This window comes from Quercus suber, unplaced genomic scaffold (genome assembly GCF_002906115.3).
Source record: "Quercus suber isolate HL8 unplaced genomic scaffold, Cork oak 2.0 scaffold_324, whole genome shotgun sequence".
Lineage (NCBI taxonomy): Eukaryota > Viridiplantae > Streptophyta > Magnoliopsida > Fagales > Fagaceae > Quercus > Quercus suber.
In genome coordinates this window covers 471,764-543,852 of record NW_027069777.1, presented here as the reverse complement: position 1 = coordinate 543,852, position 72,089 = coordinate 471,764, and the positions used below count along the sequence as shown (strand labels likewise).

Sequence of the window (72,089 nt, the reverse complement as noted above, 5' to 3'; positions counted from 1 at the left end):
GACCCACTCAACGCCTTCTCCTCAGACTCTCAGCCTAAGCCCAAGAAGCTCTTCCAAGACCCGGTTCTCCGCCGCACCGTTTCCGACCCGGATCCTTTCCCATCTGGGTCGGGTTTTCAAGCACCCAACCCCAACAATTCCCTGTCTCCAGAGCAGCATCCGAGGTCGACGGGTACTGTCAACGTCAATCCGGTTACTCCGTCTTCGAATCCCGGGTTGCCGCCTCTTCCGCCGACTCTGCGCCGGACGATTTCTGACCCGAATCCGTCTCCGGCGAAGACCTATTCAAGGTCCTCGAGTTCCGGGGATTTAAGTGTGGATTTGACTAAGGAAGACACTCCCAACTCCAACTCCAATTCCTCTTAATATTATTTTCTATTGGTCGCGTCTTTTTCTTTTTCTTTTTTTTAACTATACAAATAAGAAAAAAAAAAAGACAACTGTTTTCTACTAAACAAAAATACTATTAAGATCTGGTTTTTGTCTCTTAATTATTTTCTATTGGTCAAGCTCTCTTCATAAAATAAATTTAAAAAAAAATTTAAAAAAAAAAAAAAAAAACCATTAACATTCTCCACCTTGTTCCTTGTTCAAGTAGAGGCCTTCGGCTTCTAAATAAAACATTATGCTATGTATAAGACAGGCTGGTGACACAATTTGAACTCATAAAAATCTCATTTGGAAAATATTTCGCTTTCCAAACTCGAGCTAACAGGGAAGGGAATCAATAGATTTTTCCAACCATCCACAAAACCCAATTTCACGATAGAAACTCATACACATTGCATCAATAGATTTACGTTTACCCAAGCTTCCACAAAACCCAGCTTCAACATGATTGCCTTGAAAAAAAACTCATTCAACTCTATCATGTGCCTTACTCATATCCACTTGGCTTCGACTTCTAGATAAAACACTATGCTATGTATAAGACAGGCTGGTGACCCAATTTGAACTCATAAAACTCTCATTTGGAAAATATTTCGCTTTCCAAACTCAAGCTAACAAGGAAGGGAATCAATAGATTTTCCCAACCATTCACAAAACTCAATTTCACGGTAGATACTCGTACACATTGTGAGAGTTTGGATTCAGATTACTTGCAACGCGTTTTGCGTCTTTTTTATTTTATTTTATTTTTTTTATACTAAAAGCACGTGAACACAGACCTGCCAGTGGGTTCCATGCACTATGCACGAGACCCACTAGCACTTTGAACGTCCACACATTTCACTAAAATGGCACTGTCAGTTGGTCCCGTACACTGTTCAAGGAATCCACAAACATCTTTTTTCACCAAAACTTTAATTAAAAATGAGTCCCACAACACTATTAATACATTTAAAAATTATTTTGCCACAGTGTTTTCAGTTATCATTTTTCAGCAAAATAAGCAGTATCCAAATAGATCCATTGCATCAATAAATTTATGTTTACCCAAGCATCCAAAAAACCCAGCTTCAACATGGTTGCCTTGAAAAAAAACCCACTCAACTCTCTATCATGTGCCTTTACTCATATCCACTTTCAAAGCCAAACCACACTTCCTCCCTTGCCATGTTGTGGACATACTATATAACCAAATCAAATGCAATCAAAGCATCTGTCAACAAACGACCTACTAGGAAGGCACCCTATGTATTACCTTAGCTATCAAAACATTGCATGAGAATGCTTATAAATTCTAACAAACTACCCTTAACGGGCGCCTGCAAAAACCACAACTTTTTTGTGCTTATCTTTTATATATATATATATATATATAGAAGGATTCAAACCTGATTCTCCAAATAAAGGAGAGCAGGCTATATCACTGATTCACTGAAATACAAGGCACTTGGCTTTTATGCGTATCTTACTGTTAAGGCATAATCTACAAATTCTGAAGGTGCATCTGGCTACAAGGAAAATTGGATGGATTGCTGTTTTCATTCAACATTACAACGTGTATCTAATCCAGCAGACAGATAAATGCCTAAAATGAATCCTTACAAATAGTTGTATCTACATTTGCAACAATCTTGCATACAAATAATTGGAAAGGTTAAACATCTTGTCCCATACGGAACCACACCAAGACCAAGACCAAGACAGGCATCTCTGAAGTGGTTCGTAGGCTCATAGCCCCTGCAAGTAACAATTGGGCATTGTACACCAGAATACATTAGGTGGAATCTCTAACTCAGGTTCTGATTGAAGAATGGGCCATTCATAATCTTTTGCTTAGTACTGTTTTTGTTGATATCCTCTTTTTTCATAATTCGTGGATATCTTTTTTGAGATCTTTCTTAGAACAAAGAACAAACCATCCTAAAAGTATTTTATCCTACATTCATCCCTTCATAGAGCACAATTAAAGCTTCTCCTTTTAAATGTGAATTTTTTGTGGTCTACAGGTTGAAGATCACGGTGCTAGGTCGAAATGTTCTTCCAATAGTGAGTAAACTTCAGTAAGGGAAGAGACCTTGAAATCTGGCTTTAAATCCACGTTAGCATATTCAGGGGAATCATACCTCCCTGTTTGATCGAGCAAGCATGTAAAAGCTCCTGCTCGCTTCCCACAAGCCACCTGTAAAAGTCAGATTATAGAAACCAATTCTTATCCATTTGGGACAGTGAATAATTATCCATAGGAAGAGCAAGCAAAATTTCACAAAAGCTCATGCTCCAAATTGCAAAGATCTTAATCATTTTGCATTTAGATATCTGACATTGGCCCTTGCCATTGAGTATACCTCTTCAAATAAAATCATAATCATAATATATTTATATAAATTCATCACTGTATTTGCGCAAGGAAAGAAGATTCTCACTGAAAAGCAGGGAAGGGAGGGCCGCATTCTAGATAAAAGCAAGGGAACATGAAAGGAACTTCACAAAGCATTAACAAGATAATCAAAAAAAAAAAAAAAAAACAAAGAGAGAGTGAGGAAAGAAAGAAAAGGAGGGCCGCATTCTAGATAAAAGCAAGGGAACATGAAAGGAACTTCACAAAGCATTAACAAGATAATCAAAAAAAAAAAAAAAAAAACAAAGAGAGAGTGAGGAAAGAAAGAAAGAAAGAACTCACATCATCTTTAAGGCTATCACCAATCATCATTACTTCAGTTGGTAGAACTTCCCAATCTGAACAGATATGAAGTAGTGGTGCAGGGTCTGGTTTATAAGGACGGAATTCCCTGCTTAGTGCTGGACAAAATGTCATCTGCAGTAATATAAAATTACAAAGGATATCAAACTGCAGCACTCATAGAGTATATCTACTTAGAAGGAGCCGTCAAAAAGACAGTCCTTTTCAACAAATGCACACCAGAGGGAAGAGAGAGAGAGAGAGAGTTATATGGAGTATGGACAAATAAAATTGAACACAGTTACCACATCTACACTTGATAATAAAAATAAACTAACCAGCATCATATAAAAAAGAAAAGAAAATTCTAGATTGTGCATGGGCAAACCTGCACAAAGGGAAACTCAAGAGTAACATGCATGAAGTAGGCTAAAGTTTGAAGCCAGGACACAAATATGCAGAATAAGAATCAGCATATAGAAATTACAACACTCATGCAGCAAGAAAGAAATATGCTCATATTTGAACACAACACATTAACTATTTACATGTCTTTTTTTTTTCTTTTTTCTTTTTTTTTTTAATGTCCAGCTCTTTTGTGAGTGATAAAAATAATAAAAAAAAAAATGTTTTGGTACAACTTTTGGTATTTTGCACATGTTGTTTCCCCTCTTTGGAGGGGCAAACATGTTTTTGCGGTGAGGGCCAACCACTTTTCATTTATGAGGGTTTTAGGACCCCAGGTAAAAAGAAAAAATGGGACATGTTTATTTGAGAAATTTTGACTTCTGCATATGAGCCAGTGAAATGTTTTGCCAAATTTCTTTTGTAGTATAATTTTAACTTATGCCAGATGCTTCTAACAAACAGATCCTTTATATGGTTTTCGTATCTTGATGCTCAAAACTTCAGAATGCTCAACTAAATGTAAATGACCTTCTTTTTCACCAGATTGACATCTAATAGATGAAGGGGTAAAAGGAGGTTTTCAAACTCAGGGAAGACTAGAACAAACACATAATATATAAAAACTTTAACCCTTTATTTGAATGAGATTAGTGTTTAACATGGGAGTAGCGAAGTACTTTGTTGGGAAATATTTTCTTAAGTGTAGAGTGGTCAGCCTTACCGTAAAGATGGTTAACTAGACAGCACACTGCTAAGAAAGCACGACCTATACCTTTTTCTTTTCTTTTTCTTTTTTCTTCAATAGCCCTTTCCAATACACTTCATGGAGTCATTTGTAATGGGACATTGAGAAAAAGAAGACAATATAGTCAATCATAGATGAGTTATGTCATGTTCAACAACCTTTATACAAAACTTTATATTGCACACTAGGATAAACTTACCCCAAACCGTTGATGAAACAAATCAACAGCTCCCTTAACATTGCGTGTGATTAATCCCCTTCTGAAAATTAATACAAACAAATAATCAACAAAATTCTCATGGTAGATTGTATAATTACAACATAGTAGTTGTAATAGATCCTCAAAAAAAACTACAATAAAAAAATAATAAAAAAAGTTCATACAAGCAATAAAGTACAAGAAAGAGTCACGATGCATATGTCTAAGCACTTGAATCCAATCGTATGGAGATTGTAATAGATTGTATTTTAAAAGTTCCTGGTAAGTTCTACATTATTGAAGGTACGATCATTCGTTTCTGGCCATGTCTGCATAATGCATAAAGGAACAGCCCCCCAAGCCTCAACCATTTAATGACGACCAAATCTTTTCTTAAAAAGTAATGATATATTATTGAGGAAAAGGACTACTTCAGGAGCACATATTATGGACATAAAGCAGCCTAAAGAATAGAATTATAGTGATGGCACAAAGTCTGCAATGGAATTGCTATTAGTGAAACCTAACACACGAGACCAATCGAACAACAATTAGATGAACAATGATTTCAATTGAATCAACAAAATTTCTGCATCTTCAAAACTGAGGCAATTTTTTTCCCTCCACAATGTCCACATCAAATACTAGCAATCTAGATTCCAAATATTCAATAAATGTTTACCAAACCAAATCCTCCAACCATATAAGAGATCAATTACCTTTGTGGTAACACCCATTGAATCCCAAAATCTCTCAAAACAAAACTCCACCAATCATAGGCAACATCATAAATAATCAATAAATGGTCCATTGTCTCTTACTGCATCAACACATACAAGATACAACTCCACCCAACTAAAGTAAATCCTTTCTTACATGATAATCTTCCCCCATGCTGTTGTCCATGCAGAGAAAGAAACCCATCTTTGAAGCCTTAATACACCAAATACTCTTCCAAGGAAAAGAGACTTCACCGGTACCTTGCATGGCAGCATAATATGAATGAACATTAAATCTGCCATTCCCGTTCAATTTCCGCCTCATTCTGTCACAACCTTCTCTCCTCAGGATATTTGGGTAAAGGAGATCTAGGAATGAATTTACCAACTCCAATTCCCAATAATTAAAACCTCAATGAAATCGAACATTCCAGCTCTGTGCATATGTATCTCTTGAGCAGGCATACATTATGTAAACAACATCTTCAAAGAATGATTCCCATGCCATTTTCCAAACCAAAACTGTACTCAGCTACCATTCCCCAAATCAAAGTACACAATTTAGGAAAATGTCCCATCCCGTTCTAATACTTTTCCATAAACTGCAATTATGAGTCCCTCTAACTAGTTCCAAAGTCCATCCACCCCATTCCTCTCCATTTTCTTTTTTCTTTTTTTTTTTAATGTCCAGCTCTTTTGTGAGTGATAAAAATAATAAAAAAAAAAATGTTTTGGTACAACTTTTGGTATTTTGCACATGTTGTTTCCCCTCTTTGGAGGGGCAAACATGTTTTTGCGGTGAGGGCCAACCACTTTTCATTTATGAGGGTTTTAGGACCCCAGGTAAAAAGAAAAAATGGGACATGTTTATTTGAGAAATTTTGACTTCTGCATATGAGCCAGTGAAATGTTTTGCCAAATTTCTTTTGTAGTATAATTTTAACTTATGCCAGATGCTTCTAACAAACAGATCCTTTATATGGTTTTCGTATCTTGATGCTCAAAACTTCAGAATGCTCAACTAAATGTAAATGACCTTCTTTTTCACCAGATTGACATCTAATAGATGAAGGGGTAAAAGGAGGTTTTCAAACTCAGGGAAGACTAGAACAAACACATAATATATAAAAACTTTAACCCTTTATTTGAATGAGATTAGTGTTTAACATGGGAGTAGCGAAGTACTTTGTTGGGAAATATTTTCTTAAGTGTAGAGTGGTCAGCCTTACCGTAAAGATGGTTAACTAGACAGCACACTGCTAAGAAAGCACGACCTATACCTTTTTCTTTTCTTTTTCTTTTTTCTTCAATAGCCCTTTCCAATACACTTCATGGAGTCATTTGTAATGGGACATTGAGAAAAAGAAGACAATATAGTCAATCATAGATGAGTTATGTCATGTTCAACAACCTTTATACAAAACTTTATATTGCACACTAGGATAAACTTACCCCAAACCGTTGATGAAACAAATCAACAGCTCCCTTAACATTGCGTGTGATTAATCCCCTTCTGAAAATTAATACAAACAAATAATCAACAAAATTCTCATGGTAGATTGTATAATTACAACATAGTAGTTGTAATAGATCCTCAAAAAAAACTACAATAAAAAAATAATAAAAAAAGTTCATACAAGCAATAAAGTACAAGAAAGAGTCACGATGCATATGTCTAAGCACTTGAATCCAATCGTATGGAGATTGTAATAGATTGTATTTTAAAAGTTCCTGGTAAGTTCTACATTATTGAAGGTACGATCATTCGTTTCTGGCCATGTCTGCATAATGCATAAAGGAACAGCCCCCCAAGCCTCAACCATTTAATGACGACCAAATCTTTTCTTAAAAAGTAATGATATATTATTGAGGAAAAGGACTACTTCAGGAGCACATATTATGGACATAAAGCAGCCTAAAGAATAGAATTATAGTGATGGCACAAAGTCTGCAATGGAATTGCTATTAGTGAAACCTAACACACGAGACCAATCGAACAACAATTAGATGAACAATGATTTCAATTGAATCAACAAAATTTCTGCATCTTCAAAACTGAGGCAATTTTTTTCCCTCCACAATGTCCACATCAAATACTAGCAATCTAGATTCCAAATATTCAATAAATGTTTACCAAACCAAATCCTCCAACCATATAAGAGATCAATTACCTTTGTGGTAACACCCATTGAATCCCAAAATCTCTCAAAACAAAACTCCACCAATCATAGGCAACATCATAAATAATCAATAAATGGTCCATTGTCTCTTACTGCATCAACACATACAAGATACAACTCCACCCAACTAAAGTAAATCCTTTCTTACATGATAATCTTCCCCCATGCTGTTGTCCATGCAGAGAAAGAAACCCATCTTTGAAGCCTTAATACACCAAATACTCTTCCAAGGAAAAGAGACTTCACCGGTACCTTGCATGGCAGCATAATATGAATGAACATTAAATCTGCCATTCCCGTTCAATTTCCGCCTCATTCTGTCACAACCTTCTCTCCTCAGGATATTTGGGTAAAGGAGATCTAGGAATGAATTTACCAACTCCAATTCCCAATAATTAAAACCTCAATGAAATCGAACATTCCAGCTCTGTGCATATGTATCTCTTGAGCAGGCATACATTATGTAAACAACATCTTCAAAGAATGATTCCCATGCCATTTTCCAAACCAAAACTGTACTCAGCTACCATTCCCCAAATCAAAGTACACAATTTAGGAAAATGTCCCATCCCGTTCTAATACTTTTCCATAAACTGCAATTATGAGTCCCTCTAACTAGTTCCAAAGTCCATCCACCCCATTCCTCTCCATACTTCGTAGCTATTTCCGTCTCCACAAATGTGTCCTCCTTCCCATGAAGCCAAAACCATTTTTCCAATGAAGCTTGATCAAAAATTCCTAATTTCCTTACTGCCAATCCTTAATTGGCAATAGGAGAGCAAACTATACTCCACCTCACCAAATGATATTTGAACTCAACACCCAAGCTGCCAAACAAAAATTTTCTATGTAGCCTCTCCAACGTGTTTGTTTGCCACACATGGGAATCGTACACATAGATAATACATTCGTAACCTTAAAAGCATACTCTTTAAAAGTGTTATCTTCCCCCTTAGTTGACAAATATAATTTCTTCCAACCAGATGATTTGTGCTCATCTTCTCTAAATTGGATTGCACATTCGCCTTAAAGGACGTCCCCAATGGCATTCCAAGATAGCTCAAATGAGTTTGGTTCTCATATTTGCTTAAAGGTACTACAAAAAAGTGGCTTTAAGCAAATAAGCTAGCTTATTTGAGGGGAAAAAACTAGCTTATTTGCTTAAAGCCACTTTTTGTTTCCCCTTTAAACAAATAAGCTTAGCCAAAGCTACCCAACACACACTCACAACATCTTACAACATAGGATACTTGGTAACTCTACCATGTTACCAATATCTCCTAATGGAAACCATTTCACTCTTACTCATGTAAATTTTAAACTTTTAACAATTTCAAAGCAAGTCAACATCATCTAATATAAAGAACTTGTTCAGAATTTGCATCACAGAATAAAATCGCATCAACAACAAATAAAAGATGAGATATATAGAACCCTTCCCTTGTATCATTCCCAACCCTAAAACCATGGATGTAGCCACCCTCAGTTCTTTTCAACATCCGACTCAACACCTCCGTAACCATTAACCAATATAAAAAGTAGTGGTGATAGCACGTCACCTTGTCTTAGCCCCCTTGAGCCAATCTTCTTTTCCATGAAACCAATAGATCTATCATCGTTTGGGGCATCACTCATTGCACTTCAAAATAGGGTTAATACTAAGGACCACAACTCATGGGCCATCTCACAATGTAAGAGAAAATATTTATTCACCACGTCTCAAAGCAAAACACGCTAAATCCACTAACCCTATCACTCTCATACACATTGAAAAATACTCCACATAAGTGTGTGTAGAAGTCAACTAAGAAAATCAAAGAAAATGAATATAGGAATAGCTCCACAAGGTAGCACAATAGGTTAGGGATCATGGAAAAGTTTAAATTGGATGAGAGTGGTTTTGCCTCTTCCCCTTTTTTTTGATTTGTTAGATTTATGCAAATAAAAACCATCAGTGCCTAATTCTAATCTCCTTTATCAATTAGAGTACAAACCCAAATCCAAAACCCCCCAATCAAAGTTTTAAAAGGAAAAGTAACAAACTTAGGCCGGCTTAAAACCTATCTGCAGACACATGACAATTATAAACAACTAAAAAGAATACAAAAGAGTGACCCGCTTCAACCTTATTTTCTTTGCATTGAGCAACCCACAAAGTTCTGCTGCACCTGCACTAGAATTAACCAAAAATATTATAACTGTGTCAAGTATAAGTTAAAAATCCTACGACGTGCAACTAATCTGAGTGAAGTTCTCTTAAAAAAAAGTATAAGTTAAAAATAATAACAATTATATATTAAGTCCAATAAACTAAAAGGAGATCCATCTGGCAAAAGTAATGCAATAAATGAATCTAAAATTTGAACTTCCACACATGTACTTTTTTTTTTAATAGATAATCTGCACATGTATTTTAAATCAATAGAAAACCCTATAATTTACCTACTACTGTTGGAAAAGGTTGCTCTCTTTTTCTTTTCTTTTTTTGATAAATAATGAAAAATTGTATTAGAAAGAGAATACCCTAGTACACTAGAGGTGTACTAGGTGAGCAGTACAATCAAGTCAAAATACAATGATCAAACAAATATAAAAGAAAAAAACAAGGTGGAGAAAGAAAAGCAGCACTCCAATCCAACAAAGTATGAAGGAAAAGGTTACTCTTTATTTGAATTTAATCCAGTTTAGTAGCTTTAGCATTTCCCCAAATCTAAAGGTGTCCTGATGAGGCCGTCTATACATAGTTAGACCCTAAAACATAAAATATTAAAAGTAAATTGTAAATTACACCCTTAAAGTTTGGGGGTGATTAGATTTTACACCCTGAAGTTTTAAAATTTGGATTTTACCCCCTGACGTTTAGGGATGTTTGGATTTTACACTCTAACATCTCAAATTTTGGATTTTAGCTCCTATATTTTAGAAGTGTTTGGATTTTACCCCCTAAAATTTAAGGATATTTGGATTTTACATCTTAAAGTTTCATAATTTTTGGATATAAAATCCAAATACTCACAAACTTTGGGGGTAAAATCTAACTTCTAAAATGTCAAGGTGTAAAATCAAAACACCCCAAATTTCAAGGGGTAAAATCTAAATTATGAAACTTCAGGATATAAAATCCAATCACACCAAACCTTAGGAGTGCAATTTGCGATTTACCCAAATATTAACTATATCCGATTTATAAAAGGAAAAAGTTTGGCTCCAAACTAGTTTATAGCTATCTTTTCCAACCTATTATGTGGATAATTATAAGATTATTCATTTATATTACTTAAAGAAGTCACATAACCCATTAAAATAGTCATGGGACTAAAACTACGCACTGTTGGTCTCTTCAATCGCAGGTTGGAGTCAAACTCTTTCCTAAATAAAATAAAGAGTTTACTTCCAAACTGGTTTGGAGGAACATTCCTCCAACCCTTGGCAGTTCAAATGACCATCCACGTATACACTTTTAGCCATATGCCATTTTTAAGAGTAATAACTAATAATAGTCACACTCTCCTTGTTACACACTCAAGTACTCACCTCACATGTACAGACCGTGTAATTAGATTTTCTACATTTTTAACAACTCGTATGACTTGTTTAAATAATAAACGTGCATAATTTTATGAATCTCCGCATAATGCGTTATAGTACGTTCTCCAAATCAGTTTCGAGAAAAAAAAAACTGTCTTTTACAAAAACCGAACTGAGTGAGAGTCTACAATACAAAAATTGTTAAATAAACGAAGTGGCTAACCGGGCATGATTTGGAGGCGATCAAGGCCGCGTCGCTCGTAATCGGCGATGGTCTCGTAGGCCATCTGTTGCTTCTCGGGGCTCCAGCTCTCAATGTGGTGCAGGATGTCGATTCCGGACGGGCTCTCCGCCCTGATTCGGCGGTACTCATCGTCGCCAAGGACGGCCTTGTACATGGCGACGAAATCGATGACGGGGACCGTTAGGGTTCCGTCCATGTCAAATACGACGCCCTTAAGGCGAGCCTTCTTGTGAGTGGGAGTGGTGGTGATGAGAGTTGCCATTTGGGGAAGTGGGAATTTGGAGTGCAAGAAAGAGAAGAGGGGTTTGGATTTGGATAGGGGCATTGGGTATTTAAAGCGTTTGGAGTTTTTGTGAGAGTGAGGATGAGGACAAATGGAGGATGAGAGAGTGATGATGGAGAGTGTGTTGATGGACATTTGGCTTAAAGTAAAGGTACTTGAGAGTGGAATCATGAATTATGCACGTTTGTTGGACTTTGATGGGAAATTATAGGGATGTGAGGATTATATTTTTAAACAATAATTTTTAGTTTTTGAATAATATTATATATATTTTTATATATTTTTTTATTCACACGTATTTTTACACATATTTTAAAATAATAATTTTCAATTTTTAAGTGCATGTACCAAATGAAAAATTATATTATGTTTTGGGTATATATGTCATCTCTCTCATTACAGTTGAGTCTCACAACTATGTGGGAAATAGCTGTTGTAAGAGAGATGACATATATATCCGAAACATGATATACTATCTCATACCAAATACTCATATATCACCGACAAACTAATGTTGCACAAAGCACCTTTTCTTTGTTTTTTATTTTTTATTTTTTTTAATAGGCTTTTCTTTGTTTTTTAATAAACACAAAAGTCACAAATCATCACAACTTATCATAATAATAAATTATTATTATTATTATTATTAAAAAAAAATTATGCACCTTACTTATAAGAATAGAGTAAAAATGAATTATTTACTCTTATTCACACATTTCACCTTAGAAGCACACAAAAAGGGAATTCATTTACTCATCATCTCTAATCTAATCTAATACTTTATATAAAAACAGAAGTCTTTCCTGCAATTAAGAAGATGCTGAAGACCACTTAAAAAACAACCACGTATACAGTTTATTCTTTAAAATACCGTACGGTGCGTTTGGAGAGACTCCTTTTCATCAAACGTTTATATAAAAACACAAACCCGCTTATCAAAAAAAAAATGCAAACCCAAACGCCATATTTCCCAATTGAAAGGTCAAACTCACCCTCACTTCCATCTCTTCACTACAACTCCATATATACACAAATCATAATAGTGTGTTCCAAACCAACAAACAGAATCTTCCTCTCATCAAACATTTTTATAAAAACAAAAACCTACTTATCAAAAAAGAAAAAAAATTGGAGTCGACACAAAAAATTAGAGTAGGAAGATTTTTGTACTCATCCATGGAAAAGTTGACACAAAATTGGAGTCACCTAACTCTGTCAAACAGAGAGGGTTCGGGATGCAATCTTACAAACGAGGATAGCTATAGTTCTCATTCTATAGTAGCAAAGTTTTTGACCAAACGAGCTTTGAATGTTGATGTTATTGCAAAAACTTTCAATCCGTTGAGGAGATCTTGAAATGGTTTTAAGATCCAAAATCTTTGTGATCACATAATGCTCTTTATTTTTTATAACAAATCTGATGTGGATCGTGTCCTTGCAAGTGAACCATGGAGTTTCGACAAACACCTGGTTGTCATGCAAAGGTATGAGTATGAAACATCCATTGACGAACTTTCTTTTAACCGAGCTTGTTTTTTGGTCCAATTGCATGGTATTCCATTACGCTACATGACGGCAGAAGCTGCAGTGAAGATTAGTTTCGACATAGGAGAAGTGGCCCAACCAATTGTTCCAAAGGACTTAGACGAGGGGAAATTTCTACGCCTCAAGATCTCCATTGATCTCCCTCTCCCATTGTGCTAAGGGTGCCTTATTTCTTTGGACAATGGAAAACAAACTTGGGTAAGCTTCAAATACGAACGACTCCCAAACCTGTGTTATTGGTGTGGGCATCTTACACACGATGACAAGGACTGTGAGACTTGGATTAATAGTGAGGGCACTCTTCGCCTTGAGGAACGACAATTTGGCCTATTGCTACGTGCCCCTGCCTTTGTGCCGTCAAGGAATACTAGTGTGACTGTGCCAGGGTTCTACGCAGCAAGGAAGAAGACTAAAGCAACCAACCCTTATTCAGCCATGGATCACATTGCTTAAACCCCCTCTGCCAAGCACGGTAGAGATTAGATGCCTCACGGTGGTCAAAGCGATTCAGGCAAGGATGTTCCAACAATTCAGGGAAGCCATGAAACGGTAAAAATCCAATTAATGCACATGGTGAAGCATTACCTAAAGTGCTGCCAAGGGTTAAATGTGTTGTCAATAGGGTTTTAAACTCTAAAACTGCATATAATAAGGTTTTTAATTCAGGAGTCATTTTTGATAACCACCACGAAGACTTTGAGTCATAAGTAAATTGTATTGATGTTGGAGCGACAAAAGTTGATAACGAAAAGGATGAGCTGAAAAAGAACCCTAGCACAACACCTGACTCGCTTATTTCAAACATCACCAGGTTTAATGAATCACGTGACACACAAGAGGTAGGTAGGGTTGAAGCACCTCACACTCAATATTGCTCCCGTAGAACTCATCTAGATTCTTCAAGCCACGGCCAAAAGTCCAAACACATCTCAGGCAACAAAAGAGAAGCAACACCAGCGTTTAGAGAGGATGAACCAGTTCTTAAGCATCAGCAGTACTTTTAGGGTGAAACATAGGAACTATTTGAAGTGGTGGAGGCTGGTAGCTAGCCCTGCCAACCACGATGATCTGCCTCAGTTGGAACTGCCATTGATTGGGCCAACCCCGTGCAGTTCTGGAACTCACAGAGATGGTCAAAAAATATTCTTTGTCCATCATTTTCGTCAAGGAAACCAGATCTAAGGAAGGTTTCTTAAAAAAATTATGTTCAAAACTACAGGCAGACAATGTTTTTATTGTTCTACGAACAAACACAGGAGGAGGTTTGGCTCTCTACTGGAGGAATAGCATTGATCTCAATGTAATGAATTCCTCACCAACTTACATAGACGCTGTGGTTAACCCAGGGGTGGATGACACCTAGGGGTTCATGAGTTTCTATGGAAATCCGGTAACAGCCAACTGGGAACACTCTTGGGCGCTACTCAAACACTTATGTCTCAAGATGGACTCATGGTGGATGTGCATAGGAGATTTCAATGAAATTGTTAAAGCGGAAGAAAAAATGAGAGGTGCCTTTAGGCGGGAAAGACAAATGAGGGAATGCCGGGAAGCATTGGATTTCTGTGGCTTGCAAGACTTGGGTTTTGTGGGTTCACCGTTCACTTGGTGCAATAACTGACCTCATGAGGGGGTGACCTGGATTTGGCTAGATAGGGGGGTGACTACACTATCGTGGACCCAATTATTCCCAACGGTCCGAGTACATCACATAGATGGTTCCTTATCAGATCATTGCCCGTTATGGCTGAGTTTAGATGATGTGAACAAGCGTTTCTACAAGCAAAATAGACCATTTCATTTTGAAGTTGCCTGGTTAAAGAATGAGGGTTGTGAAGGGGTAATTAAACATGCATGGCTGAAACATAGTCCAGGAGAGAAGATGGAAAGGGTAATGTCCAAGATTGAGGCATGTCGTACAAGTCTTCAACATTGGTGCAGATTGTCCTTCAGCAACATAAGACAATTGCTAGAAAAAAAAAAAAAAAGTAGTTGGTTCAAGCAGAAGCTTTGTTAATGAGAGGGGGTAGCCATGAACAGGTTCAGATTCTAAAAGGGGAAGTATACAATCTAATGGTTAAGGAAGATGTTATGTGGCACCAAAGGGCACGGGTTAAGTAGCTGAAAATTGGTGACATGAACACTACCTATTTTCACAGTAGAGCAACTTAACGAAATAAAAGAAACTTTATTTCAAAGTTGGTCTTGGAGGATAACTTGGCTGTTAAGGATGAAAAAATGATTGGAGAAGCCATGGTGAACTATTTTAGAAATATTTTCACTTCAACATCCCTATAAGATTTTGAGCTGATTCTCCAAGGTATTGAGCCAAAGATAACCCTTGGTATGAATGCAGACTTGACCGAGATTTTATGGCTTTGGAGGTTGAGCAAGCCTTGAAATAAATGAAACCATTGTCAGCACCTGGACCCAATGGTATGTCTCCTATTTTTTATAAATCTTGTTGGAATTTTATAAGCCAAGATGTAATTGCTACTGCCCTTTCTGTCGTTAATTCGGATACAATGCCAGACAAATTAAACCACACTTACATAGCCCTCATTCCAAAGACCAAATCATCGAAACAAGCAAAAGATTTTAGACCAATAAGCCTTTGTCATGTCCTATACAAAATTATCTCCAAGACCATTGCCAACCACCTAAAAAAACTCCTGCCCCAAATTGGTTTCTGAATCACAAAGTGCCTTTATGTTCAATAGATTAATATCTGATAATATCCTTGTTGCTTTTGAAACACTTCACCACATTAAAAAAAAGCAGAAGGGAAAATCAGGTTTTATGGCTCTTAAACTTGACATGAGCAAAGCATATGACTGAGTAGAATGGATCTTTTTAGAAAAACTTATGGAGAAATTGGGTTTTGATAGCAGGTGGATTTCTCTCATAAGTTCATGTATGCGATTAGTTTCATTCTCTATATTGATTAATGGTGAACCCCATGGTCACTTTACCCCCAATAGGGGACTCCGCCAAGAGGATCCTCTCTCCCCTTATTTGTTTCTCTTATGTGTAGAAGGTTTACACTCTCTTATCCAGCAAGCTGAATGTTCTAGTTCACTTCGGGGTGTGTCTCTTTGTAGGGCAAGTCCAAAGGTGTCCCACCTCTTTTTTGCCGATGATAGCTTGCTATTTTGTAAAGCCAACCAACAAGATAGCAATACCATTTTGGAGATATTACATCAATATAAGAGAGCATCGGGCCAAAAAATAAATAGAGAAAAAACCCAACTGTTTTTTAGCACCAACACAGATCAAGCCATGCAAGAGCGCATCAAATCCAAGATAGGAGTATCGGCCACCCATCACATTGAGTCATACCTTAGCTTACTATCTTTTGTTGGTAGGTGAAAAAAAAAAGAGCTTCAGTTACTTAAGAGAACAGATCTGGCACAAGATTCAAGGATGGAAGGAAAAATTGCTATCACAAGGGGGTAGGAAAGTCTTGGTAAAGGCAGTTCTCTAAGCCATGCCAACCTACACCATGGGATTTTTTTGTTGCCCAAGTCTTTGTGCAAGGATATTGAGTCTCTAATCTGCAAATTCTGGTAAAGGTACAAGGGAGAAACAAGGAAAATTCGTTGGCTTGGGTGGGACAAAATTTGCCTTCCAAAATGCCAAGGAGGATTGGGATTCAAAGATGTGGAGAATTTTAACCTAGCATTGTTTTGGGAAAACAGGTATGGAGGCTCCTTCACAACATTGTTTCACTCTTTTACAAAGTGTTCAAGCCAAGATTCTTCCCCAACTGCTCGATCATGGATGAGGAAGTGAAGCTAAATGGGTCCTATGCTTGGCAAAGTATCATGAAAGCTAGGCGGGTTGTGAGTTTGGGTGCTAGGTGGAGAATTGGAAATGGAAGAAAGGTTATCATTTGGAAGGATAAATGCCTCCCAAATCAACATTCAAGTTGCATCATATCTCCACAAAAAAACTTTCCAAGCAACACTCAGGTTTGTGCTCTCATTGATGAAAACAATTCCTGTTGGCTGGCAGATCAGGTTCGAGATGATTTACTCCCTTATGAAGCAACTTCCATCCTTAGTCTGCCTCTAAGCCACCTTTATACTGAAGATAAACTGATTTGGGCTGCCACAAAAAATGGCATTTACACAACAAAATCAGCATATCAGCTCCTCAATGACACGGCAAAGTCAGCTGCAATGGGCCCTTCAAATAGGAATGCTCACAAAAATTTCTGGCAGAAGGTATGGTTACTGAATGTTCCAAGCAAGATTCAACACTTCATCTGGAAGGCTTGTTACGATTCCCTTCTGACCAAATAGAATCTAAGCAAGCGAATCCCAATTCCAAATGCTATTTGTGAGCAATGTGGCAATGAGATTGAAGATACGGTGCATGTGCTATGAGGTTGCCAAATGCTAAAGGATTTATGGTGGGAAGTGGAGCCGTGTAGGATGTTCTTGTTTGAAAGATTTGTAAATTTCAGGGACTTTTTTGAGGGAGTAATGCTTCTAAAAAGCCACAACCTTGCTGAAAAAGTGGCTTTCATTGCGTTGAGAATGGGCAACCCAATGTTGCCAACAAACAGATCCACCAGGAAGCTTTGGAGCGACTCCAAGAATTTCAGGCTACCATTGATCTTCCACTACACATACCTGCAGAATCACACCCAACTCATTGGCTTCCACCATTGCCTCAGCAGTTCAAAGCAAATTGTGATGGAGCTTTGTTCCATGACATAAACCGTGCCGACCTGGGAGTGGTTATTTGAAACCATGAAGGCATGGTTATGGCAGCTCTAGCTGAACAGGTCCTTCTGCCCCCATCAGTTGAGGATGTGGAAGCAATGGCTTGGAGAAGAGCAGTCACATTTGCTAGCGAGATCGAACTGCAAGATGTTGTGTTTGAAGGTGATTGCGAGGTGGTGTTCAAGCACCTTACTACAGCCGAGTCAAGCTAGGCTTCTTTTGGTCACATAACTGATGAAGTTTGCACTCTAGCTTCGAATATGTGAGCTGCCTCTCTTTCCCATATAAAACATAGTGGTAATGCTGTAGTTGATAAGCTTGCCCGATTAGTTAAGTTCTCGTCTGATCCTCAGATTTGGATTGAAGACATCCATTGTAATGCAAAAAACCTTGTAATAATTGACAAGTTTTTTGTCCATCTAATATAAAGCATTGACTTGTTTCTCAAAAACAAAAAAAAAAAAAAAAAAAAAAAAAAAAAAAAAAAAAAAATCAAAGATGTGAAAATTGCTATAATGCTATTTTATAGCTCAAAACACTAAAATATGTTCCGCATCAAAGGTGCCAAGTCCAAAAAGTTTTAGCAACTTGTTTCTCTCTCTCTCTCTCTCTTTCTTTCTTACTCTCTCTCTTGCCAGGTCTCTCACTCATTCTCTGCATTTTCTCTCTTTCTCTTTCTCTCTCTGTCTTCCTCTTTCTCTATCTTTCTCTTTCAAACTTCGTAAGCTTCTTCTCCGATGACTTCCCCTTCGCCATAGAGCTCAAACCCGACTTCCTCTCTGTGTGGGTTTGTGATTTCTAGTGTTCCCTCTTTCTTCGTCTCCCTTTTTCTCTTTTAGACTTCATATGCTTCTTCTCTAGCAACTTCCTCTCCACCGTAAGGCTTAAACCCGACTTCCTTCCCATGTGGGTTTGTGATTTTTGGTGTGTATTTGTGATTTGTTGTAGTTGTGGGTTGGATTGGTGGTTATGATGTGGGTTTGGTGAGTTTGTGATTTGGTTTTTAGGTGGTGGGGGTTCTGATTTGCAGAGGTTGTAGGTGTCAATGATGGTGGCTATGGCTATGCTGTGGTGGTTTGTGGTTAGATTTGTAGGTGGTGGGTTTATTGTTGTTGTTGGTAGTGTTTGAGTTTTGGGCATGGTGGCTATTGGTCTTGTGCTGTCTATTGGGTTTTGTTATAATGGTGGTAGTGGCTGGCAGTGCATAGGATTGTTAGGTTGAAAAAAGAGAGGCAGAAAGGAAGAGATAATAGAGGAAGAATAAAAAATGACAAAATTTAGGTACAATACCTTAGGTTCTCATCTTAAGATTCAGTCATGTGGCTACTTAAGTAAAAAAATACACTTTCATCTCATAAAAAAAAATCCACATGGTTGAATCTTAAAAATGGAATCTAAAGAACAGCATTTAAGTACTGTGCCTAAGTCTTGCCTAATAAAAATATATATAAAAAATGAAAAAAATAAATAAAAAATATTTAAATGAAGTAGTAAAAAAAAAAAAAATAGAAGCTTTGAGTAAAGTGTTAAAATAGATAAATTAGGTTTTTGAGTTGTTAAAAGCTAAATTTTTAAGAACCTTGATGTGGATGCTCTAAGAGCATTTTCATCAATGTTCTAAAAAATATAGTTTTAGCAACTCAAAACATTACTTTATCTATTTTAACATCTCATTTTATAATACTCCCTACATCAAAAGTTTTATTTTTTTAACCACTTCATTTAAATATTATTTTTTTATTCATTTTTTATTCATCATCTATTTATCTTTTTTTTATTCATCTCCACCATAAATCCACCACCCACACCACAACCACCACCACCACAAACCCACTACCCACAAACCCACCACCTATACCACACCCACTAAAAACCCACTACTCACACCACAAACCCATCACAAACTCCACCACCCACGAATTGAACCACCATGAGACCCACCAAAAACCGCTTCTGCCACCCACTCTCACAACCCACAAAACTCACCGCATATCCTTAAGCAAGAAAAGAGAGAAGAAAAAATGTTCTTGGTGGTGAGGAGAGAGAGATGAGACAGAAATGGAGATGAGAGGGGAAAGAGAGAGATGGAGATGAGTGGAGAAGAAAAGAAAGAGAAGTGGTTGATGAAAGACCTACGTGAAAGACAAAATAAAATAATATTATTAATTGTAGTTAAGTGCTAAATTTTTTTAATCTTAGCAGCTTTGATGTTGAGGGCTTTTTAGCGGTTTCGGTGCTAAAATAGATATTTTTTTAGCATTTTTCACATCTTTGATGTGAATGCTCTAAGTTGCTAAAAGTTTTTGGAACCTTTGATGTGGAGCATATTTTAGTGTTTTAAGTTATAAAATAGCATTATAGCAATTTTCACATCTTTAATGTGAATGCTCATCCACATCAGTGGAGCTAAATTTGTAGTTTTTTAGTATCACAAAAAGTTATTTTATCTATTTTACATTCTCACATCCAACAACAGTGGTTTTATTTCAGCTTTTAACACAATAAAATAATATAAACACTATAATAAAATAATATTTCATTCAACCACCAAAACACAATCACAACCAAAAGTAGTGTGAATGCATGGTGAACATTGAGAGAGACACGATGTGGTAGTGAGGAGAGAGACAAAAGCAGTGTGAACGCAATTTTTTTTAGCTACAGTGCATAGCCAAAAGTAGCTGTACACTGTAGTCGTGGAGCCAAAAAATATAGGTTTGGCTCCACTATTACAAGGTACATTTTGATATTTAGTAGTGCTAAAAATAGCTATATAGTTATTTAGCACAACTATTGCTAGTGCTCATGCCTAAAGCTATATTATTTGATTTTTTTTATTTGTTTGGTTTAAAATATTTTTTAATGTTTTAATATGTTTATTGTTTAGTCATATTTTATATTACAAAAAATGTTTAGTCCCATTGTTATTTTTATCTCTTAATAATACATATTATGAAAATTCACTTAAAAATGATTACCTAATAATATATAATGTGATAATTCACTTAAAAATGATTACATTTGTTTAGAAATTAGAATATTTTATCAATTTTAAAGGTACCTACTACTTCTACGTAATGCTTCAAATGGTTGTACTTTTCGTATGCTCGTTTTGAACATACAAAAAAGCCCAAAACAAACTAACCCGCCGCTTAAACTTGCAAGCCAGTGACCTCTCTCTCAGGCCATGGCTGCTGAACCCTCACCGCGCTCCTTTCAACCTTCAAAGAAAAAGCACAATAGAAAACGAACTCGACAGGATGCAGAGCTCGAACGATTCGACTCACTACCATGGAACCCCGCTCTCCCTGACGACGACCCCTTCTCTGTTGTCGTCGGCACTAACGAACTGGAAGGAGGTTCGCCCTCGTTAATCGATTTGATTGATTTCTTTGTTGGATTGCGAGAAAATAAAATTTGGAATAGCAAAGAAAATATCAAACAGAGCGTTAGGGTTTATGTTCGTTCAATGTTCATGATTTCTGTTTTGGTTGCTGTAGAAACGCTACAAATTTGGTTTAAAACTTACGAAGTTATTTTGTTGTAGGATTGTATTGAAACTATGTGGTTTACTAAATTTTCTTAGGGAGCAAGCATAGGATTGGGGTTTATGGGAGGTTTAAGATTTGTTCATGTTTGATGATAATTTGTTAATTTTGATCGAATGTATAGGGTTTCTTTCGCTTGAAGAGATCGATGAAGCCGCGTATGGTTTAGGAATTCCTCAACCTGGGGTGGGAAATAGGAAGGAGAAGAAAGATAAGCAGAGTACGAAATCGAATAAAAGGAAGCCAAGTGATGTTGATGGCGACTCTGGTGCGACTGAAGTTGAAAAGGAAATGGAGGAGGAGGAGGAGGAGGCTGAAGTTGATGAGGCATCAGAGAAGGACGAGAATTTGAAGACTAAAAAGAAAAAGAAGAAGAAGAAGAAGAACAAAAAGAAGAAGATGGAGAATGAAAAGGAAAATGAGAGCCACAAAGGTGAGGAATTTCCAGCTGGTTAGTTTCTAGGTTGGTGTTTAACACAGTTTGGTACAATTTGCACATTGATGATTTGTTAGTTTTTCTAATATAATTGGTGTGTGGCTTAAAAATTTTACTCATTACATTTTTGAAATGGTAATATATCAATTGAAACTTAGTTGATTTTGATTTTTGACTACTGTACTCGTCAATGGCTCGATTGTGGGTTAATTTCTGGATTGGTGAGTGTTTTTGTTTTGGTTCATAATGATCTCTGTATATGTTTATGATTATATTTTTTTTCTTTCTGACTCTCACTCAAACTTAAGTTGTCACCCTATGAATCTATGATGCTTATCTTACAGTTATTATGTCAAAAAAATTTCCATGTATCAATTTTTGGGTCAGTATTCAGGTTGGATATTCAAATTTTGCTCTTTAAATATGTTACTGATATGCTAAGCTATCAATTGATATGTTGGTGCAAACTTTCCTTTTTAAAGATACACTCACCAATTCTTGATCTATCTTTGGTAGCTCTATTTTTCTTTTCGTGAGAGCTATGGTTTGAATATATACTTGTTAATGGTTTTGGAATTTATTATTATTTTTTTGTCAGAGTAAAGCTAAGTTTATGCAACTTAATCCATACAATGTTTTAACTTTCATCTTTGATTTTTTTAAAACTTAATCCATATAATTTTTTTGATTTTACTTGATCTGAATATTGTCATTTTACTTATATAGTAGATTGAAAATTTTGTTTTGAGTTAGCATAGTGAGAAAGTTCTTATAGTGATTGTACCAAGGTTTTTCCATCTGTCTTTATATTTAGAAGTTTTTGTTTCAGCAAAACACCTCCTTTTGAATTTCTGTACATATGAATGATTCATTGTCAAACCCTATTTTAAATGTATAGTCAAACTTGCTCTGGTTTGTAGCATGCTGTGTAATCTGTATAGGATTGTATTGTAAAATTAATGTGAACTAAAAGAGACATGTTCCACAAACTGTATGTTGTGATTTGTAGTTAGGAATGGCAAGAATGATGTTGAAGATGAGTTGGTTGATGAAGCTGAATATTATGCATGGAATGAATTAAGGCTCCATCCTCTGCTCATGAAATCAGTATACAGGCTTGGGTTCAAGGAACCAACTCCAATACAGAAAGCTTGTATTCCTGCAGCTGCTCATCAAGGGAAGGTTGGTTAAGGTTCTTGCCTGTGGTGGTGCATGTGTGATGAAGACATTAAGTTGATGGTCTTTACAATTTGTTTATCTGTCAGGATGTTATTGGTGCTGCGGAGACAGGTTCTGGGAAAACACTCGCTTTTGGGTTGCCCATTTTACAACGTCTCTTGGAGGAACAAGAGAAGACTGCAAGGATGTTTGAGCAAAAGGGGGAGGAAGCAGAAAGGATTGCTCCAAAAGGCTTTTTACGTGCTCTTATTATTACTCCTACAAGGGAACTTGCACTTCAGGTACTTAAAAATGCTTTATCCGTGACTTTTGTTCACGTCATCTCTCAGTTACCTAAGTGCACTAATGGTATTAAGGATAGTCTGATCTGCATTATTGGACCTAATAGCATTAAGTGTGGGCTTCTTGCATGTGGGTTCATATACAGTGACGAGATAGAATATACCCACACATTGGGCTTCTTGCACGTGTGTTTAGACATAGTGACTTAAAATGCACTCACACATACGGAAACATGTGCACATAAATTCACTTTGTCCTAGCTTGCTCTAGCTTGTTATAACAAGTTAGGACATGATTGGGTGCCCCATAGGAATGATATCGGTCACTATAGCTTCTAAAGCATTCACCACACACACAGACACACACGTGTGTGTGTGTATATATATTTTGATAAGTAATAAAGTTGTATAAAACATAAAAAATGAGTCACCCAAGTAGTATACTTGGGGAAACAATCTGTTACAAAAGTTTCATAAATCTAATAAATCAACAATAGAAAAAAAAAGGAAAGGTTCCTCATGGTTGACAACCAATCCAATAAGGTTTTAAAAAAGAATAACTTGAGACCAGGCATAGAATTCTCTGCGTCTTTAAAACTCCTACTATTTCTTTTCCTCAAAATGTACCACATCAAGCAATGGTGGATGATCATCAAAATATGACCATTCTGGTGACAACCAAACTGACCTTGCCACAACAAGCTAAAAGTTCAATAACAGATTTTGGCATCACCCAATGAACTCCAAACAAACCCAATATCATGGACCCTAAGTCTAAAGCGATAGAGCAATGTAGCAAAAGGTGAACAACAGATTCGCCATTACATTTGCACATATAACACCAGTTTGTAATCCTTATTTTCCTCAATCTTAAGTTGTCAGCTGTCAAAATCTTACCCAAAGCAGTAATCCATACAAAAAAGGCTACTCTCAACGGGACCTTTGATCTCCAAATGATTTTCCAAGGTAAAGACTGATCATTGGTGCTTGGAGTGGCACCCAGAAGATGGTAAAAAGTACTAATCTTGAAGCCCTTTTTCTGATCTGGTTTCTAGCACATCTTCTCTTCCCCAATCCCCCTAATAACCATAGCATAAATGATATCCATGAAGATCATCAAAGACTCTAGTTCCCAATCTTGAATGGGTTGTACAAAGTGTAGATCCCAATGAAGAACCCTATTGGCAATCCCATTAGCAAATTGCGTTAAATCCACCACACTAGCTTCCTTATTACAACAAATCCTAAATAATTCAGTATAGCAATTAGCAAGAGAACTCTCCCCACACCATCGGTCTTGCCAAAATTTCACCTAAGTTCCATCCCCAACTTCATATATAATGCCTCTAGACATAGAAGGCCAACCCTGTCTAATAGTTCTCCAAAGACTAACTCCATAAGGGTTAAGAACTGGGTTAGTACAAGATCATAATGCCACAACCATTTCCCTAACAAGGCTTCATTAAAAAGCCTCAATCTTCTAATACCCAAACCACCTGAAGAAAGGGGAGTACAAACATTTGCCTATTTAACTATATGATGTTTAGTCTCTTCCCCCATACCACCTCTCCCCCAAACCTTTATTTCTATCTGGTTTCCAACTCATTTTTTCCTCCCCAATCCCCCTTATAGAAACCATATATGGTACCCACGAAGCTCGACAAAACCTCCAATTCACAATCATGGACAGCCCTAAAAAAATATACATCCCAATGAAGGACCTCATTAATGAACTTCATAAGCTCAGCCACACTTGCCTCCTTATCTTGGCAAATTCTAAATAGTTTAGGATAGCTAATAGCAAGAGGAGTCTCCCCACACTATGGTCTCGCCAAAACAAACTTCACCCTCGACCCATCACCAATTTCATACAGAATATAATGAGACAAAGAAGACCATCCTTAGCTAATAGTTTTCCACAAACTAACACTGTTGTGGCCCTTTTAACTAGGTGAAATTTGGGTTCATCCCCTAGACCACCCCATAAGAAATTCTATTGAAGTTTTGCAATTCGGTTAGCCACAGAAGTAGGGATAGGAAATAAAGAGAGAAAACAAGTTGGTAAATTTGATAGATTACTTTTAATTAAAGTGACTCTAAAAACGTTTCCATCCCACTAATCTCCTTTCCACCTTCTCCAAAATTGGGTTTCATATTGTCTTGTCCTTGAATTCTGCACCCAAAGGAAGACCCAAATATTTCATTGGGAGAGCACCTTGCTTACAGCCAAGGACATTCAACAATAACTCAATATTATGAACCACTCATTGTGGGAAGGAGGTCTATTCATATTACTTTGTAACGGAATATAGGTTACTATTGCATCCACTCTTGGGGTCTGGGAAACTAAGATAGCAGGTGGCAGGCCAGATGATTTAGGTACTTGGCAGGCACTGGCAGGTCACATCTTGCTTGCTTAATTTTCCGTTATGTTGATGGCTTGGAGTTCCACATTTGTCTATTTTCAGTACATTGAGTCCTTAAGGCCATATTTTCAGCTCTGTAGTGAAGTTGAATTTTCCATGTGTGGTTTTTGTTTTTACTTCTTTCTCAGGTTACTGATCATCTCAAGGCAGCAGCTAATGGAATTGATGTCAGAGTGGTTCCTATTGTTGGTGGGATGTCGACAGAGAAGCAGGAAAGACTCTTAAAGAAAAGGCCTGAGATTGTTGTTGGAACTCCAGGGAGGTTATGGGAACTTATGTCAGGAGGAGAAAAACATCTTGTTGAGGTAGTACACATCCATTTTTGTGTCTTTCCCTTTTCCTTTTCCACTAATTTTAATAAGTTTATTACTTATTTTTAATAAGTAATAAATTTTAGTTACTTCAAGCTCACGACGATGAGCAGTCCAAAACCTAAAAGAATTACAAAAAATTATGCACTACAAGGAATCTAATAAAATTTGTACTTATAAAAAAAAGGTGTGTATGGATACATGTTGTAGATTGCATGGGAGTTCCTTTCACCATTCCCTTTAATTGGCTTAAACATTTATATTGTTCATTTTCAATTATTTTATTTATATGACTGATTAAATGGTATAATGTAGTGCCCAGCACTTGGGCATATTCCTATGTTTTTGCATGATATTTTTTTCCTTTTTTTTTTTGTTGGATACGAGAATTCTACAAGGACCTAGGTTAATACATTAATAACTTGTGGTGTAACTAAAGACTTGCTTTAGCTATCTCAATAACTTGCGTTCAATTCAAATTAAAAGTAAATAAAATTATGGCCTTGGGCGTTCACTAAGCGATAATACACTTTACACATTTTTTGATAGGTAATAATACTTTTATTGAATAAAATGAACATCGTGTTTATGATGATGAACACTCTAGACATGAAAAAAATACAAAAGCTCAAAAGCTAAATCTAACAGATTGTAGGAAAGCAGAAATTGAAATACATTGTGTAAAACCCCAATACACTTATACATTTGAATGCCAAATCTAATTGGAAGCATCATCTAGTCATTAGAAGCTTATTTAACCTTGATCTCAATTTTAATTATTAAAAAGAAGTTTATCTGACTCAAGTGGCAATTTGCATGAAGTTTATTCGTTATAGTACAGGTGTACAACATGATATGGAGGGGAGGGTTGAAGCTGGATGAATTATAGGAGCCTTGTAAATTGGGCCAAACTTCAACTAGTGTTTCTGTGTGTGCACTAGTCATTCTGATGCACCATTGTTGGCTGCTAGCTGGCTGAATATAATTGGCAATTTGTGTAGCTAGCATAAAATCCCTACTATAAAACAATTGTATAGTGTTAAGTCACTCAAAGACTATGCATAATGATCTTCCGCCAATAAATGTACTTGGAAACCCTGCTTTGGATGATATTTTTATTTTCAAATGAGCATCACAGATGGCCTACCCTAAAACTGTGCTCAGCAACACCTGCCACCAACAGCCAAGCCTGTTACCACATCACCATTTCCACCTTCTACTTCACACCAGGGTCAGACGTTTTGTCTTTACCATCATTGGTTGCATCTCCTCCATAGCATGGCAACACTGCATCTGTCCAACAAGCACTACCTTAGCACGGCAATAATCATCATCACTTGCACCACTTCAGCACTTTTGATGCTTCTGCACCTTGCCACTGTTGTCACAATTTTTGCCATTCAACTACCGCCATCTACTTGTTGCTGCTGTACGCATAACACCCCATTTATGTGCTACTGCCAGTGTCACCACTGCTACATCTCCAAGTTAAGGTCCAGCACCACTGTGCTCCACTTTTTTTTTTTTAATGAGATCTACTTTCACCCACCATTACCTCAGCTAATATGACAGAAGGCAATGCTGTCTTCTAAGTAGTAAAGTTCTTTATTCCAAACAATATAATTTAGGGTTCATTTATTTATGACCAGAGATTTTATAATTGGATCGTTCATATCCTGTCTTTCAGTGCTTTATTCCTTGACATAATGACATGTTATATATTGATTGAACTTTTTTGTTTGACTCACTATTTTGGCTTTTGCAGTTACATTCCTTGTCTTTTTTTGTGCTGGATGAGGCTGATCGAATGATTGAAAATGGACATTTTCGTGAGTTGCAGTCAATAATTGACATGCTTCCTATGGCCAATAGCCCAATTGAAGTTAATTCTCAAAATACACAAAATTGTGCCACAGTTTCAAGCTTCCAGAGGAAGAAGAGACAAACATTTGTTTTTTCTGCTACCATAGCACTATCTGCTGATTTTCGTAAGAAGTTAAAGCGTGGTTCTCTAAAACTGAAGCAGTCATTGCCTGATGAGTTGAACTCTATAGAAAAACTCTCTGAGCGAGCTGGAATGAAAGCTAATGTTGCCATCATTGATCTGACGAGTGCATCAATTTTGCCAGATAAGCTTGAGGACTCTTTTATTGAGTAAGTAAATTTCCATCTGGTATCTGGCACCTAAAATTCTATTTTGTCAAAATGCCAACGTGTTCTACCACTTGAAACATCTTTGCCTGGTATTGTGTTGAGATTCTGTTTTTCTACTGAATTTTGCAAATGTTAGGTTTTGCGCATACATGTACATTAGTTCATAGCCCAAATGTTTGTCCAAATTTAGTACGAGTATTAAAACTGATAATGCATATGATTTATATAATCTGCATTTATTATTGTTGTTGCAAAGTGTAATTTGAGTTGCATTCTGTTTGCTTAGTACAAGTCTCTTCATACCTTGATTGGTTCATGCTTTGACAATACATCTGTCTGAGGGGTAATCATTTTATTCTGTTTTGACCATTTATTAAATTGAAGTCCTCGTGTGAATTCATGGTACTCTTGTATTCAGGTACTTGGGAAGCTTAAAGTGGTGAATTTTTTTGTTAGTTACATCTTCTATTCTAATGTTTAGAACCTCTTTTTCTTTTTTTGAGGGGGGTAAGTTTCACACCTGGTGGGTCTTGAACCCATCACCCCACCCTCCACCTTGCTCTTACAAGGGAAGAAATGTTTAGAACCTCTTTATGTGTGGAGTGTAGGGACTTTTGTTGTGAGCTTTACTGAGTTAAGTGCTTAGCTACTCCTGTATAAACCATGAGCTCTCTTTCAGATATGCCCCAGGACTTGGTTATCTAGAATGGTAGTACCATAGTTATTTGAAATCCACATTGCACTGTTAAAAACCTCATTTTTTAAGGGTAATGGTTTCTTTAGTGGAATACTCTTAATTTTATTAGGTTGCAGATGCAGGGAAGAAGAAAAAGATGCCTATTTGTATTATATTTTGCGTGTTCATGGACGAGGCCGCACAATTGTGTTCTGTACATCAATCGCAGCTTTGCGCCATATTTCCTCTCTTTTGTGCATTCTTGGCATTAATGTTTGGACGCTACATGCTCAGATGCAGCAGCGTGCTCGGTTGAAGGTAAGTCTTTCCTTAAAAATTTTGCCTGCCTTATATCTATTTGCCTACTTCTTTGCACATGAGAGGGCAGATGTGATGATATGTTTTGCTGCTACTCTAGTATTTTACATGTTTATCTAAGGCTTTGATTTCCTCATTCTATTATAGCTTATAGTATGGCAGCATCATGTCTCTGTGACATTGTAGCAGCATTTCTTACTTTAGGGTCAAATTTGCATTTTACATCTCAGCTAGTGTTTAATGAGATTGATTGATAAGGTTAATAAGGGAAGTGATTCAGCTACAGTTTGCAACCAGTTGTGAGCTAATAAACAATCATACAAGTCAGGAATAACCATCTTCAACAGTTGGCCGCCACCTCCCTTATCATGCCAAAACTTAATACGACTACTATCACCTACATCAAAGTGGATATACTGTACGAACCTTTCCCACCCCAAGCTAATGCTTTTTCAAACGCCACGACAATGAGTTCCTCGAACAATCTTGGTGCACCAACCTCCCCACTCCTCTCTGCATTTCCAGCTGTTATAGGACATTAATAAATGATGCAGCTTGTTTTACTGCCAGTGATATGGCACATGTGTCTATATTTATACTCTGTTGTTGACATGACAACTATAAAAGAGTTGGAATTTTTTTTTATTTTTTATTTTTTATGAGAGTAAGAGTTGGAAATGTTTACAATATGAAGTTATGGCATTACAATGAATCAAAATTGGATTAGACAATTTGTTAATTGAATTTAGTGTAAAGAAACATGCTTTGGAACGTTAAAATCAATAGCAGTTCCACACTCATAGAGTGCTAGATTTTGCTTTGAGGAGCAGTTGTTGCATGTGGCTCTTAGTCACTAGTAATTGCTGAAAATATTGATATTGATTGGAATCTAATTTGAGACTCCACTTGAGGAGAATAAAGCCTATTCTTTGTGCTATTGAGAACCGAACAAGACTAAGCAAATTGAGAGAGAATCTTCGACCAGTTAGCATGAGTTTAACACTTTATTATTGGGGTATCTAGGCTGCTGTGCCTTGGCTCAAGGTAGATGGGGACAGCTTCTTGTATTCTTTTTGAGGAGAAGATATAATGCAACCCTAGAAGATTACTGTGTTACTACTTCACAAAGTCGTCTATTCAAACTTATTTTATGAGCCCATGCGTGAAGTCCAATTGAAGTAAAAGTCACGTGGGAGTAACATTCACATTTTGGCTAATATTCTTCGATGCAAGGTGGGTAGTTTGCCTATGAAATATATGGGTATGCCTTTGGGTACTTCGTACAAGACAACCTTTATCTAGAATCCTATTTTGGAGAGGATGAAGAAGTAGCTTTTGGGTTGGAAGAGACTTTATTTATCAAAGGGCAGTAGGCTCACCTTGTTGAAAAGTACCCTTTCAAGTCTTTTGTCTTATTATCTTTCTCTATTTACTGTCCCTAAAGCTGTGGCTGCTAGATTAGAACGTATTCAAAGGAATTTTTTGTGGGGATCCTCAAGGAGGGAGTGTTTCAAATACCCTCTGGTGGCTTGGGAAAAAGTTTGCTTACCTCTTGAGTTGGGTGGATTGGGGATTCGGAAGTTGGTGTCTTTTAGTCAGGCTTTATTAGGGAAATGGCTGTGGAGGTATGGTCATAAAGCTAATCATCTTTGGCGGAGGGTTATTGCCATGAAACATGGAGAGGGGAAAGGGAGGTGGAGTACTAAAGTTTGTAGAAGGGCCCATAGGTGTGGTTTATGGCAAAGCATTAGTGAAAGGTGGGTGAGCTTTTCTAGGCACTTGTCTTTTGTGGTGGGTGATGGTTCTCGTATTCTTTTTTGGCATGATAAGTGGATTGAGGATAATTCTCTCAAAACTCTTTACCCTGAGTTGTTTGTGTGTTCAGCCAATAAGGAAGCTTGTATTTCTGATGTTTTGTGTCTCGTAGTAGGTGGAAATGTCAGTGTGGAACTTACGTTTTTTTAGGGATTTCAATGACTGGGAGTTAGCGGCATCTTTCTTCTTTCTTCACTTGATTCAATCTCGAATTACTGGGGGTGTTGGAAGCGATGGTCTTTGTTGGGGCCTTAATGGTAGTGGAAAGTTTGATACTCGGTCTTTCTACCATAAGATTCTCCTACTTCCATTTTCCCTTGGAAGGGCATTTGGAAAGTAAAGGTTTCTAAAAGGGTAGCCTTTTTTATGTGGATAGCAGCTCATGACTAGATTCTTACATTGGATAATCTTATGCTTTGAGGTCGTCCCTTGGCAAATTGGTGCTGCATGTGTTGTTGTAATGAGGAATCTATGGATCACCTTATTTTTTGTCCATTAGCTCATTCTTTGTAGGTGCATATGCTTTGGCTATTTGGGATTCATTGGGTCATGTGAGGTTCCGTTGTTGACTTATTATTTAGTTGGCAACAATGGGTTGGGAAATATAATTCCGATATTTGGAATTTGGTTCCAGGCTGTTTGTTGTGGATTATTTGGACAAAACTTAATCGGCATACTTTTGAAGATATTGAGAAATCTTTGGCTTAGTTGATAGATATGTGCCAGCATACTCTTTTTGATTGGTCTCGGTGTTGGGGCGTTGGGGTCTCTTGGACCGTTCTTCTCTTATAGCATTTCCTTTGTCTCTTAGCTTAGTTTCTTGATTCCTTTGTTTCTTTGTTCATTATCGTGAACATTCTATATTCTTTTTTCTCTTTCTTTTCAATAATATTACCTTCTTACCTATCAAAAAAAAGAATGTAAAAGTCAAGTGGCCTAAAGGTCTATTTATATTTGTGGGTTCTAGTTAGCTTAACTGTTGAAGTCTCATATTTTGAATAAAGGACTTGAGAAATCCTGCTTCCACCCAAAAGAAACCAGTTAATGTGGTTTGATGGTAAAGAGTAATTATATTGGAGTGGATGACATAAGTTCAGATTCGATTGTATGTATTTAAAAAAAATGTCTAGTTATATGTCTCCTATCCTATGGTTAAAAAAATTATTAATTTGAGTTTTTATTTAAGAAGTTATGGACCTTATGGTTTGTAATTTTTGCAACCCTTGCAAATTAAGGGTATTTGTGTAATTTTGTTTGGTGTCGAATTTTCTAGCAAATCGTAAGTATATTAGGTTTTATTTTCTTTGAATCTAAGTTAGACTTCTCTTGGTTATTACCGGATCAAGGTTTTAGTTTAATAGTCAAACTAGGAGTCCTAATACTAGTAGTCTAGAATCATTACATAGGTATATTTGTCTCAATGTACTCAAAGAATAGTACAAGAATTCATCCACAAAAAAAAAAAAAAAAAAAAATGATGGAGTTGATTAATTAAATTATTGAGTGTTTTGAGTATTGAGACATGTTGGCCTTCATAGTCTCAATGTACTCAAAGAATAGTACAAGAATTCATCCACAAAAAAAAAAAAAAAAAAAAATGATGGAGTTGATTAATTAAATTATTGAGTGTTTTGAGTATTGAGACATGTTGGCCTTCATGTGTTATTTTCTCATTTTCTCTTCTCTCTTTCCTTTGTCTCTTTTTGGTGCTGCTATTCACAGATATTGTTCATACAGCCCTTGGATATTATAAATTTCTCATTTTTTTCTTCTTCTTCCTTACAACCCTAAGCCAAGCCCTTTTTCCTCTTATGGATTGAAACCCTAAAATCTCACGGACTTTCTCTAGCAGCCATAAAAAACTCATCAAACCCTAGCCTTGTTTGACCCCAACTTTTTCTTCTACAACTCTAAAACCTAGATGCACGTATCCTCCTAAACTTTAACCTAGTATAAACACATTGATGCAGGCATGAAATTGGACCTACTAATTCTGATGTATTTGTTTGGGCTTGATTGATCATGATTAGGGGTGTCAATATTTGACACGAGACGGGTTTTTACATGTTAGGGTTGGGCCTTAGTAGGTTCGGGTCATAAACAGATTGTCCCAAAAGCGACACGATAAAAAATGTGTCATAAGCAGATCAATCCACATGACCCTCAATTGACACGCCAATTTATTTGTGTCAACTTGAAATGACCTATTTAATACAACCCATTTAACTCATATAACAAATAAATATTAATTTTATTTTAGATTGGTCAAATACCTTTTATATCCACCATATATTTTAAACTTAAAAAAAAAAAAAAAAAGTGAGTAATTACAAAAACTTGTAAGTGAGATAAATGTAAGTTGAAGCTTTACAGACCCTAAATCTCTAAACCTTAATATTAATTCTTAAAAAGAATGTTATATTTTTGTTGAACTATGTTTTTTGAATTTAAATTGAAGTGTATGCACTTCTTTTGGAATGTAAAAAACTTATTTCTAAATGGATGGTACTATATTATGGACTTATTATTTATTAAGTACCTTGATGTTATTTTGAACTTTTGGACGATATGTTTGATATGTTTTAAGTATTTGACGTTATTATTAACTTTTAAATTATATGCTTAATAGGTATTTTTTTGATGTAATGAGTTTATATTAAATTTATACCAATATTAATTCAGCTCTTTTTTGAAGCAAGTTAAATGGATTGAATTTTTGTCAATTTAACCTTTTAATATTAAGTGGGTTGAAATGAGTCATGTCACATTCATGTCAACCCAACACAGGCCTTTATTAAGCGTGTCAAGTGGGTGGGTTGTGCATGTCAACCTACTTTATTAACAGGTCATGTTAGGGTTGAAGGGTTCATCAAATGATTATTAAATGGGTTGAGTTTGGGTTGAACTAGGGGTGGCAAAATTGAACACGACCCGCGAACCCGACACGACATGACACGAAATTAGCAGGTTATGAGTTGGGGCTTAATGAGTTCGTGTCATAATCTGGTTGACACGACGGACCTGTTTGATAAATGGGTTGGGTTAGGATTCAACCTATGGAACCCGTTTGACCTGTCTAACCCATTTAATTAAATAAAAATTTACCAATATACCCTTCAAACCTTAGGTATATAAACTTATTAGTTGTTGTGGTTTATTTTCTTTAACATATTGTGATTGATTATTTATAATATTGAGATATGTTTTAGTTTTAAATGATTATTTGTGATGCAGTTACTCATTAGTTTTGAATTTTATATTTAAAATATTTATTTGCTTGTTTTTTCATAAATGTTTTTCTTCATTTTGATAAAATCAGATAAATAGGTCGACACGACTGACCCATTTAATAAATGGGTCGTATTAGGGTTGAGGAATTGTGACCCGTTTAATATACATGTCGGGTTAGTATTGACTCATATAGTCAGATATTCATGAGTTGACCCGACACGAACCCGACACGCGAATACGAATTGACACCCCTAGGTTGAACCATTTAGTCGAATACCCCTACTTCAACATGACACGAACACGTCACACTAACCCGAATTGACACCCCTATTCATGATTAATGTTAATTGACATTGATTGATGCATTAGGAAGATTTGATTGCTATTTGAATTTTATTTCCATAAATGCAATAATCTTATTATGAACTTTATTTTTAATTTGGAGATTATTTAAAGGGCGCGAAGTTGACTATTGTAGAGTTTTATCACAGGTTAATGGAATTTCTTTCAGGGCTGATTCCAAGCAACCCAGGTGGTGATACTTGGGTTCTATACTTTTTTTTTTCTCATTGCTTGGGGGTGATTCCTAAGTCCTATCCATTTTTTTCCCCATAAATTCCCCTTTTAGAGTTCTTTGTCTTGCACCACACACGTAGACAAATTCCCCAATTTGTTATGCCAAGATGGGAAAGGCACTGCAGAGTGCAGATAGTTTTCTGTTTTTGATAAGTAACGAAAATTTTATTAATAAAAACAAAACTAGGTACACTGGGGGTGTACTCAGGGAGAATTTCAAACAGCTTTCAAAGTAAAATGCTCAACCAAATCGAAAAGAGAAAAACAAAGAGAAGGATAAAAAGCCACATTCCAATCTAACAAGGTACAGAAGAAGAAGGCTTTAACATTAAGGATAGACTGTTCACAACCCTCAAAACTTCTGGCATTTTGCTCTCATCAAATGCACCACACTATGTAATGTGGCACAGCCTTCCAAAAGGCTATATTTCTATGCCTTCCAAAAAAATCTCTGCCAAGCTGTGAACAAATCAATAACCCTCTTTGGAATAACTCATTGGGGCCCAAATAAACAGAACACCATTGTCCACAGCTCATAATCTATTGGACAATGAAGGAGAAGGTGGTCCACAAACTCCCCACACCTCTTACACATGCAGCACCAATCCAAAACAATAATACCACTCTTTCGGAGATTGTTAGTCGATAAAATCTTCCCTAGAGAAGCTGCCCAAGAGAAGATGGCAACCCTAGGTGGGACCTTCAAACGCCACACCAATTTCCATGGGAAAGGCGTGTTATTAGAAGTGGATAGGGAGTGATAGTTTTAAGGGGGTAGTAATGCAAAAGGGTTTGAAAATACTCATTAAAAGTACTGTCTTATGATTTTTGTTGGAGTTCTTTAGAGGTACAATTTAAGCTTTGAACGTTTGACCAAAATTTCTTTTTCCATTCTCCTTTATGAAGGAAGCATGCCATGAAAGATGTTCTTTTGATAAATTTGATAGTTACAATGGGTAAGGGGTAATTTGAACACTGGATGTCTTCATTAGAAACACCAAGAGGTGCCAATTGAACTTTAAGGCTCTTGGTGTGAAAAATGTGTTCCATATCTAAATTTACTTGATTAGCTTGCCACTTTATTTTTCTCATTTATTGGTCAAATGTATGCATTAGTTTCTTCTGCTTTAACCCTCCCGTGTATGATGCAGGCAATGGATCGTTTTCGTGGAAATGAACATGGTATACTTGTTGCCACTGATGTCGTAGCAAGAGGGATTGATATTCCTGGGGTTCGAACTGTTGTTCACTATCAGCTTCCACATTCGGCTGAGGTAAGTAAATATTAGAATGCTTTTAAACATGCTTTTAATAAAGTTCTCTAATATCTGTTGATGATCTTTGTGTTAGGTTTATGTTCATAGAAGTGGAAGAACTGCTAGAGCTTCTGCTGATGGGTGCAGCATTGCACTAGTCTCAGCAAATGAAACTTCCAAATTTGCTTCGTTGTGCAAATCATTTTCCAAGGTACTTCCCATGAATTGGAAGATTTCAATGGTCTTTAAAGATTTGTTTGCATGTTTCAGAAATGTGGGCTTCTTGTTTCTATTATTATTATATTTTTATACCTGAACAAAGAGGAAAAAAAATTGCTGAAGTGCTAATTGAGGGCTTTTTATTTGGTATAAATAAACAGTAGCACCCAATTGTTCTTAGTTCTAACCTTAATATAGCTTTTATTTGCAACTTACATGCATTAGAATTGCCTTTGCCTTGTACACAGGAAAGTTTTCAGAGTTTTCCTTTAGAGCACTCATACATGCCAGAGGTCCTAAAACGATTATCTCTTGCACGTCAAATAGACAAAATTTTGCGGAAAGACTCCAAGGTATTTTTTAACCCATCTTGTGATATTCTATATAGTGATTTATGATTTTGAGTTCTTACATGCAATCATAACTCTCGGCCTCTGCCTGGGGAAAATTGGTTTCTTGATACTGAGTTTGGGTGGGGTTTCAACGTATGTTTGACTGGCCGAAATGTCACTGATTATCCTGCTGCCAAGCTTGTGCTCATTCCCCACCCCCCCCCCCCCACCCCCCCCCCCCCCCCCCCTCCTTTTTTTTTTTCCAGCATTTCCTGTGATTTAGTTTCTATGATCCAATATTATTGTTTTAATTGTAACCTTTAACACTAAAGTAATAAATCACCACTCAAATTTTGCTGACAGATATTGGATGGCTTTCACTAGATTTGCTAGAGTTTGTTTCATGGTAAACTGGGACTTCAAACTAGATACTATGCAAACACCCTGATAGGATTGAGATAGATATTTTTTGATAGGACTGATTTAGATATTTCTCTTTTAGGTTCTTCTTTCATTTCTGTTGGGCCAATAATGGTTGGTTGGTTCCTCCTAAAGAGGATCTATTCGATGCTCTCCTAGAAAAACTGGGCTCTACCTATCATCTTCATCTTCACAAAAATGACTTTTTATTTTCCTTAAGACAAGTTGTACCTCAAAGAATTGTTCCATCTGACACAATAAATCAGTACAAGGCCCATGGGTCTAGGCCACTATCATAAGTGGGTGACTCAACTGTTATACTTCCTATCACTATCTTGTTGAAGTCCATAGGCTGCCTAAAGTCATTATAGTACTGGTGACCTTGCCTACAATAGTTACCTTGAATCCTTGATCTCTGTGGAAGTTATCCTGGCAAAGGCTGCCTACAGGATATTACGTCTTCTTGTTTCTTGTTATTGCTTCCTGTGTGGATTCGAACTTAGGACCACTTACTTTGCTAACAACATAAATTATCACTAGCCCCCAAGAGGCTAAAGGATGAATTTAATCATTCAATCATTAGATCTAACATATAGTTTACACTTTATTTTTTCATGCCTTTTTTCTTATATGCTCTATCCATTATTGAGTACCCTAAAACATTCTTTTAATGATATTTATCTGCAAATTTTGTTTTTTCTTGTAAGGGAGATATTTAACATCTGTGGCTAGAACTTTCCAATTTCTGTTTATTCATTTATTTGTCATAATTAACTAAAATACTTTTCAGCTTATATCATTTTGCAATTTTTTTCTTTTTTGATAAGATTATCATTTTGCTATGTGCATTTGATTCTTTTCTAAACGGTGTGTGTGCCTGTATTTCTAGGAAAAGGCAAAGAAAAGCTGGCTTGAGCGAAGTGCTGAGTCAGTGGAATTAGTAATGGATGATTATGACAGTGAGGAGGAAAAAGTGAACAATATCAAGCAAAAGAAAGCGACTTCCGTGCAATTAAATAAGTTGCAGCAGGTAGCATCTTTTTGTTTTTAACTTGAACTGCCCCGACAATATTCATAATCTAATAGTTTGGCCAATTTATTATCCTTGAAGAAAGTAATCTCACATGATGAACTATTTTATTTCTCTTTGCAGGAGCTCAATATGCTTCTGTCACATCCACTGCAACCAAGAACATTTTCACATCGTTATGTGGCAGGGGTAACCAATTATGAAGTCTTTCTTATTTACTTAGTTACCTTTCAATATTGTTTTAACTCTTGGAAGAAATTTTTTATTTTTATTATTATTTTTTTCTCAGTAAGTAACTAAAAGTCATTTAAAAACGCAAAAGAGACTCAATCCTGGTACACAGGAAGTATACAAAGAAAGAGCCAAAATAAAACAAGGAGAATATGAAATAGATTAATCAAGACTTTATCATATAAAGGACCTATCATCTATAGAAATGAGACGGACTTAGTTACCTACTCCCTGGATAAGACGGAGTCTGAAGATGGGAGTGGGATTAGGAGTGAGAGAGCATTGATTTTAACATTAATTGAGGTCTAACAGCTTGCATGTTATATTATTTAATGTGTTTATATACATATGTTTGTACATATAAGTATATGAATAACGAATATACTTACGTTTTTGCGAGCAGAACCTTTTGTGGGAACTCACATTAATCAATGCATAATAGCTTAAGGGGTAAATTTTGCACATTCAACTCCAAAAATCACCCACATCAGCTCATGTAAAATTGTATAAATTTACATTCTAGCTACAGTAACTGTGTAAATGTACACGATTGCTATTCATGTGCATATCAGTATTTTACTCATTTCTCTTGCCTCTTTTTTTTCTCTATCTTCCCATCTATTGAAATAGTAAAAAAATAAATGAAGAGTGAATATAATATTGAAATAAAATGTAGAATAGTTATTCTAGTGTGGGTGTTTTTGAAAAGTGGTCGTCTAAAATGAGAGAATAGGTTTTTATGCTAAAATAGACAAAGTTTTGCACGTGCTGATGTGAATGATTTAACTTAAATAAGAATTAATAAGCATCTTCGGCAGGTTGAGTGTGTTGCCAACCCATTTTATGCTGATTAGGGTGGTAAAAACATCCTTCAGTTTTGATAAATTACTGACTGAAGTTAGTTGTTGGCTTCATTTATCATTATTGTCAGATTTTCGGGGTTTCTAATATGGACATCAAGCTTACAGTGATACAACCACTAGGGATGGAAATGGGGAAATTCTTTCATGTACCCCATTTCCCACACCTGCTCTGCTCAAAGGATGCCTTGCTTAGTTGGCCTTGGATTACAAGAGGGTGCTCTGTCCCTGACCCACCCTGGCCTGCTTAACACCACTAGCCATTTTTTTTTATAAGTAATATTTTTTTAAAAGAAGAGGTTACTTCAAGAGTTCAAGTTTACAATGAAGAACGCAACTTAACCTAAAAAAATTACAAAAGAAATATACACGAGTGAAGTGAATCTTTAAAATCTAACAAGGAATGCTACAAGTCCAATCAATCAGAGTACAATTCAACAATGTTTCTGATTGAGCCATTGATTGTTCCATATTTGTATCATGCTCATAAGAATGAAAATCTAGCTCTCCAAGCAATCTGATTCCAGACAGAAAGGGGGAGATTTGACCTAACATGCATAGTGTAACTTCATATTGAACATTTAAAAATAAGAGTAACATATGCTAGAATAATTTCTTTTATTTTCCTCATATTCAATCAAAGTGAAACTTTGAAGTAAAATCACAATACCATTTCCAATCAAAATAATCTAGTTTTTTTTTTCTTTCATTATCACCCAAACAAAATATTAGAGAGAGAGAGAGAGAGAGAGAGAGAGAGACCATTTGCCACGTGGTTTTGTTGTACTTAGAAAATCCATAATGCTGAGCCAGTGGCTGTAATTGGACCCTTCAAAGAGTATTGTTTCTGGTCCAATCTCCTCAGTGGTGGTGTTATATGTTGATTGCTCTGATAGGAGCCCATAACCATTGATAATAACGAGGGTGGAGAACTATCATGATTGGAAGTAGGTCCCTAGAGGCTTTTTTTGGAGACAGATGTGTAAGATTAGTAATTTGGCATGGAGGAGACTGGGGGAGGTGAGGTAGAGGATCCTAAATAGGGTCAGAAGAGAAACTTTTTTCAGAAACACTGATAAATATTAAGATAATTTGTGAGTATACCTAGGGCAGGGTGACCAAAACCAGTTCTTGCCATGGAGTTGATTGATCTAATTGGATTGGGTGTGTTGATGCTTCTAGTAGTTGATTGATCTAATTGGATGGTATAAGTATGATATCTGATTTCAATTACTACCTATTATGCTGTTCCAACCGTATTATGTATGTAATCTCTCTACACGCTGACTTACGGTTTGAAGTGTAATTAATACTTTTTTTTTTCCAGGCTGGTGTTTCACCTCTCCTACAACATCAATTTGAAGAATTGGCTAGGCAAAATCGCCCTGAAAGCCAGGGTCTGGGAGAAAACAAAAGAGAGAAATTGGCTGTTTTTGGTCAGGATTGTGTGGAACCACTCCAGGCGCTTCGTAGTGCTGGTCATAAGGTACTTTTTGGCAAAATCTTGTCTTCTTTTCCTTTTCCTATTAATTACCTTACTGTAATTTCTATGGAAATTAACTTATTAATGAAGAAACAAAATTTCTATCGAAATTAACGTATTTACTCAGTAACTCATCTGGATGGGCATATGTGCATCGATCAGGATGGCTTGGGTTGGTTTGGGTTTGAGAATTTTTTCAACCTAACCCGACCTTGTTAGGTTGAGAAAACTCCAACCCAGCCCATGCTAGCTTTAAATACCAACCCAACGTAATAGTCCAACCTGTAGTGATTGGGTGTCAGGTTAAGGACCATTTTTGTAAGGCCTAATAAAAAAAATTAGGTTTTCATTTAACCATTTAATCTCATTATTCAATAAGTGATTACAATTCACACAAATGGATTTAATGTTCCATAAGTGTCAAAAATAAATCAAACCAACTAAAATAAGCAAGTCTTAAATTCCAAAATAAATCAAACTAATAAATTAAAATTTTCTATATGTTTTTTAAAATATTAATAGCATGGTTTGGGTTAGGTTATTTGGGTAAAGTTTGTTAGCCCAAACCAATCCAACTCAAGCTTCAAATTTTTTTTGACCTCAACCCAACCCATCAACCCATGAAAATTAAAAATCCAGCCCAAGGTGTTGGGTTGGATTGGGTTTGGTTCATTGGGTTGGTGGGTTGATTGCAACACCCTAAGCATATGTCAAACAACCCCCCTCCCCCAAAGAAAAATCTGGAATCAGTAGTTTGTAATCTTTTTCGTCTTCGCGCCCCCCCCCCTTCAGGTTTTATTAATTTGTATTTGCTCTCTATCTCTAACAGGTGCATATGGATGGGAAAGAAATAGCAGATAAACGAAGAAATATGGACAATCTTAGGAGAAAGAGAAAAGAGGAGAAGAAACGTATGCTAATTTTGACTTCCCCAACCCCTTTTCCTTTCCCTCTTCTAATTTAAAGCCTTTACATTTTCTTTTTGTTTTTATTTTTTAGTTCTCAGTTATCCTTCTGTACACGTATAATATAACGTTTTGGAGGTAGGCAACATTTTAATTTCCTTTTTCTCTTCCAGGTATGAAAGATCAGCGAAGAAAGCAGAGGAAAAGGCAGAAAATGGGCAGTGAGTAGAGTTTGCGTTTTTGAAATTGATACAAGATCACATCAAAAAACAGAATTAGTTTTAGGCATAAGTTAAGAGGCTTATTTTAAAGTCGATTCATTCAAAGATGTGTATCAATTTAGTTTTTAGCATAAGTTATACGTATAAAAGTCCAAGTTGAAAAGTAAAAGGAGGCGTGACTTAGACAATATATGCATGTATTTAAGGTTGCATCTTGCTGAGTGTTTTCTCAGCTCTGAATGAAATGTGTTAAAAGGTGTAATCCAGATGGATTATGTAGCATGTTTGAAAGGGGGCATTGCTGGCAATGTCTTCTTCATCCAGCAATTTTGATCTTTCTTTTGATGTGAAGGTGATTTTGGAATTCGGGTTGTCCTTTTGACTTTCATTGAGCTATTTGTATTCGCGGAATGAGAAGGACCCAATATAAATGTGACATTTCTTGCATGACTCCTGAGGAGCTGATTATAAACATTTCTTGTTTATACGCCGTTGACATTAGAAATAAAACTTAAAGAGTTATGACGTAGAGATTTATTTTTTCAAAATTTTGACTTTTGCTTATATAATAGGACTGTTTTAATTATCATTGATTTGTCAGCAGAGTTGTGATAAACGCACGACTCCTGAGGAGCTGATTATAAACATTTCTTGTTTATACGCCGTTGACATTAGAAATAAAACTAAAGAGTTATGACGTAGAGTTCTATTTTTTCAAAATTTTGACTTTTGCTTATGTTATAGGACTGGTTTAATTATCATTGATTTGTCAGCAGAGTTGTCATAAACCAAACTAAAAACGTCGGGTATGACAATGGCATATGTCAAATGTGCGTGTACAGAAACGGTACGATTCTATTGTGTACTTAAATTTAGCGATCATGTGCATTATTTTTTTATAGTCACAAGTCACAATTGACTTTTAGATCAAATGGCATTATATGGTCCCATAAAAAAAATTGGCATGGTATTCCAAAATACCATAAAGATATCAACATTTGAATTTGTCATCCCCATTTAGAGCATATTTACTAGTTTTTATTTATTTTGACTTTTGCTTATATAATAGGATTGGTTTAATTATCATTGATTTGTCAGCAGAGTTGTGATAAACCAAAATAAATACGTCGGGTATGACAATGACATATGTCAAATGTGCATGTACGGAAAGGTGCCATCCTATTTGTACTTAAATTTAGCGATCATGTGCATTATTTTTTTGTAGTCACAAGTCACAATTGACTTTTAGATCAAATGACATCACATGGTCCCATAAAAAAAATTGGCATGGTATTCCAAAATACCATAAAGATATCAGCATTTGAATTTGTCATCCCCATTTAGAGCATATTTTCTAGTTTTTATTTATTTTGACTTTTGCTTATATAATAGGATTGGTTTAATTATCATTGATTTGTCAGCAGAGTTGTCATAAACCAAAATAAAAATGTTGGGTATGACAATGGCATATGTCAAATGTGCGTATATGAAAAGGTGCGATTCAATTGTGTACTTAAATTTAGTGATCATGTGCATTTTTTTTATAGTCACAAGTCACAATTGACTTTTAGATCAAATGGCATTACATGGTCCCATAAAAAAAAATTGGCATGGTATTCCAAAATACCATAAAGATATCAATGTTTGAATTTGTCATCCCCATTTAGAGCATATTTACTAGTTTTTATTTATTTTGACTTTTGCTTATATAATGGGATTGGTTTAATTATCATTGATTTGTCAGCAGAGTTGTCATAAACCAAAATAAAAACGTTGGGTATGACAATGGCATATGTCAAATGTGCGTGTATGGAAACGGTACGATCCTATTGTGTACTTAAATTTAGCGATCATGTGCATTATTTTTTTATAGTCACAAGTCACAATTGACTTTTAGATCAAATGGCATTATATGGTCCTATAAAAAAAAATTGGTATGGTATTCCAAGATACCATAAAGATATCAGCGTTTGAATTTGTCATCCCCATTTAGAGCATATTTACTAGTTTTTATTTATTTTGCATTTCACTATAGTACCAAATGCGGAAAAAGAACACTTGGTAATGTAACGCTAATTGAGATTTTTTACTATGGTAACATTTAAAAATAAATGTCCATTATAGTATGTCGTAAAATTTTGTATTCTTTTATCCTCTCTCTCTCTCTCTCTCTCTCTCTCTCTCTCTCTCTCTCTCTCTGGTGGTGGATGTGTGTCTTGGCGATTGGGTTGTGGTCACAAATCAATGACCAAAAATGGTGAAACTCCTAATTTCCCCTACCTTATTAAGATCATGAGTGGTGGTTCTTTGTTTGTGGTGGGTCTTGGGTTGTTTGCTGCCAACGAGGGTATTAGGTTGCGGTGGTCAATGGGTTTGGGGGAACAGTAAAGTTGGATGATGCTGGGTTTGTGATTAGTTGTTGCTTGGCGGTGCTAGGTTGGGCGGTGTGGCAATGCTAGGTTTGGGTTGTTGGGACTATTAGGTCTTATGATTGGTTAATTTGGTTTGTTGAAAAAGGAAAATATTATTTTAATATTGGTGTCCAAAATCAAGGATAAAATGTAGGGGGTGTTGTAAATTGGTAATGTAAAATATATGAAGTGGCTTTTTAGTGAGCTCAAATGCTTTTTATAAATAATTTAAAAAAAATCCAAATGTGAATGCTCTTAAAATGTACAAGAAAATTGTAAATTAAATTTATAATGTAGATAGCCTTGCAATTATGAACTATGACCATGCATAGGGTTGTCGTAGCGAGCTAATAGTTAGGCCAACAAGAAATTTGCTAAAATCATCAGAAACTATTTGTTCTTTTTTGAAAAATGAAATTGGAGAAAATATATGAATGATAGAAAAGTGGGAGGATAAAAAAATATTAGTTTTTCATTATGTGTATTTGGTAGAAGGGATGCAAAAATTAGAACTTAGAAAATATATATATATATATTTTTTGTTTAGTTGAGAAGAAAAATGAGAGAAAATTATACCCAGTTTCTATTATGTCATTAATTTATAAAAATCAATTTTTTATTTATTTTCCATTTTATTTGAAGATCTATTATAATAATATGAATATTCAAATCATTTATGACATGATCACATCAACAAATGAATTTTAATACCCGTGTTTAAGATTAATTATGGCTTGTTGTAAATCTAATTAAAATTCATACCATTTTAGATGATAATCAATATTATACCCTCACCAAGAGTCTTATAGCTCAATTGGTTGACACATTTTGGTATTTCTAATTAAGACATCCATGGTTTGAATTCCCCCACTCCAAACTATCAAATTATATATATATATATATATAATTCCTTGTTCGTATTACTACTACCTTGTTCCTACAAACCTTGTAACTAGGATATATATATATATATAATAACTCAAAAAAAAAAATTTATGTACCCTCACAAAATTTGAACAAATACATTTTGATTAAATCTTTATAATTTTTTTTGTTTATAAAAATCATTCATTCATTTTTTTTTTCCATTAAAGCATCTCAATTTATATACTCATTGTATAAATAGATTAAGATTTTCCCAAGTATACTCTTTGTTGACTTTAAAAGAATAATAAAATTTTGTTGTGAGAGAGAGAGAGAGAGAGAGAGAGAGAGAGATTGATTGTAATTAAAGGGGCAAAATGGTAAATTTCTTGATAGCATGTTTTGCTATTCAAGTTTTCCTCCCAACGTATGGTTTTTGATAGGCCGCCCTCTTGTTCATCCTCCCTCATTTGCACCATACGAACCAAATAAGGAAAAACTTTAATCCATCTTCTTATTTCCAATCTTCTCATTTCCATCCTCCAAGTTCTTCCTAACTAGAATAAGATCAAATTATAACGGGTTAAATTGTAATTCATCCTAACATGAAAAGGCAAGAAGAAAAAAAAAACACTCAAAACTGATAATGTTAAAGATAATCAGTTACTTTATCCACTTTTGGACCACGTATTCCTAGCAAATTGAGAACGTGATAAGTGCACCACACCAAAAGACAGTCACTAGTAGAAAAAAGTCAGAAAAATATTATGACTACCACTACAAGAGCTTTTAAGACGTTTAACAGTTCTCTTACTTTCAACTCTCAATCAAGATCATTTCAAAAAGAAAATTTTATGTGAATCAGCTCTAGTGGAAGAAAAACCACGTTTGGAAAACACTCAACAATCAACAAAAAAGTTACTTTTTTTTAAAGCTAGATCCCTGTGATAAACTGCATGGTTTTCAGAACCGGACCGAACCAAGAGGTCAGACCGTGATAACTGAGAACCAGGATAAAAATCGATTTTTTAAACCTAAAGAACCGGACTTTTTGTTAATTCCGTGAACTCCTAAAACCGGGGTTGGACCATACGAACCGGTGAGAACTGTGCCGTCCAACCCCTTAACATTTTTTTTTTAACAACTTAACACAATTTTATTATACTTAATTAAATTATCCATCTCTTACAAGGAATAAAAAAAAAAAATTAAAACCCTTCAAAGATATTCAACTTTACTTCAAAATTTAATCATAAATTTTAATGTTTTCATAGTTATTATTTTATTTTGTTAACTTTCTTCTTTAATTATTAAATATATGCTTGAAAATCATCAAATTTTCCTTACATATATAGATATATTAGTCAATTTTGCTAGTTTTATAAATTTAATATCTATATTTAGGTTTTAATTAATTATTAAATTAATTATGTCGTTATCACGGTTCGACTCCAATTCGACTACGGTTCGACTCCAATTCGACCTCGGTTCGACCTCAAAAACCTTGAACCTCTCCCTTTTACGGTTCAATGAATGGTCCGGGTCTGAAAACCTTGATAAACTGGCTGAACAAAATAAATCTTAAAAGATAAGTAGAATTATCCCTAAAAAAGAAGACAAAAAAGTAGAATTATTCCCAATTATTTTTAAATTAAAAAAAAAAAAAACTAATTGTTACCAGGTGAGGAGTGAGGATTCAAACCATGTTCCCTTAATATTTATAATTACCTCAAAATGCCTAATATGTAGGTTGTGTTTGGTTCAACAAAAATTGATTTCCGAAAAATATTTTCCACATTTACAATGTTTAGGGCGACAAAAAATATTAATCAACCAAAAATTGTTTTTTAGTTGACTATAAAATAAATATACTTATGGTGGAAATTGATTTGCGCCACTCATTTTCCATAAACCATTTTTCCTTTCACCCAAAACTCATTAACCGAACCTCCATCTCCCACTACTCACTATCTACCACCCAACCACCACTCTCCACTAACATTTCCGGTCTTCAATAGCCAACCACTATTGATGACTGATGATTGATGATGAGAGATGAGAAAAATTGAGAAAGTAGTAGAAAATAAGTTTTCCATAGCATTTCAGGAACACAATCAAATACCGGAAAATATTTTCCAGAATATTTTCAAGTATGTAATCAAATACTTGAAAATAATTTATTTTCCAAAACATATTTTATGATTAGAAAATATTTTCCGTCGAGCCAAACACAATCGTAGTCTATTATATATCTATGTCAAGAGTTTTATAACTCAATTACTACCTCTTAGTTTTTTCAAGGAAAATGTTTAAAATTCAAACCTTTCTTTATATTTATTCATTTTTTTAGAAAATACGTAAAATTGAACTATGTTAATTTACTTATTTTTTTAATATAAAATATGATATTTTCCACTAAACACATTTCAAACAAATATGTTTGTTGTGTGTGTATTTCATCTTTCTGCTCTAAACAATAGAGTTTCGAAAAATTATAAACAAGTTCAACTATCAATATTTCGTCCATAAAAAAGAATAAAAACATGTGGGAGGTTGGATACTAATAACAAGTTTAGATTTTTTTTTTTTTTAATCTTATATATCTTTTTTTTTATAATTATTTGTGTATTTTTTGAAGTCCAATTTTTTGAAGATATAATAATATTTTTTTTTTCACCACTTTTCAATAGATAAACCAATAAAGTTGCCAATAAAATAATCTAAATACAAAGTATTTGTTTGGATTGAGCGTATGGGCGTATGCGTTTCCATGTTTGCATTTTCCTATTTTTTTTTCTTTTTTTTTGGTCGCACACGGTTTAGCTTTTAGAAACAAGATACTGTTCATGCACATTGGCAGCACTGTTTACGCACTATAACAGCACTGTTTACATACTGTTTATGAGACACACATTCACTTTAGTCAAAAAAATATTAAAAATGAATTTACAGTACTATTTACACATTTAAAAATTATTTTATTACAGTATTTTTAATTTTTAATTTTTAATAAAATAAGTTGCTACAGTTTTTTTTTTTTGGGAGATATATCTGCCTTCATTAAAAAAAAAAAAAAAAATTCTTGCGTGTTGTTTTTTTCTCGCCGGTGTTTAAAAAAAAAGAAGCCCACATTTTTTCTCTATTTTGTGATTTTTTTTTGTTTAATTATGTATGAGTTTTTTTTTTTTTTTCTAAAATAAATATATAAACTTCTAGTTTGTTTAATCGTGTATGAGATTTTATGAGCCTTTGGTTTGTTTAATTATGTATGAGATTTTAATTGTTATATCTTTTATGAATTTATATTTGCTATTTTTTTTTAGAATACTAAGTATTTTAACATATACACACATGGGCAAAAGGGAGAAGGTCTTAAAGAAACTAACAGTGATATATATCCAAAAGGACCTAGCTCTTGGATACTCAGCACAGACTTTAAACCTCTTTAACTCATACTCATTTTCCAATGCGGGATTAATCCACCTTTTTTTTTTTAGAATACTAAGTATTTTAACATACACACACTGGGAGAGGGGAGAAGGTTTTAAAGAAACTGACAATGGTATATATCCAAAAAGGCCTAACTCTTGAATATACAACACAGACTTTAAATCTCTTTAACTCACACTCATTTTCCAATTAGAATGCATGAATGATAAAGTATGAACTTATTATATAGTTATTGTTATATATAATAGTAATCACAAAAAGGTACACCAATATGTACTAGTATCCAAATATTTTGTTTCAATAGTCAATTTGAATCAGAATTCAAAATTTTGCTGAAACCACTTGGATACCTCAAAAATATTGAAAAAAAAGTAAGATATATATATATATATATTATGTAAATTTTAGATTTTACATCATTTATTTTAATATTTAAATTTTTTTTAGGTTATTTAATTGACATGGCATGATTAATTTGACCGCATCATTTAGCAACTGATATAAATAGAATTGCTTGTTTTAAAGCACTACATAAAAGCATTTTAATCGGTTATGTCAAATGTCAAATATTTGACACACCAAACATTTTAGCATTTGACACACCGAACACTAAAAAACCCCTCTCATGAGATGTTCCAAATCCCATAATTTTTACCACAGGTAAACAGGACCGTTTCATCTTTGGAACGGTACAGATTGAAAATGCTAAAAAATATAGTTTTTTATTCACTTCTCTCTTATCCTTTATGAATTTCTTTCTTCTCTATCTTCCCTTTTCTTTTTCTTCTTTCTTTCTCCGCCACTCCTTCATCTCTGTCACTCACTTTTCCTCTTTTCTTCTTCTTTTTCCAGAAGCTTCACCTCTCTCTTTTTTCTTTTTTCTATCACTTTCCCTGCACCTCTCTATCTCTGTCTTTTTTTTTCCTGGTCATTCTCTCTCTTTCTTCTTTTTTCTCCACCTTGACCGTTGCCATTGTGAGTGGTGGTGGAGTTATTTTTTGGGTTGTTGTAGATTTTTTTTTTTTTTTAATAAGATGGTGTTGGTAGATGCGGGTTTGTGCCGGTGGTGGCTGTCGGTGTTGTTGCAGCAGTGGTTGTTGGTGGACGTTGTTGCGGTAGTGGTGGTTGTGGATTTGTTTGATTTGGGAGTTGTTGTGGATTTTTTTTTTCCTGGTTGTTGTTTTTTTTTTAAGGTGGCGTTGGTAGATGTGGGTTTGTGCCGATGGTGGCTGTTGGTGTTGTTATGGCAGTGGTTGTTGGTGGCCGTTGTTGCGGTAGGGGTGGTTGTGTCGTTGTTGTTGTTGCTGTCGTCATCATCGTTGATGATGATGATGATGATGGGGGAGGAGTTAATATATTATTTTAAAAGAAATAATATAACATTTTTACAACAAATCTTAAGTGGTAAATTGTTACTGGTTGTTATTGTTGGGACAAAAAAGTAATCTTAGTGTTAGATTCAAATTTGAACTAATAACAACTAACCACCTATGATTTGTTGTAAAAATGTTGTGGACGTAGCATCTCTCTTATTTTAATGTGCTGTAAATATTATTTTAATGTATAGAATTAAAGAATAAAATATGTGATGAATGAGATATTGTAAAATTACGTGATAAAATAATAAAGTACGCTTTTAATGCGTCAAAATGACATTTTTTTTATAGAAGAGTTGATAGTAATGGTCTAACATTAGGAGTTTAAATCTAAATCATTAAACGTTGGGGGACAAAATCAAAATTATTTTGAATTTTGATATACAATTTGAATTTAAAATTTGCTCTAAAAAGAAAATAACAATCATGTGACATTTTCTTCATCCCTCATTTACCATATGTTGGCTCAAGATACCAAAGAGGTTTTGACATAAAGGCCAACCTCACTTCTTTCACCTTTTAAGATTAGCAAAGTTGATTTTTCAATTTTTATAAATAAGTATTTGCACGAACAATCAGGAAGATCGGTTCTTTTTAAAGCCAGAGAAGGTCAAAAAAGAATGGTAAAACACGAATGCTTTTTAAAGCTTAAAAAAACAAAAAAAAGTTTAAAACTGAAAATTATTATTTAAAAATTAAAAATTATTGTTTAAAAATATAAACCAAATACCCCCTTCAGACTTAGGTACACCACGCAGTAAAGGATGAGTTCATTAAAAAGAAAAAGGTTTAACAGGAGAAAGAGAATGGTCAAAAATTTTGTACTGGGACTTTTCGTGCTTTTGGACTGACTTTTTTTTTCTTTTATACATGTGCTTTTTAACCTGGTATAGGTTATCAGTTATCTTGGACTACTCTAATCTTTACAAATATATATTATAAAAGGAAGTATTCAAATATATTGATCAGTAACCTGTAAATATATTACTTCATATTATTATTGTTATCTCATCAAAAAAAAAATATATATATATATATTATTGTTATAATTTTCAAGAAATAATAATAAAATCCATTGATTCAGCAAATTTCAGACTTATGCCGGATTAAAATAAAATATGAGTATGCGGTGGAATTGTTTCTCGAAATTATTAATTAAGAGAGAAATAGGTCAGATGAAGTGTGCTGTAGAATTAATTGTTTCTCGAAATTATTAATTATTGATATCTGTGAGACTGACAGACCGTATGAGTGTGAAGTGTGAACCCACGTCAAATCTTACAAAATTCAAGTCTTCAGACTTAAAAACTCATTAATAATTCTGTTCCCATCATGCTATGAATGGGCTTTAAGACCAGTCAACACCGGCGAGAAAAAANTACTATCTAATCTTTACAAATATATATTATAAAAGGAAGTATTCAAATATATTGATCAGTAACCTGTAAATATATTACTTCATATTATTATTGTTATCTCATCAAAAAAAAAATATATATATATATATTATTGTTATAATTTTCAAGAAATAATAAAATAATCCATTGATTCAGCAAATTTCAGACTTATGCCGGATTAAAATAAAATATGAGTATGCGGTGGAATTGTTTCTCGAAATTATTAATTAAGAGAGAAATAGGTCAGATGAAGTGTGCTGTAGAATTAATTGTTTCTCGAAATTATTAATTATTGATATCTGTGAGACTGACAGACCGTATGAGTGTGAAGTGTGAACCCACGTCAAATCTTACAAAATTCAAGTCTTCAGACTTAAAAACTCATTAATAATTCTGTTCCCATCATGCTATGAATGGGCTTTTAGACCAGTCAAAAAAAAATTATAAGAGAGCTATAAAGCAATTTTGATCTTTAAGACCTTCTCCCTTTTGCCCGTGTGTGTGTATGTTAAAATACTTAGTATTCTAAAAAAAATAGCAAATATAAATTCATAAAAGATATAACAATTAAAATCTCATACATAATTAAACAAACCAAAGGCTCATAAAATCTCATACATGACTAAACAAACTAGAAGTTTATATATTTATTTTAGAAAAAAAAAACTCATACATAATTAAACAAAAAAAAAATCACAAAATAGAGAAAAATGTGGGCTTCTTTTAAAAAAAAAAAAAAATTATAAGAGAGCTATAAAGCAATTTTGATCTTAAACGCATGTTTCTTCTAGAATATCAGAACTCCATTAAAATGACCTGTACAGGCCATAATTTTGGCCAAGATGGTATAAGTGGTTTAGTGCATCGATTTACACACTAAAACGACCAGATCGAGTGGAAAACAATTCAAAACATTGGGTTCTAGAGGTCCAAATGTGTGTGTGTGTGTGTGTGTGTGTGTGAGAGAGAGAGAGAGAGAGAGAGGGAGAGAGAGAGAGAGAGAGAGAGAGAGATTCTATGAGACAAGTTGAAATTGATGGGGCAATGGATTAAGAACTACCGAGGAGATCCTCCACGATGAAGAAAGAGACAAAGTAGAGCAATTGAGGAGATCCTCCATGAGGCCAAGGTTACATCATTATTTTTGTGGTGGTCGGTGAAGGGAGTGTGTTATTTGTGATTATTGACTGTAGAGGTGTAATCGAAGGCAAAATAAGAGGAGAGCTAGATGCATTTGGTTGCAAGGTTGAGTGTTCTTCGAAGAGGGCTTGAGAGAGAGTTTGACGAATCACTCATCGATGAAAGAGAAGACAAAGGACTTGGAGTGAAGGATCTCTTTGCTAAGAAGAACGCTAGTGAGTGGTGTTGTGTTGGTACCCCTCAAAACAGCAGGTTAGTTGGTTTTATCTTTCCCTTTAGATTGAGGGTTTTACTTGGAGTTGCCACTTATTTTATTTAACTAGAAAAAATAAGAAAACCAAAATGAAAGAAATGAAATACTTTATTGATATCATGAAATGTAAATCGTTCTTGAAATAACTAGAATGTTACGGTCCTAGATACAATCCAAGAGAGAAAATTACATAACTTTTGGTCCTAGGTACATTTTACAAAAATGAAAATTTCATGAACAAAAAACTAGTCTAAGAACCCTTAATTTAAGTTCGGAGGCTAAATTACAAGGTGGAGGAGGTGTTACGCATCCACTCACCTTACTCGAGTAAAATTAGCATTCTAGACTATGGTGGTCAATGAGGTGTTAGGCACCCACCCACCTTACTTGGTAAAAATCAGTTTTTTAGACTATGGTGGTCAATGGTCATGTCAATTCATACAAGCAAACAACATATTATCAACAATTAATTGCATGTCAAGGCAGCTGAACATGATTTGGAATTTAAAAAGAATGACATGTGATTATGTGTAATTTGTGACAATCTTGGATCTAACATGAGATAATGAGAATTTGAAAATAAATATACTGAGGGTGTGTGATAGGTGAAGGGAATTGACAAGTAAACATTTTTTTTAATGAATCCATGGAAGTTTAATAATATCTTACTTGGATTATGTATGAACATGTGAAGAACAGGCAAGAACATGTGAAGAACGCTATAATGATATTCAAACACAAACATGCTTAGATCCTAACAACTTTTATAACAACACAACCAAACATGTTCTTAAGACTAAAAACAATGAAACTAATGTGCATACAAATCTAACAATAGAAAAGTAAAGGGCAAGGAGAGATTCATCTTTAAATCTTGGAGGCAATACATTGAAATAGCATTGTAGTTCGAGACTAAGGAAGATCAGATACACATCAATAATATTTCTTTGCTTGCTCTAGAACCCTAGGGGAATTTTGCTAGAACCCTAAAGGAGAGGTAAAAAAGCACTCCCTCGCACAGGTAGATTAGATGTTTGACAAATACTCTTTACAGCTAGGTTTTGGGTTGTCCTAGCTTGTTTGGCCTCCTTTTAGAGCTCGACATCCTTGGGAAGAGGACCTTTGCCTCCCTCCCCCAAATCTTGCCTTCTTTGATCCCTCTTCCTTTTGTGATCGGTAGGATCAACTTTGAGAGGCTGAGTAGGAGGGGGAGGTGGGAGTTTGGCTTGGGCATTCTTCTCGGGCGCCTTGCTCCCTGAGGTAAACTCCATCACGTCCAAGAGATTGGTCCTCAGCTTTCATTGTAATCCCATGATGTCTAGAATGGGGGAGGCCTCTCGTATTTAGCTTTCTTCAACTAGAGACTGTGGTTGGTTGAACACCTTGAAGTCATCCTTATAGTTGGACACTTCAAATATTTCTCCTTCTTTTTCTTTTTCTTCCTCCTCTTCCTAGATAATAGGACGGGAAGAGAAATCCTTTATCTTGGGTATGCCTTCTGGTATGGGGTTGGTGGTAAGGACACCCTTTGCTATTGGACCGAAAATAAGGAAACCTGAGGTAGCTACACTTATCTGATGAAGACGTGGGTCCCATGCTTTAGTGATGCACTTTGGCGCTTGGAAGTTTTGGATATGGGGATGTAGCGTTTTTATCTGCAAAATCATAGAGAGAAATAGAAAAATATCGTTAGCAAAAGTAAAGCCAGTCAAAGGAAAATTCATATACAACTATTCAAACCTAGACCTAAGACCCCACCTGGTTTCCCTTTTCTCTTCAGGCAGGGAAGGCCATCATGCCACTCCCCTGATACAATCAAGAAGTCTTTATTTAGACCTTTATTGGAATCGGGGAGGCATTGGATGAGCCTAACCTCAAGGTACCTAGACTTGAGGTAATACCCTTACCCTTTTAGGTGGTGGAGGTTATAAATCTAATTGACATCATGGTGGGTCAGCCCTAAGCCCATTTTTTCATTGAAGGCATCTACACTCCTTAATATTCTGAACATGTTTGGGGCACACTGGGTGGGAGCTAACCTATAAGTCCTAAGGTAGTCCCTAGTAACTATACCCATGGTAATGGTGCCCATGGTGGCACGAAAAAAGGTAAGAGAGAGAAGTGGTGATCCCAATGACCGCCTTCATAGAGGGTGACTTCTCTCTTTTACCTTTTTTCGTGCCACTCTCCCTCCTTATAGTATCTAATAAACACTCTGGGTGGGATCCTATACAAAGCTCTAAAGCTCTCCATTCCCTTCTCGGAGTCTACCAAACTTTTAAATCTACCCATTTCTAGAAGAGTGTGGAGAAACTAAGAAGATTAAGAGAAGAAAGTGGGGCTAAGGAGAAGAAAAGTATAGAGAAGAGAAAAGAAAAATATATGGAAAAACAAAGTATAAAGATTTATGAAGAATTACGAAAAGGAGAAAAATATCGTCAGACGGGCTTTTGGTATTTGTAAAGGCACGAGTAAGCCTGGGAAGGTTGGCAGGTTCAGTGTATGTGCATTAGAGCTAAATGAATGCTAAAGTGAGATGAGTGATTGATTTGAGTGGTATTTATATCAAAGAGAAAGCTACAAAGAGGGAAAATTCCTACCCATGTTCCAGTAGAATCCTCAGCCATTGGATTTGCATCGCGCCATAGAACTTAGGGAACATGGAGTCGTAAAAATTTAATGAGGGGGAGTCTCAAATGCCAAAGCGTCAGGAGCGTGCTTTAGATAGTTAAAAAGGTGCCTACGCGATCTAAGGTGAGGTGTGATGAGCATGGGGTAAGTATAGTGACGTCGAAATCCTCCTTTCTTTTTGAGGAACTAGAAAGTAGAATCTCGATGGGCTATTGTAGGGGTATTGGGCTCGGGAGCTCATTATTTATGCACATGTTGGGCCTGGGGCCCAAGTCGAGGATGTGAAATCGTCCGAGGAGGAGTAAACATCGCCAGAGAAGTCTGTGTTAATAAATGAAGAATTTAGTTTTGATCATAAGAGCCCATGAGGGTGGTCCAAGGATGAATGCCTCCTCAACTTAGGGAATGTTCCAGGAAATTCTGTTGATACGGATAAGTATTACAGAAACATAAGATAAGGGAAGTCTTAAAATATCTAAGGAGAAGGCTGCTACCACCGCATTGAATGCTCTGCAGTTAACTTTCTAGTTGCATTAATGTGGAGAAGACTCCTAAACAGTGCTGCTTTAACTGTCCTAACGCACAAAGGGTCTGAGAGGGTGTTCGATGGGCCAAGTACTCAAGTAGTAACTTGAATGATCAACAAGTGAAGAGTAAAGACCGTCTAAGGAGAACTATATAATGGAAGAGGCATTCCATAGTGTGGGGATCGAGAAATGAAGGGAAAAAGATTGTAGTAATCAAGAACTGTATTTGTAACCAAACTTGAGAGAAATATATAAGAATTGATCTCCTCGGACATAGCCAAGGATGATTTTCTTTAGTTAAAACTTGTCTATCTTCATTCTCTTGTCATCAAAATCTACCTTATTTGCTGTCTGATTCACTAAAACCCAGTTTTCCAACCCACTCTCTACAAATTCATTATTTTGGACTTTTTAGGCCTACGTCCATCTATCTTTTGGATTAGGGACTCAAATCTAATCCTTACAAATATAATCATATAAATTTTTTAAAGTCATTAATAGGCCAAAAATCAAGATTATAACAAAGATATGAAAATGTTAATTTTTAATATATAAATAGTAAAACATAAACTAACATTTGATTTTTAAATCTCTACAATTTAGAGCATTCACATCCGTTTTCTTGGAACTATTCTATTTTACCATCTTAAAAGATACTTTATCAATTATACCATACCATTTTATAACACACCCAACATCCCAACTTTTATTTATCTCATCTATTCATTAAAATATTAATTTCACAAACTCTTTCCCTCTCTTCCTCTTCATAAAAAACAATTAAAAATACCCACCCACCACCATAAAATATAATATAAACCTTTTACAAGTTGCTATAGTGTCATTATAAAAATAAGATGGCATTGTAGCACAATTGCAAAACTTTGCAAGACCGAATAATAGAAAGTTTTAGAACTGTGATATTAAATATTACCAACATATAGCATTTACAAAGCCCAATATAAATGCTCTTATATCCCTACAAGTTATGGGAGTGCAAGAAACACAATAGTGATTGTTAGAATGTTGTTTTCGTGGTGTATGTATAAAGTAGAAATGTCATATCAAAAAAAGTATAGAATAGAAATTATTTTTTCTTCCAAATGGGTTATCTTTGTTTTTTTTTTTTATGGTTCATTAATATTAGACTCTTTAATTTTTGCACTAAATAACTCACTTGACAAACAATGTAAAAAAAAAAAAATATATATATATATATATATAGAATGATTTTTAGAAGGACCCAGAATCGGCAGATTCGACCACACAGGCGCTCTATTGTCTTGCGAGGTCACAGTGCTTCACTTGTAGTTCTTGGTACTTTCCTGCTGTGGTTCGGTTGGTACGGTTTCAATCCCGGATCCTTCAACAAGATCAGCGTTGCGTATTCTACCGGAAACAGCTATTACGGACAATGGAGTGCCGTGGGTCGAACCGCGGTGACCACGACCTTAGCCGGTTGCACAGCCGCCCTCACCACTTTGTTCGGAAAAAGATTCCTCTCCGGGCATTGGAACGTAACCGACGTGTGTAACGGACTACTCGGCGGCTTCGCAGCGATAACATCCGGTTGCTCTGTTGTCGAGCCTTGGGCGGCTATAATATGTGGCTTTGTGGCGGCTTTGGTCTTGATCAGCTGTAACAAACTGGCGGAGAAGCTTAAATTCGACGACCCTTTGGAGGCGGCGCAACTCCATGGAGGGTGCGGCGCGTGGGGATTATTTTCACGGCGCTTTTCGCGACGAAGGAGTATGTGTCGGAGGTGTACGCGCCGGGTCGGCCTTACGGGTTGTTTATGGGTGGCGGCGGAAGGCTGCTTGCGGCTCACGTTATTCAGATTTTGGTGATTGTTGGGTGGGTGAGTGCCACCATGGGACCACTCTTTTTTGTGCTTCATAAGCTTAAGCTTCTGCGTATCTCAGCCGAGGATGAAATGGCGGGTATGGATATGACCCGACATGGAGGTTTTGCTTACATTTATCACGATGATGATGATTCGCTAAAGCCTGGGATTCAGTTGAGGAAAATTGAACCGCGTGCAAATACTCCCAATTCCAACTAGATTTTTGTTGTTTTTAAAAAAATGGGTTTGATTAAGTAATTATTGTTTCTATGTTAGGTGAGATTCTGTACAAAGTTAGAAATTTAGTTGGATTTGGTGAGAGGGTTTAGATGGTAAAAGAAATAATGGAGATTCTTGTGATTGTCTGATTGTTGTGTGTTGGAGATAAATAGATAAAGAGGGCTTGCCTAGGTGGATTTGTTGTTTTTTGCTCTTCATTATTCAGAACTATAAGGTCGAGAATTTGCTGCATTAAAATATTTTGTTTGTTTTATAAGCTAAATTGATTCATTGTTATTAAAAAAAAATTTGACAGTTCATTTGAGTATTTTGGGTGGATACTTGAGTCCATATGGGATAGGTTTTTTTTTTGATGAACTTGTTTTGATTTGTTTTTGGAGATGCGATTGTGAAAGTGGCTTTTAAGCTTTCCGAAAGATTATGGCGTATTCTGTTTTTTTCTTTGGATGAAATGAAAGCCAGACAATGAATTTGGTGCGGAGGAGGCACAAACAAAACTGTCAAAACATTGGCGTTGACAGCTCTCCCAATCTCTTTCATATACTGAATTCTGACCACTGGTATTATTGTNATCAAAAAAAGTATAGAATAGAAATTATTTTTTCTTCCAAATGGGTTATCTTTGTTTTTTTTTTTTATGGTTCATTAATATTAGACTCTTTAATTTTTGCACTAAATAACTCACTTGACAAACAATGTAAAAAAAAAAAAATATATATATATATATATATAGAATGATTTGAGTATATGATTTCATTTGATTAGCCAAAAAAGAAAAAAAAAATAACAAAACTTATTATCTCATATTATTATATTTTAGAATGATTTGAGTTTTATTTATTTAAAACATAATATAATCATATAAATTTTTTAAAGATATTAATAAGCCAAAAATCAAGATTATAACAAAGATATGAAAATGTTAATTTTTGATATATAAATAGTAAAACATAAACTAAAATTTAATTTTTAAATCTCTACAATTTGATTTTTATTCTCTACAATTTAGAGCATTCACATCCGCTTTCTTGAAACTATTCTATTTTACCATCTTAAAAATTACTTTATCAATTACTATATTATACCATTTTATAACACATATAACATCCCAACTTTTATTTATCTCATCTATTCATTAATATATTAATTTTACTAACTCTTTCTCTCTCTCTCTCTTCCACTTCATAAAAAATAATTAAAAATAAGATGATACTGTAACACAATTGTAAATTTTTTTACAATTGTAAGACTTTGCAAGGTCGGATAATTGAGAGTTTTGAAGCTCTAATATTAAATATTAGTTTCCAAAAAAAAAAAATATCAATATATATCATTTACAAAACCCAACGTGAATAGTTGTATCTCTGCAAGTTATGGGAGTGGAAGAAAAGCAATAGTATATAACATCCCTGCAATTTGATTTATTTTTTAAAAATCTCTACAATTTTGTACGAGACCCTAATAGTAATTTTCTATGCCCATGCTTCGGGAATCCATAAAATTGTATGTACAATAGCTTTCCCACTTAGACTTAGACACATACTCCAATGAAAAGTCCTCGCCTCTTACTCTTCCTGACTTTTCTTCCCTCTATTTAAGGATTCCAACCCGTCTCTAACTCCCACTCCATCTTTCTCTCTCTCTCTCTCTCTTAACCTTCTCAAATTCTCAGCTCAGCCATGGCGTCACTGAGCTGCTCACCTGCTGACCTGGCCCAGTTCTTTGGCCCCAACACCACCAACCCCACCGCCGCCGCCTCCTACCTCTGCGACCAATTCACCGCCGTCTCCAACAAATTCGTAGACACCAACTACGCCATCGACACTACCTACCTCCTCTTCTCCGCCTACCTCGTCTTCTCCATGCAACTCGGCTTCGCCATGCTCTGCGCCGGCTCCGTCCGCGCCAAAAACACCATCTTTTAAGCTTTCCGAAAGATTATGGCGTATTCTGTTTTTTTCTTTGGATGAAATGAAAGCCAGACAATGAATTTGGTGCGGAGGAGGCACAAACAAAACTGTCAAAACATTGGCGTTGACAGCTCTCCCAATCTCTTTCATATACTGAATTCTGACCACTGGTATTATTGTCGCTCTAGAGATGCAATTGCTCCTGTTAATGTATGCCGGTATATATATATATATATATATTAATGTACGAATCACATACCCTGTTTTTAGGGAAAACACAAGCAGGTGCTTGATTCTGCTTATTTTTCATCTTTGAAGAAAGTAGGACAGGATGGAGTTTAACTATAAAATTGGTAGTAGCAATAAGTTACATGTCTACAACCTTACTCAATATTTGTTTTTGAGGATGAATTTTGACAAATCTACCATTGAATGATATCTTTTTCTTATATTCTCTATACTTGTAAAATTTTTAGAAAATTAAAGATAGCTATATCATCAATAAATTGTTTAAATTGTAAATTTTTTAATTTAAAATTATGTATAAAATATAAGCTTATAGATCATATAGTAAATAATATCCAATTGACACAAAATTTGACACGCGTATTAAGAATGTAAAGAATGTGCAATTCAACTGTTAGATTTTTAAAATATGTAATAATATTTATTTGATTGAGAAAAGTTGTAATTTTAGATTATAACTAATTTTGCAACTAAATTTTATCCAAGAAAAATACAATTCATAATTTTTAAGGTTACCGTCATAATTTTACACAATAAATAAATTTAAGCCCATGTCAAAATGCATCTTGACCATCATTAAATTCAAACAAAGGCCCATAAAAAAAATTCAAACAAAGGAAAAAAAAAAATAAAGAAACCATTCTTAGACGTTGTGTTATTACAAATTTTACTACGTAAACACAAATTAATGTATTATCAATCAAAAAAGGTAATTTCAATATTTATTGTTTATGTCATTAATCACATTAATTGTTTTAAATTAGATTTATAATACATTACATAACTGGGTTTACACTAATGACATGTTTGGTAGACTGTAATAGATGCTGTAATGTAATAATTATTCCTATGGTTTAATTATTATTTAGTTTGGTTATTTTTTATTACAACGAATAATCATTCTTTATGAATAACTATTCTTCAAAATGAGGAATAGTTATTTCTCTTTAAAAGGTTGTATTAGTTATTCTTTAGTAAGTGCAATAATTTCAAAATTTAATATATTTCCAAGTAAACAAACTTTCCATATACATCTAAAAATTATAAAAATAAAAAATTATAAAAAATAACACATATCTCTCTTAAATTTAAAAATAAATTTTTTTAAGGAAATATAATTGTATGAGTAAGAAATTTCCAAAAATAAATATTAAGTTTCATTCTAATATTGTAACTCACAACCAAACTAATGAATAGATTTAGTTATTACATTACAACACATTTTATTCATAGTAATAAAGATTACAATTCCTGTCGTAATTCCCATTCAATGTACCAAACGTACCATAATATTACTATTTTCGTGGGTGTTTTAATATGTACACATAATTTGTGCATTCAAACTTCATCAACTTTTTTGATTGTGATATGAAGTCTATAATATATATTAATAGACAAAACTAAGAGAAACTCCAATTAGATTTCAAATTGGAATTCAATTAGAGTCTAATTTTGTCCCACGTCCCACCTAATCTAAATTTTTAAATTTTTGTACTAAGTTAGTTAATTTAGTGTAAAAATTAGAATTCAATTAGAGTTTACTTTTGCGTTACGTGTCTCATCTAATTTAAGTTTTTAATTTTTTGTGCCAAGTGAGTTAATTCAATATAGATGACGAAGAGTTCAATATAAATAACCATTAAAAAAAACCCTAATCATATATATTATATATATATAACCAATGCTTAGAGAAAATTTAATTAGATTCAAAATTAAATTTTGGTTTTATTAGCTTTCCATACAAATAAAATTGTTTAGACTTTTGTTGTTATTTTTTTCTTTGAACTAATAAGCATATTTTTTATACTGTTTCTATTCAGATATTGTGTATGCCAGGATCTTGAATGTAAGAAATTGTTATTAAGCTGAATGATCTCATGCACCTATTATTGTTCAATTTAGGAGATACTATTAGACAATTTATTCTTTTATTTTGTGTTGTATTTAGTAGAATTTCACGAACAGTAATTGTGAATTGATATTGTATATGTAGGTGGGGTTTTGGATCCACTTTTAGGTTTCATGTTTTGCACTGTAGCGCGTTTTCAGCTATTTTTTTTTCTTTTTTTCCTTTTTCCCAGCCACAGTTGTTAACCAAGTCTTTCGTGAATAGTGTATCCGTGCACTATTCACTGACCCACAAACTTCAATTTTTACTAACTTTTTCATTAAAAATGGATCCCACAATACTATTCACACATTTAAAAATTATTTTGGTACAGTATTTTCAGTTTTCAGTTTTAACAAAATAAGTTCTATCCAAACGGACATGTAGTATACAATAGTGATTTTTAAAATTACATACATAATAGCAGTGTAATGAAAACTTTGTGTAACCAATATCGTGAAAATTGCTAGAAAAAACTGTTTTATTGTGTGTTTGGAAAAAATTAAAAAGCCAACTTATTTTATTATTTAGCTTATTTTTTCTACTATTCATGGCCCTACTACACTTTTTGGTACTATTAATGGGTCACATTGTACTATTTTAGCTAACTTTTACCTTTATCTACAGTACTTTTAGCAAAAAGTTTTTAGTTTCAGCAAAATAAGCGGATCCCAAACAGACTCTTAGTACCTCCAAATGTCCTGATCGAATCAATATCCTATATGTTTTGTAACTCAAGCTAACATTAATAGTACTATTATAATTCATCATTCTCATGCGTAAACACAAGTTACATTCTAGTTTTTATAATATCCTTAGTGTCACTCATAAGTATTTGCATTATGCTAGAGGGAGAGAGATAAAACACCAAGGCCATGTAAAACCAAATGAAGTTGTGGGATTTAAGTAGTAGTCCAATGGCAATAGCATTTTTTGTAGTGTTCAATGCATGTGGTTCAAATCCCCCCTTCCCCTCCATGTTTTTTAAAAAAAAAAAATTGAAATAACCTTGGTAGATTGAATTACGGTTGCACAATGAAATTTGTTCCAAAATAGTTCTTTATTTTTCCTTCGTTTGAATTTAATGATGTTCAAAAGTGGATTAAGACATAGGCTAAGAAATCATGATTTATTTTAAATTTAATACAATCAAATTTAATCAGCAAAGGATTTTTAATTTTTTTAAGTAATGGTGTCATGGAAGTTGTGGAGATTACTAGGTGAATAAATTTCATTTATGGATACAATTTACTTTATAATTCTTTTTCAATGGTAAATAAGTAGTCACATTCACGTAGACTCATTAGGCTCCGCTTGTGAGGAGAGAATGAAATGGAATGGAAATAAATAAAAAAAATAATTTTAGAATATTCTTCCCTTTTATTGTTTGGGAGTTTTAATGGAGAAAATGGAAAGTTCATTCTCTTATTTAGGAGTTTAAGTGGGAGGGAATGAAATGGGTAGAAGGGAACACTCATTCCTCTCTATTCCCTTAAAAGTTAAAACCTCAAATTTTCATTCCCCCCGAAATTAGGAGGAATGGGAGGGAATAGAATTAGATTTAATGATTTTTTTACTAAAACTCCTAAAATGCCCCTATATATTCAACCATTTATTTTAAAATAGGGGTCTAATAGTAATTTTGTCATAAAATGATTCCATTCCATTCCCTCCATGTTGCTCCCAAACAGGATTACTTACATTCTATTCATTTTCATTCATTTCCATTCCTTTATTTTAAAACATCCAATCAATGTTACTTAATTATATCCATTCCATTCTATTCCATTCATTTTCTTACTTAAATACATTCCATTTTATTCCATTCATTTCCATTCCCTTATGATCATCTCATTCTATTCATTTATGAACTCTCAAGCGGAGCCTAACACTTAGCAGTTAACAACACTTTTATTATTTATCAATCCTAATTTATTATCTCAACAAATTGTGAAAAAAAAAATAGTGATAAAAGTTGTCATTAGAATTTAGAATTACTTATTAGAATAGGAACCCAAGGTCCCTAACGTCTAGTGGGCTACCCTATAATATGAAGTAGTGAGTGGACAACCAATATTTTCTCAACTATTTTGACGTACAAACGTAAGAGGATCAAATAAGCCAAAAACAAATAACCATAGGAATCAATGTATTAAGGATCAGGTTTGTGTTTAATTTAGTTATTTAAAAAAAAAATAGTACGAATCAGGTTTGGGTAGTATCCAAACCCAACTGTGAGAATTTTTGGTTCAGGCAAAAATCCAACCCCGATTATCCTTACCCATGATGAACTAAGTAATACCCGCACTTTCAAGTCTAGTCAGGTACCGTTACCTAGCGGGTTTTGGCTATCCCAAATAAATCATAGGAAAACCAGAAAAGAGGTTAGAAACATGGGTAAAACTTGGATCCAATGGCTAGTACCCAAGTCAAGTCCTATGAACATCACCCACTGAAGCCTCTCAAATTTAAGCCAAAGAATCAATCAGATTGATCCTATTTTCTCATTGGATTGAGTCCTACATGTCAAAATAGCTGCCATGGCATTTAAATTCAAGGCAAGTTAAGTTGAGTCGGATGGTATTTCCTTATATCTTTAGTTCATGGATGAACGCAAAAGCCTTTGTTCAAGTTCGGGGAAAAGTGATGGATATTTATGTAGCAACATTTCAGACCAGTTCAAAAAAAAAAAAGTTCAAATAAACTGGCAAGAGATGATGTTGGCCTCAAATCATGTTCCAATGGAAACTTTAAGGACAAGATTTGCTTCACAGCCCAAATGAATGGTCAATGGCCCAATGAGCCCAAAACAATGAATTTGTTAAAGAGTGCACTGAAAACTAAACTTTCAATAAGTTAGGTAGTTAATAATCACAATATGTTAGTTATTATTGGAAAGAATGAAACAAACAGTTTTGATCAAGAAAAGTTCTCCTTGGTCAAGTTCGAGAAAGGTCTATTCTTATATATCTCTCTTAGACTTATACAAAAATGTAGTTCTTAGATACATAATGATTTCTCTCTAGTTTTTCTGATACTCCCTTCCCTTCTTTCATCTCAGCTGTTCACATGTAGATCAGATTGCTAGTCTTAATACTTGTCCCGTCAGAACCTTCCTGAAATCTTTGTGGGTAGCTGTAAGGCTGAAAGTTACTGTTCAGGTATCACCTTCACATTAATGCAATTAGGGGGTTAGATCCAGAGCATTCAATGCGATGGTAGCAGCTTTTTTCCAAGATATTTTTCAATTCTCTATTGACTCATCTCTTTTTGATGCTTATCCTTCCAAGCACGATTGCTTACTGCCTAGTACTTGATGGGTGGTTGGCCTCTAGGCCTCCACCCTGCTAGCCAAGGAGGTATTGTTCCCTGGGCAACGTCTCCTTCTCATCATGATCTGATCTCTTCTTGGCTTAATATCTATATCTGCCTTCACATGTACTAGTCTGTTCTCCAGTTATTTGGCATTTTCGGGTGCGGCCCACAACCCAATACCTATATCTAGGCCTTTCATCCCTATAGAAAAAGTGGCAAGTCACAAGATGAATAAGATGAACAAGGCATAACACATTAGGGATAGAAGGTGTCATTCCATAAGGGAAAATACTGAAGGTAGTACAAGTCTTAAGTTTTTATTTTAAATCCTATTTAAATTTTATCTTAAAATCTGACTTGTAATTTTTTATTTATTTAAAGTTGATGTGGCATGATGCACGCCAATTTGTAAGGGTCTTTGTAATAAAACTTATAGTACCTTTACTAAGGGTAATAGATAACTTTAAGAAAAAGTTTATATATATATATATATATAGTTACAATATACAACTAACTTCACAGTTCAAACCATTTTTTCCCTAGACATCTAAGTATTTTGTACATGGGAAGATGTTAGTTAAGCTATAAGACTCTTGACAAGAAAATGTTAATTATACTACCACTTTTACTATATAATGCTTAATAATATATGTAAAAATTAATGTGGTTTTTTTTTAAGTAAACAGTAATACTANCAGTTTACACTTTTTTTTTTTTTGTTCTAGTTAGCTCAACTGGTAAAGTTTCTTGTTGTCAAATAAGAAATTTGGAGTTTATCCCCCGTCTACACCAAAAACCAATTGGTGTCTTGGTCTAATGATAAAAAAAGCATTTATCAAGAGTGAACGTCATAGGTCAAAACTTTAAAAAAAAAAAAATGGGAGTTGAAGTTTACTTAGATAGAAATATGGTTTATCCAATTTATTCACCTCAATTGCACAAAGAGATCAAATAACTTAGAAAAATGTTAATTATACCACAACTTTTACCCCACAAAGTTTATAAACTGATGTAACAATCAATGTGATTATGATTTACAAACTGACATAACAATCAATGTGATTGATGACATAATCAATGAATGTTGGAATTACTTTTGTTAGAATATAAATACTAAGGGCTTAGGTCCAATGTACTAGGTTTTCTTTTATTGCACTCATATTACTTGTACAAGTCCTTTGTATATTTTTACATAGTTTAATATATAGTCATTCATTCAAACTTTATCATGGTATCAAGTCATTGCTCTAACCTTCTAATACAAAAAAAAAAAAAGTGTAAACTGCACCCTTAAAGTTTTCGGTGTTTTTGGATTTACACCATGAAATTTCAAAATTTAGATTTTACCTTTTAATGTTATATTCTGTTTGAATTAGTAGCCCATTTGTCAATATTTTCCGTTAAGTGTTACACAAGCTTGCCATGTGTGTTTAGGTAGTCCAATAAAACAATACCACATCATCTTCATTAATCTACATCATTATATTGTACCATGTAATATCATTTTATTGGACAAACTAAATACACGTGGTAAACTTATGTGACCTTAATGAAAAATATGGACAGAAATGATGCTGATGCTAACAGAATATAACTTCAGGAGATAAAATATAAATTTAGAAATTTGAGGATATAGAATTCAAAGTCTCCAAACTTTAGACGTATAGGATGCAATTTAGCCAAAGGAAAAAAAGAAAAAGAAAAAAAGAAAGAAAAAAAAAAAGTCAACTTCAACTAAAATTCCATACATCTGGAGTGTAGCATTATGGCATGTGAACAATAACCAAAATAGGCATGCTGCCTTTAATGTGCACATCCATATCTATAACTATTTAAATGTCATAGCTGTCTAAAATAACTGCCATGGCATTTAAATGCAAGGCGAGTTTTTAAACCCCCAAGTTTTTAATGAACTCACAAGAAGCGATGTTGGCCACAATTCGGAAAATTATTGTATACTCTCGAAATATTATAAATGCATATTCTTTCCTCTCACATGAATGGTGGGTTCTACTAATTAAATTTATGGTGAGACTTACTATTCATGTGAAAGGAAGATTATGTATTTATGGTACTATGAGAGTATCTAATAATTTATCCTAAATGCGTGGTGAGTAGGTGACCAACAAGTTTTACTAAAAATGAGCAAGTTGACCATATGAAATTAATTATTTGGCAAAGAAAAGAAAACAAAGACGTCAATATTACAATGAACTTGCATCAGCATATTCATTTTTTTGAATAGATAATGGGAAATACTAATGAGAGCCCTAAGGGCACTCGTTAATAATCTATTTTAAGAAAGTTTTAATATCACTTTTATGGAAAATGAAAAAAATGTCAAAATATTAATTACTTTTTTTTTTCATTTCCCATAAAAACTTTCTTTAAATGGATTATTAAGGAGTGCCCTAAGTAATTAATATTTTGATAGTTTTTTTAATTTCCAATAAAAGTGGTATTAAAACTTTCTTAAAATGGATTATTAACGAGTGCTCTAAGGGGACTCGTTAGCATGACCCATAGATAATTAATTGCAACAAATTAATCTCAAGTCTCTTTTCTCATCATTATTAAGCACACCATTTTTTTTTTCTCATTTGATGCCTTAACCTCAATCTTTTTTGAATAATAAATTTCTTGCTACAAAAGAGGAATAATTAAATTGCACCAACTTTTTTTCTCAGCACATAAAACCTCACGTGTGAAATGTGAATGGAAGAGAGGAAATGAGATGAGATGGTTCCTTATCTATTAGAACAAAAATTCTGTTAAGCTTAAGGATATAATTTGTTTTATAATTTTTTTAACTATATGTAAATAATCACTTTCACATAAGCTCAATACATCACTTATTATCGAATAATTCTAATTTATCATCTCAACAAATTGCAAAAAAAAAAAAAATGATAAAAGTTGTTATTAGAATTTAGAATTACTGATTTGAATAGGAACCTAAAACGGCTATAAGTGGGCTGCCTATTATAGAGTAGTGACAACCAACCTTTTCCTATGACTTTTTTTTTTTTTGCGTACTAATAAGTCTAGGAAAACAGGAGAATAGGTTTAAGTACAACGCCCAACCTTTAAAATTGAAGCAAAGAATCAATCAGGCTGATCCCATTGGATTGAGTCTTTGCATTTAAACTTGAAGGTTGAAACTGCTTATGGAATGACACCTGTGACTGTGAGACATTGTGTTCTGCCTTGTNACCTTAGAGAATTTGGAACTTGTCTTATGTCTTCAAAGTTTGTCCTTTTATAGATGAAGTGAATCATAGTAAGTCTTTAAAAAGTAACAAAGTAACCTGAGTTAGCTAACTCAAGTTAATCTGTTGGTGGAGATTTAAAAGTTGTAGAGTATCGTAAAGTAGCTTCTGATAAATCTGTCTAAGAATCTGTTAGACACATGCGAGTGAATAGTGTTCTGTTTAGGAATCTGTCTGTCTTTTTCTAGATCTGTTTGGTTTTTCTAAAGTGTGCGGGTGAATAGTGTTCTATCAGGAATATCTGTCTGATTTTTCTAGCTCTCTCTAGATTATCTGTCACATGCTTGCAAATAGTAATCTGTGATAATTATCTTTGAAAGATGATTTGAAGGCAGCTTTGTGACTTTAGCCAAAAACTGTCGCAAGTCTAAAATCAAAAGTTGCTTTATGATTGTACGTCCCCTCCTTACAAATCTCATCATTTATTGAGGGAAAAAAATCTTATCACTTATAATTGGCATTTTTTTTTTTAAAGTTAACAGATATCTTAGGATATTAGTTTAATGAATATTTGGAAATGAGCAATTAACTTATTTGATAATTTTTTATATTTTTTTACAAAAGTGGTATTAACACTTTTCTAAAAAGGTCCAATAACAAATACCTTAAAGGTATACATTAATATGACTTTTTTTTTAGCATAAAATATTTATATTTGGAATTTGATAACGGACATCAGTGTACCTTTTTATTTGTTAAGGTTGCATTAATTTTTCTAAAATACCCTTTTGCTTTTGTGGGATTAAGAAAAGTGAGTGACACTCCACTTGTCTAATAAAAGCATAGAAAAGTGATTATTATAGTAGGACCACAACAAGTTGTTAAATGTTTTATTATCGAATGATCTAGGACACCTATTATAATTTGAGTACATTTATAGATCTAATCTAAATATTTGGAATAGAATTTTTTAAATGTCCATTTTCCATACGACTCTAAATTAATTGAGGTATTTATGAACCATTCAAGTTTGAATCGAAAGGAGGTTTGTATGTTCATTTATTTAACAAATAAGTCAAGTTCAAGATTATGTTTAGGCTCAAATATTAAAATGGCTAAATCAAGTTGTTTATGAATAAAAAGAACATGATCTTAATAATTCATTTAGCAAACAATCTAAGTTTAAACCCAAGTTTAGGAATGACTTTTAAACGAGTAAATTTAAACATAATAATGTGTTTGCGAAAAAAACTTGTAAATATGTGGCTCAATTTGGGTATATATCTGTGTGTATAAAATATACTTATATATATATATATATATCTTAGCTTTAATTATTTATATTTGTAAATAAGTTCATAAGATATTAAAATAATTATTTATAGTTTAACTGTGAGATATTAGAAGCTTAGGTCCAAGATAACCCTCTCTCTCCCTCCTGAAAGACTCTTGTAATCCTTCCTCTCTTGTAATCTTGTAACCCTTCCCTTCAGACAGAATCTTGTAATCTTGTAACCTTTTAGACAGATTTTGTTTTGTAATCTTGTAACTCTTCAGACAGTTTTATTTTTAAAGCTTGTATTAAGACAACAGTTTGTTTTCAAGTTTATCAAAGACAAAAGTTTTTATTCAAGTAAGATTTTGCAAGTTTCTGTTTTCATATTCCATACTCCGTTTTAACTTATCTTGAATATATCTATTTTGCTATTTTCTTCTTTATCATCTATTTTATCATTGTTTATGCTTCCATATTACTGCTGTGCTCTCTCCTGGGTATGTTATGGTATCAGAGCCATGGATGATGTATGAGTTTTATTTCTTTGCAATTAAGAAGTTACTAGGAACATATATTGCTATATAGCCACTACTTGCTCCTTGTTGGCGTTGGTCAGCCTCAAGACTCGTTGGCAAACCATAATTCTGCGTTGGTCAGCTTGTTTTTGTTAGCCGATGGACAGGCATGTGTTTGGGTGGTTCCACAATGGAGTTTCTCGAGGAGGTGGTTTCGATAGCAAGGATACCGATGGTTGGTAATAGTTCCGCCAGTAATTATTAATTGCTTGGAAATAGAATAAATATGTTTATCAGCTCATCATTTGTTTGCTTTTTCACACTTAGGTTAGACACACACTAATAAGAAACATGGACTATGATGATATAATTTATGATGAAGGTTATAGCATAAGAGATATAGACAATAATTGGTTTAAAGGTAATATGGATTATGAAATAGATTTTGATTCTGACAGTGATACTGATGATTATAATTATAACTATAATAATAACACAAATAATTGGAATACATTAACAGGAGATAAAATCAACCAATAGACTGATAGATACAATAATAGTTTTTGGGACATAATTAATAAAAAATCAAAGCACAATAGTAATATGGAAGCATAAAAAATGATAAAATAGATGATAAAGAAGAAAATAGTAAAATAAATATATTTAAAATAAGTTAAAACGGAGTATGGAATATGAAAACAAAAATAGTAAAACCTTACTTGAATAAAACTTCTGTCTTTGAGAAAACTTAAAAACAAACTGCTATCTTTGATACAAGCTTTGAAAATAAAACTGTTTGAAGAGTTACAAGATTACAAAGTAAAATCTTCTGAAAGGTTACAAGATTACAAGATTTTGTCTGAGGGGAAGGGTTACAAGATTACAAGAGATGAAGGATTACAAGAGTCTTTCTAAGGGAGAGGGAAAGAGCTATCTTCTTTCGAGAGTTTGGACCTTGAGAACTAGAACCTTAGAGAATTTGGAACTTGTCTTATGTCTTCAAAGTTTGTCCTTTTATAGATGAAGTGAATCATAGTAAGTCTTTAAAAGTAACAAAGTAACCTGAGTTAGCTAACTCAAGTTAATCTGTTGGTGGAGATTTAAAAGTTGTAGAGTATCGTAAAGTAGCTTCTGATAAATCTGTCTAAGAATCTGTTAGACACATGCGAGTGAATAGTGTTCTGTTTAGGAATCTGTCTGTCTTTTCTAGATCTGTTTGGTTTTTCTAAAGTGTGCGGGTGAATAGTGTTCTATCAGGAATATCTGTCTGATTTTTCTAGCTCTCTCTAGATTATCTGTCACATGCTTGCAAATAGTAATCTGTGATAATTATCTTTGAAAGATGACTTTGAAGGCAGCTTTGTTGACTTTAGCCAAAAACTGTCACAAGTCTAAAATCAAAAGTTGCTTTATGATTTGTACGGTCGCCCTCCTTACAAATCTCATCATTTATTGAGGGAAAAAAAAATCTTATCACTTATAATTGGCTTTTTTTTTAATAAGTTAACGAATATCTTAAGATATTAGTTTAATGAATATTTTTAGAAAAGAGCAATTAACTTATTTAATAATTTTTTAATATTTTTTATGAAACTGGTATTAAAATTTTCCTAAAAAGGTCTAGTAACAAATGCTTTAAAAGTATTCATTAATATGACTTTTTTTTAGCATAAAATATTTATATTTGAAATTTGATAATGGACATAAGTGTACCTTTTTATTTGTTAAGGTTGCATAAATTTTTCTAAAATACCCTTTTGCTTTTGCAGGATTAAGAAAATTGAGTGACACTCCACTTGTCTAATAAAAGCATAGAAAAGTGATTATTATAGTAGGACCACAACAAGTTGTTAAATGTTTTATTATCAAATGATCTAGGACACCTATTATAATTTGAGTACATTTACAGGTCTAATCTAAATATTTGGAATAGAATTATTTAATGTCCATTTTCCATAGAATTTTTTTTCTCTCTCTCTCTCTCTACTAAGAAGTTAGAAAGTAGAATCTACATTATTATCTTAGGAATGATACTTTGC

The 72,089-nt window shown here is 34.3% G+C and overlaps 3 protein-coding genes across 4 annotated transcripts; 2 read left to right on the top strand and 1 right to left on the bottom strand.

Moving 5' to 3' along the window:
• Positions 1 to 1,899: 1,899 nt before the first annotated feature.
• On the bottom strand, positions 1,900 to 11,557 carry LOC112032816 (haloacid dehalogenase-like hydrolase domain-containing protein At2g33255). Of its 2 annotated transcripts, none has more exons than XM_065782986.1 (5): positions 11,073 to 11,557; positions 9,447 to 9,489; positions 6,594 to 6,654; positions 3,071 to 3,205; positions 1,900 to 2,569 (listed from the first exon to the last, which is right to left on the bottom strand). In XM_065782986.1, the coding sequence occupies exons 1-5, from the start codon at positions 11,545 to 11,547 to the stop codon at positions 2,405 to 2,407; spliced, it is 879 nt and encodes a 292-aa protein (XP_065639058.1). In that variant the 5' UTR covers positions 11,548 to 11,557; the 3' UTR covers positions 1,900 to 2,404. The 2 variants fall into 2 exon arrangements, with proteins under 2 accessions (XP_065639058.1, XP_065639059.1); XM_065782987.1 differs by lacking the exon at positions 6,594 to 6,654 and adding an exon at positions 4,423 to 4,483.
• Positions 11,558 to 20,748: 9,191 nt separating this feature from the next.
• On the top strand, positions 20,749 to 42,088 carry LOC112032806 (DEAD-box ATP-dependent RNA helicase 13). The gene is made up of 15 exons (XM_024065577.2): positions 20,749 to 21,010; positions 21,324 to 21,632; positions 22,645 to 22,817; positions 22,901 to 23,095; positions 25,650 to 25,826; positions 27,598 to 27,986; positions 28,800 to 28,980; positions 35,754 to 35,876; positions 35,953 to 36,069; positions 36,326 to 36,430; positions 37,719 to 37,859; positions 37,983 to 38,048; positions 40,278 to 40,436; positions 41,263 to 41,344; positions 41,512 to 42,088. The coding sequence occupies exons 1-15, from the start codon at positions 20,839 to 20,841 to the stop codon at positions 41,565 to 41,567; spliced, it is 2,445 nt and encodes an 814-aa protein (XP_023921345.1). The 5' UTR covers positions 20,749 to 20,838; the 3' UTR covers positions 41,568 to 42,088.
• A 10,197-nt stretch (positions 42,089 to 52,285) lies between these two features.
• On the top strand, positions 52,286 to 57,930 carry LOC112032805 (ammonium transporter 1 member 1). The gene is given in 4 exon segments (XM_024065576.2): positions 52,286 to 52,412; positions 56,846 to 56,878; positions 56,881 to 57,327; positions 57,330 to 57,930. Coding segments are annotated over 4 exon segments (948 nt in total). The 3' UTR covers positions 57,671 to 57,930.
• Positions 57,931 to 72,089: the final 14,159 nt, after the last annotated feature.

Excerpts from the sequence above, each read along its gene's own strand:
- LOC112032816 (XM_065782986.1), bottom strand. The coding sequence starts at position 11,547 with ATGATTCCACTCTCAAGTACCTTTACTTTAAGCCAAATGTCCATCAAC. Across the intron at positions 3,206-6,593 it reads TGTTTCATCAACGGTTTGGG|ATGACATTTTGTCCAGCACT; the intron begins GTAAGTTTATCC and ends ATATTACTGCAG. Across the intron at positions 2,570-3,070 it reads GTGATAGCCTTAAAGATGAT|GTGGCTTGTGGGAAGCGAGC; the intron begins GTGAGTTCTTTC and ends TGACTTTTACAG.
- LOC112032806 (XM_024065577.2), top strand. The coding sequence starts at position 20,839 with ATGGCTGCTGAACCCTCACCGCGCTCCTTTCAACCTTCAAAGAAAAAG. Across the intron at positions 25,827-27,597 it reads GAGAAAAACATCTTGTTGAG|TTACATTCCTTGTCTTTTTT; the intron begins GTAGTACACATC and ends TGGCTTTTGCAG. Across the intron at positions 38,049-40,277 it reads CACATCGTTATGTGGCAGGG|GCTGGTGTTTCACCTCTCCT; the intron begins GTAACCAATTAT and ends TTTTTTTTCCAG.